The 62,808-nt window shown below is 35.4% G+C and overlaps 8 protein-coding genes across 15 annotated transcripts; 6 read left to right on the top strand and 2 right to left on the bottom strand.

Moving 5' to 3' along the window:
• Window positions 1-10,046: 10,046 nt before the first annotated feature.
• Window positions 10,047-10,637, top strand: LOC125206651. Its single transcript, XM_048105893.1, has one exon. The coding sequence runs from the start codon at window positions 10,047-10,049 to the stop codon at window positions 10,635-10,637; it is 591 nt and encodes a 196-aa protein (XP_047961850.1).
• Window positions 10,638-12,365: 1,728 nt separating this feature from the next.
• On the bottom strand, window positions 12,366-16,607 carry LOC125205423 (histone acetyltransferase of the MYST family 1-like). The gene is made up of 9 exons (XM_048104346.1): window positions 16,299-16,607; window positions 15,830-15,918; window positions 15,583-15,642; window positions 14,943-15,152; window positions 14,639-14,707; window positions 13,867-14,028; window positions 13,266-13,359; window positions 12,809-12,951; window positions 12,366-12,726 (listed from the first exon to the last, which is right to left on the bottom strand). Exons 1-9 carry the CDS (start codon window positions 16,588-16,590, stop codon window positions 12,523-12,525), a joined length of 1,323 nt encoding a protein of 440 aa, XP_047960303.1. The 5' UTR covers window positions 16,591-16,607; the 3' UTR covers window positions 12,366-12,522.
• A 1,226-nt stretch (window positions 16,608-17,833) lies between these two features.
• LOC125205425 (DNA-directed RNA polymerases II and IV subunit 5A-like) lies at window positions 17,834-20,796 on the top strand. Of its 2 annotated transcripts, none has more exons than XM_048104348.1 (5): window positions 17,834-17,969; window positions 18,446-18,651; window positions 19,295-19,474; window positions 19,752-19,865; window positions 20,293-20,796. In XM_048104348.1, exons 2-5 carry the CDS (start codon window positions 18,454-18,456, stop codon window positions 20,416-20,418), a joined length of 618 nt encoding a protein of 205 aa, XP_047960305.1. In that variant the 5' UTR covers window positions 17,834-17,969; window positions 18,446-18,453; the 3' UTR covers window positions 20,419-20,796. The 2 variants fall into 2 exon arrangements, with proteins under 2 accessions (XP_047960305.1, XP_047960306.1); XM_048104349.1 differs by having other exon boundaries at window positions 17,882-17,969; window positions 18,449-18,651.
• Window positions 20,797-22,119: 1,323 nt separating this feature from the next.
• On the top strand, window positions 22,120-22,925 carry LOC125205426 (glycine-rich cell wall structural protein 1.0-like). The gene is given in 2 exon segments (XM_048104350.1): window positions 22,120-22,456; window positions 22,458-22,925. Coding segments are annotated over 2 exon segments (609 nt in total). The 5' UTR covers window positions 22,120-22,130; the 3' UTR covers window positions 22,741-22,925.
• A 2,101-nt stretch (window positions 22,926-25,026) lies between these two features.
• Window positions 25,027-34,565, top strand: LOC125205419. 6 transcript variants are annotated; one of them, XM_048104338.1, is made up of 21 exons: window positions 25,027-26,766; window positions 28,008-28,093; window positions 28,338-28,422; window positions 28,508-28,695; window positions 28,809-28,892; window positions 29,027-29,404; window positions 29,627-29,687; window positions 29,943-30,039; window positions 30,197-30,303; window positions 30,370-30,618; window positions 30,757-30,998; window positions 31,074-31,304; window positions 31,422-31,643; window positions 31,744-31,797; window positions 31,878-31,943; window positions 32,046-32,186; window positions 32,272-32,325; window positions 32,501-32,560; window positions 32,810-33,205; window positions 33,329-33,496; window positions 34,331-34,565. In XM_048104338.1, exons 1-20 carry the CDS (start codon window positions 25,425-25,427, stop codon window positions 33,491-33,493), a joined length of 4,308 nt encoding a protein of 1,435 aa, XP_047960295.1. In that variant the 5' UTR covers window positions 25,027-25,424; the 3' UTR covers window positions 33,494-33,496; window positions 34,331-34,565. The 6 variants fall into 6 exon arrangements, with proteins under 6 accessions (XP_047960295.1, XP_047960296.1, XP_047960294.1 ...); XM_048104339.1 differs by lacking the exon at window positions 34,331-34,565 and having other exon boundaries at window positions 33,332-33,965; XM_048104337.1 differs by lacking the exon at window positions 34,331-34,565 and having other exon boundaries at window positions 33,329-33,965.
• A 60-nt stretch (window positions 34,566-34,625) lies between these two features.
• LOC125205422 lies at window positions 34,626-39,577 on the bottom strand. The gene is made up of 6 exons (XM_048104345.1): window positions 39,296-39,577; window positions 38,677-39,190; window positions 37,829-38,550; window positions 37,648-37,737; window positions 35,323-36,105; window positions 34,626-35,106 (listed from the first exon to the last, which is right to left on the bottom strand). Exons 2-6 carry the CDS (start codon window positions 38,762-38,764, stop codon window positions 34,969-34,971), a joined length of 1,821 nt encoding a protein of 606 aa, XP_047960302.1. The 5' UTR covers window positions 38,765-39,190; window positions 39,296-39,577; the 3' UTR covers window positions 34,626-34,968.
• Window positions 39,578-47,707: 8,130 nt separating this feature from the next.
• Window positions 47,708-52,246, top strand: LOC125205420 (mitogen-activated protein kinase kinase kinase 1-like). Of its 2 annotated transcripts, XM_048104344.1 has the most exons (10): window positions 47,709-48,401; window positions 48,624-49,246; window positions 49,610-49,694; window positions 49,821-49,883; window positions 50,222-50,379; window positions 50,823-50,895; window positions 51,010-51,069; window positions 51,239-51,343; window positions 51,482-51,701; window positions 51,863-52,246. In XM_048104344.1, the coding sequence occupies exons 1-9, from the start codon at window positions 47,940-47,942 to the stop codon at window positions 51,686-51,688; spliced, it is 1,836 nt and encodes a 611-aa protein (XP_047960301.1). In that variant the 5' UTR covers window positions 47,709-47,939; the 3' UTR covers window positions 51,689-51,701; window positions 51,863-52,246. The 2 variants fall into 2 exon arrangements, with proteins under 2 accessions (XP_047960300.1, XP_047960301.1); XM_048104343.1 differs by having other exon boundaries at window positions 47,708-49,246.
• Window positions 52,247-53,790: 1,544 nt separating this feature from the next.
• Window positions 53,791-56,023, top strand: LOC125205424. Its single transcript, XM_048104347.1, has 2 exons — window positions 53,791-54,051; window positions 54,869-56,023. Exon 2 carries the CDS (start codon window positions 54,915-54,917, stop codon window positions 55,791-55,793), a length of 879 nt encoding a protein of 292 aa, XP_047960304.1. The 5' UTR covers window positions 53,791-54,051; window positions 54,869-54,914; the 3' UTR covers window positions 55,794-56,023.
• The last annotated feature ends 6,785 nt before the right edge of the window (window positions 56,024-62,808 follow it).

Below are 62,808 nucleotides of genomic sequence, written 5' to 3'. Positions count from 1 at the left end.
AAACTAGTCCAAGAAGCCACAAGATTAGTGAAAGTAGGGTGCAAGGACAAAGGGACAAAACAACAAACAATTTGTGTTCACAATTTCACTAAACAACAATAGACCCAACAATTGATGGAATTTCGGCCTATAACTTTGTAACATTCACATAAACATACCCAACAACACATATGCAAGTTTATAGCTAATGCCCATGGATAGATTTGGAGATATCTCTTCTTTTTTTTTTGACAATTTTCTAACAATTTCACCCTTTGGGGATTTTTTCTTTCTTTTTTTTTTTTTTCTTTTCTTACAAGAACAAGAACCAATGGCTCTGATACCAAATAATGTGAATCTTCTAGATTGAAGACTCATGAATTTGCCCCGGACTTATTCTTGTAAATAAACCCAACAAATAAACAAGATAAACCAAGAAATGGAACAAGAAAAATGGATAAAAGGATAGAGGATTGATTAGTGTTATGATTTAGGTGAAGAACAAGAAAGAAATCCCAAAGGCACTTTCACATACAAACACCTAATGGCTCCACAAACTAGCAACACAAGAACTAGCAAGCATACCTTTACAATCAACCTTAGCCCGGCAAAAGATCGAATGCAACCCGAAGGAATTTGATAAGTCTTCAAAAGATGAAGAAGGTGAGCTCTCAAATATGGAGAATTGGTCTCTTACAAATATTCAAAAGCTGAGAATGAAAACCCTGCAAAACAGTATTTATACTAAAACAAAAGTAATAGGGAAAATAGTCTTTGAAAACTTAAAAAAAATGGCATTTTCGGGCAAAACGCCCGGCCCGGGCGTTTTGGGGCCTTGCCCGGGCGTTTTCTCTGTGGCCGGGCATTTTTGGCAGCTCTGCGCGACTTTCGTCAAACGGCCATAACTTCCTCATCCGAGCTCCGATTGAGGCGTGTAAGGTACTCACGCGAAGCTCTTTTGATGATGAAGATAATGGTGGTCTTAGAACAGCATTTGGACATCATTTTGCTAGGCAAATTCTGGTTTGAGTCAGACCTTCGAATCCGGCTTGGCTCCTTGCCATATCTCCACCTTCTTTTCGGACCCCAATCAACCCATGGCCCTCGATGTAGTTGCATCCTATGATTGTGAATACCCGGATTCACATCATCCTCTCCTTCTTTGTGAAAGGATTTTTCCTCAAATCCGGTTCTTAGATTCATCTTTCGGACACCCGGATTCACATCAGGGATACTTCTACTCGAGATGTTTACAGGAAAGAAGCCAACGGATGATATTTTCAATGAAGAAATGAGCTTAAAAGATTGGGTAAGTAAAGCATTAGAGAAAAATGCATTAGCTGAAGTGGTGGCACCTGCTTTGTTAAGGGAAGATCAGCATAAATTTGCAAATGAGAAGTGTTTCTTGTCAATATTCGAACTGGCAATGAAATGTTTAGTCATTTCAGTAGATGAAAGAATCAACATGATTGAAGCAGTGGCTGCTCTCCACAAGATCTATGCAACTGTTAATACTCGCAATAATGGGATCTGATTCTTGTATTATATCCTAATGCATTATGTTATATCTATTTGGAAAAATATGCATAATACGTGTGCAACTATATTGCTATAAAATATAAATAATTTATGGCGTTATATTGTGTCGTATTGTTGCATATTTATGGAGTAATTTATATTTTGAGTTATTAGAAGGTCGTGTTCACTTTACCTGATATGTCAAGTTTTGGGAGGAAATCTGATTGTTCAGTGAGCAAGATATATATCATAGTGCCCTAGATAAAATTGAGGCCCTCACTGTTCACACCATATATGCCCATTAAGTAATCATCCAAAAAGGATTGGACTTAAATCTGATAGGCCAAGTTTCCTAAATGATTTGTTGCAAATAGACAACTTTACCCTCCGAGCCCCCCTAAAAAGTCAGACGACCTAATTCATTTCAACAAAAAGATGGTGGGTACTTATGTCCTTATACACACAAAAAGAGGAATCATTATTTTCAAAAACTGGACAAATCACACTCACCTAATATTGTATATGATTCTTTGATGGTGGGCCATCAGTACCCAAATCTGTTCTAGTTTTTTATATGGGCCTTCCCAAATCATACTAAGTGATTATGTGGGAATATGTTCTAGCAGATAAATAATTTATGACGTTATATTGTGTCTCTCTCCGCGCCGGCGCCCCGGCGAACTGGCACTGAATCCAAAATATTTACAGTAAGACGCTGCGATGCGAACAGGTAAAAGTTAAATAATTTATATTTTTTGATGTATTGCAAGTTTGCAACTCTTACAAATATGTAAAATAATTGAATTGGGCCGGAGTTTGAAGCAAAATCAGATCAGGCCCGGCCCATCCACAATTTCCATGTGATAAGAACCCAACCACGATTAATTAATTGAATGTGGTGGAAGAAACAGCTCCTAAACATCAAGCTGGGGAAGGAGATGAGAATCAGAATCCTTAATGATAAAAAATTATGCAGGTCTGTTAAATTATGTATTATGCATTTGGTTTTACTTTTTTAAAATATTTTTGCATAAATTAGGATTAGTTGGAGCTGTCATAATCTGTGCAATATGTTTAGAATTTTGGTGTACCAACAGGAAAAAGACCATTGTTATTACAGAATCACAGTTTATTATTAAGAAAACAACTTAGAATTCATCAGACCTAAATGGATAGTTGTTTCTCATCACAGACTTTTCACAGCTTATCTTATTTTATTTCCAGAGCTCTATTATTAATTTATCATGAGATAGCCTCATAAGTTGATGATGAGAAGAAGGAATATTTCCCAATTATTGTTGCTATTAATAATTAATAATCTGCTTCACGTTTGCTTGTCTGCTTGTTGACTGGATAATAGTTAAATAATAATAAATAAGTTAAAAAGGAAAACTTTTTCTCTGTTTATTAGACTAAGAGAGGAAGAGAGCAACAATTGATAGAGTTGAATACTTGAATAAGTTAAGCAAAGACAACTAGCAAGCACAGCTTTTTCTATAATATGGTCATGATCTTTTATCTCATCCTCCAGCTATATATAATATACTTCATTTATCCCATTTCAAAGCGAAACATTTCTTTTACGACATGAGATTATATGTAATGTCGTTTAGTAAGTCTGATAGAGAGAATGGGTTTTCGTATTTAGAAATGTGTCATTTTATGAAAGAGGCATTACAAGAAGGAAAATGTGTCGTTGAGATGGAGAAAGTATTTTTTTTCTCAACCACTGCAACAATTTTTGCAATTATTATTTTGTTAGCTTTTTATAATCTGAAAAGCTTAGATTATATATATGGTGTGTGCATGGATGCAGTGCATGTTCCAAGGAAATAATATGTTGTTCTTTTAAATGAGTCCAAGAACAAAATCTGGCAGAATATCATATGTTAGTGCATCTTGTTCTTTTGAATCTTTCCCTTTTTCTGTTGCTCAATTTTTAAAACTTGTGCACGAGCACCACCATGTTAGTATATGTAATGACATTATTTTTTATTTAATTGATTAATTGGCAATGTGAAATTAGTACGAGGAAAATAAAATAGATCTTTCATCGCACAACGTTGACACTAGTTAATGCCTTGATAACATCACTAGAAAATGCGTGGTTCGAAAGAAAATTAACTTAAAAATTTATTTTATTCCCTCCGCCCAAAAAAATAGTTTTATTTTACCATTTTGGAATATCCACTAAAATAGTCTCATTTCTAAAAATAGAAAGTTTCTTTGTTATACTTTACCCATTTTTTCTCCTCTCTTCCTTATACTTTTACTTACATTTTCTCCGCATCCCTCTTATTTTACCTACTTTTTCTCTTATTTTTATTTTACCAATTTTTCATTAAAACTCGAGCCATCTATAAATGAGACTATTTTTTTTGGACGGAGTGAATAAGTATTAGTTTTGTAGGAAAATTAGCTTCTATAATTTTTCCATTCCTAACGGTCGGATTTCTTGCTTTTGCTTCCATCCAAAATCAAGAGTTTAGATTAATAATTAAATATGTTAGTCATCTAGATTTTGTGTACTAATCATTTTACATTTGTTAGATAATTGAGGCACAAGCTACCACCATTTGCCACAACACACTTCACTCATTTCAGGTGCTTAATTTCAGCCCCAAGATTATGATAAGAAACAAAGGCATTGAGTAATCATTTTCACCTGTTTTAGACAGATCCAAAGTCAATTAATAGGCACTAATAAAGTCAAGCGCTCACCAATAAATAAATTTATTTCTAAGTAAGCTAATACTCAATGAAGGTTATTTTTGTTATATTATTATTTTTTTGGCTTAAGTTAAAGTAATAAGATGAGTCACCAAAGTTACAAAAGTTTAGGCTACTTTTTGCTCTCTTTATTAAGACAAAATAACCCTAATCTAATATCTACTTGTTAATTAGCACATTTGATTATCCATTAAGTCAACAGAAGTTACAGTAGTTTTACTATTTTCACGTTTAATTAATCCTTCTATTTATTTGTTTATTTACATGGGTGGGGGCTATTGCCGTCCTAGGATTATATGAGGTTACAACTCTTTAATAGAGTTCACCACTCTAAATATTGATTAATTTTTGGGTTAATTGCCTATTAGTAATGTATAAACTTTATCTATTTTGCAATTTTAATATGAATTTTTGAAATATTTTAATAATGGTTATAATACTTGCTACCAGATATAGAGAGAATTAACTTTATTATTGTTTTTGTGCTTATAATATTAATTCTTAATATTCGAAAATTAAAAAAAAAAACTAAATCATGAGTAGAGGGCCCACATGAATACTTTATCACATGCTATCCACATGTCGACAAAAGCGTTAGTTGGATTAAATTGTATGCCTTTGTCTTAACGTTTCTAGTTCCAAATTCCAATTTTAGTACTACTAGTATTTCCCCACAAATAAAAATCAAATATAATAAATAAATATAGAGTACATAGGAATGTAACTGGATCGCAATATCCATGTGAAAAGATTTTAAATGAGAACTTCTATATTTAATAAAGATGAATAGTAGTAATTTTTTTCGATAATGAAATTTTTAAAGGTCGCCTATATTTTACCAAAATTATTGATTAGTTATGATTTTGCAAGTAATTAATGTTCTGGCACTGATATAATTTGTTACGAACTTACGTGACACTATCTCGCATCAATTAAAACGACAATATAATGAAGGCAATTAATTGAAACGACGCCGAATTATACTAAATTAAATAATTTCATTTATTGCTCTTCTTTCCAACTTGTTTCTCATTTTCCATTTTACATTTTCTCCCTTCCATGTCATTCTTTCTTAAGAAAAATTTTAATTCAACAAAAATAATATTTTATCTAGTCGATATTGTTTGGTAGTGTATAATATGACATTTAATAACATCGTATAAGTAAGTCATCCAACTACACTATTGTCCAAATATTGATTAATTGCAAATTAGAACAAAACAATGATTTGGTATACTTTAATTACATGAATATTTTAAAGCTAGTATGTAAAATTAAAAAATTTACAAACAAATTACTCACTAAATTATTAGATCAAAAAGCTATATGAAAACAGAAACTTGTTCCGAGATTTGAATTTTTCATTGTACATTGGGGATATTAAATACAAATTTATTATCCTAACTGTTAGGATATCCCACAATGTGTTCATCAGCTTTGACTTTCAATCACATCTAACAATGACTTTTGTATAAAAGGCCATTTTAAGCTAACTAAACCTGGGACCCTAATTACATCATTTTCTTAAGATTATCTGTATTATTTTATTTTTTTTATTTTTGTCAAAGATATTAAAATATCTCGACAACACTGATGCAGGTAATTCCTAGTATTTATTTCTGAAGTAAATGTAGAAATTTTATGCATCGCAGTACCTACTAGACAAATCAAAGAATCAACGTAATATAAAAAAATCATGATTATTTATTACTAGTAAAGTAAAATTTTCAGAATGTATTTGATTGACTGCATGCATGCCTTTTTTTTAATCAAGTTATGTTTAATTTTTAATTATTTCAAATTCTTATATAAGTTTCAAATGTTTATTTATACCTAGACCGTGCATGGTTGAAATCGATTATTATTAGTAATAATAATAATTTTGAGTAATTTTTATTGCTTTTGTGAATTACATACTACAAAATTTGTACAAGTCATCTCATTGTGAGACCGGTCGAGATCTGAATTCAAACCCGATACCAGTTACATATTTATAATCAGAGTATTCTGATAATCAATCAAGATTTTAGCATTATTATGACTTAATATAAACTCAAATGTGACATCATTTTGGTTGACGTCTGATAGTGTCCTTAATCTATGTACTGTTGAAATCTTGATTGGTTGTAAAATCAGAACAGATCAATAGATTGGTTGCAAAATTAGCACATATTCATAATTGGATAATTTACTAACAAATTTTAAATTTAGTATGCAAAACTACATGCAAATTGCCTTTCTGATTTTACTAGTGATCATAAAGATATGTATCTTGATTCGTCTTAATGTGAGACCGGCTAGACCCTAGTGATCAAAAAGATATATATCTTGACCCATCTTAACGTGAGACCGGCTGACCCAAGGAGATCACCATAATATGTGTGCAATATGCAAAAGAGGGAAAGGATGGATGTATGAGGGGTTTGGGACATTTTTCTTTGCCTAAAAGTTGATAATAAAAAGATAGATATATAGGTCCACTTCAATTGCAAAACAATGTTGCCCACGAGAAATGAGAGGCCATCAACACACTCATTTCCTTTTTCCTTTGGAACTTCATGTAATGTCTATATCACTTTCAACATTGCTCCATACTTATAGTAATTTTATGGCATGACTAAAGACACTATTATTTAGATGTCCAACTTTTCTCACATTATCCAATCAAGGGAGTGAGATCATCAATTAAACAATTCAATATGGATCTCTCATGTGCTTACATGCCAATCATGTGTATAAAATGTCAATTTACAATCTTCAAAGTATAAACAAATTAACCCTAAGCATTCACTATTCAATGACAATCTAGCGCAATCAAACATTTACAAAGTTTTAAAAATTAAAGAATATTGGAATTAAATTTTGTTGAGGAATAATTGGTATATTGAGCACATACTTGCATGAATTAATTGCTTAGACACCCTATAATCTTATTGAAATATCAATTATTAGATTACCTCCGATTTATCTCATATAAATTTGACAAATCGCACCCTTAGCTATATAAGTGACATATGTCTCTTAAACATCCCCACGGCGCATTCATTGTGTTCCACGTCCCTGTGGAACGAGCTAGAGCATCGAATTTTGGAATGCTCTAAGGACATCCATAATAGGGCTCGATTTCACAGTCGTCACACGTGTCGTGAGATTGAATGTGTTTTGACTGAATTTGAAAATGTCTGTGTAACAAAGAAAAAGTGAATTATGGCTGAAAATGGGGTCCTTATTGTAAGTTAAATAAGGATTTAGGTATCATGCATATATTGCTTGTATTGTGAAAATAGGCTAATAATGTAGGGGTATATAGCCTATAGCCTCTTGCTCAACTATTTCATAACAAAATAAGTGCCATTATAGTTGAACCATTTACTAAGTCATTTGGTCTATAAAGATAGCTACCTTTGAGACAAAGAAATCTTAACACGCTTCACTATTCAACTCTCTCATTCTTCGACTCCCATCATTTTATTTTATTATATTTTTTCCAAGATGGTTATAAGTTGCTTTCTTATTTTAAATATCATTACTACCACAAACACCCTAAGTTTATTTCATTTTTATTTATTAGGACCATTAACAATTCAACGATAAAGACGTGGTAACTTGTGCGTACACTTGTCATTGGATGAACTCATGCACACAACATTGATTTTGATAAGTAAATAAATATTGTGAAGTAAGCTGGTTTTTATTTGAAAAAATGCACACATTTATAAGCCGGCAACACTACTCAAATGGGTTGATGTAAACACATGGAAATTGATAATCACTGATTTGCGCGAATAAAACTTCGATATATTTATTGTCATATTCAATACTTATATAAATTTTAATTGTGGTTGAGTTTTTACGGTTGCCTTATTGAATTCTTTCTCACTATATTCGATAATTTGGATCATTTTTCTATTACATTAAAAAATATGTATTCATTCAATTAGATTTTGTATAATATATACATGTACATTGGATCCTTAAGTTATGACATATACTACCCATTATAAAATACATGAAAGAATTATACTTTTATCATAAAAATGTACATACAGATAATAGTAAATATTATCTATAAACTAGACTCCGATCCAAAGTAGTACTACTCTATTATATTCACTGAAATTTCTACATGCACATTCACAAATTTTCTACATGTAGATAATAGTCTTATCTATAAGTAAGACTTCAATAAAATTTATTCTTCATCCCAAGAAATTATTACTACTCCATAAGTTAGTTGACAAAAAACTTTACAAAATTCAAAGACCTTTTTAGGTTGATTTATGTGTGGGGAAAATACAAGGACCGGATCCCACTTATTTGAACTGAATTCAAGGCAATAGTGGATTTCTAACTTAATTTCAACATAGCAAGAAATGCCAAATTAATGTTAAACCAGAAACCCAACAATATTGTGGTATTCTAATCAAACATCACTTTGTTCTTCACCAAGATTTGTTATAATTTTACTTATTGATTATATCCTAGAATGTTTCTTTAAAAATGTCGTTAATTAAACGTTGAAATTGCAGCACAACAATTAATATTATTATTTTATAAGGAATTTAATCTTGGGTTTACTCCAACCTTCTTTTTATGTTAAATGGGATATGAATCAAACTTTTTGCATAAAAACATTTTTGTAGAGCAAATGCAAATAGAGTAGTAAATTTATGGAATCGGGTTTATATAACAACAAATCGGTTTATTTATTATTTTTTATTCAACTTTAAGTAATTTTACTTGTTTATTCATGCTAAATTTGGCTTCATAGATTAACATTCCTTTTTCACCTTTTTTCTCTTATCACATTATCCCTTTCATACTTAAATTTTACTAATATAACCTTGTGCGGATATACATAATATCGTCATTCAACATCATTTAATTGAAAAAATTACTAAAGTTAGGGGATATAGATTGTGATTACAAGGGAATTCAACTTTTCTTTTTCTGTTCAAGACTATGATATTATTCACTGTCCTTCTCAATAACTAATTATCTCGTTGATTTGTAGGCATTTCAAAGTACTACTATTATTCAAGAAGTACTCCCTCCGATCCCCATTAGAAGTCTCATCTTTTATCAACGCAAGATTTCAGAAATTATTTAATTTTGTAAATGAAAATAATAGAAAAAAGTTGTGGAATGTGGCTCTTACTTTAATATACAGTATACTACTCCCTCCGTCTCTTAAAATTTGGCAACATTTGATCCGGCACGAGTTTTAAGAAATGTAATAGAAAGTGGGTTGAAAAAGTTAGTGGCACGTGGGTCCTACTTTTATATATTAGTTTTAAAATAAATGTGAGTGGGAATGAATTAGTGGAATGTGCGGCCACTACCAAAAATGGTAAATGTGAAATGTGACAAATTTTTAGGGACGGACAAAAAGGAAAATAAGTGACAAATTTTCATGGACGGGGGGAGTATTAATTTTATATTAATAAAATATGAATAAAATGAATTAGTGGAATATAATGTCCATTAGCCAAAAATAATGAAAATGAAATGAAATTTCTAATGAGCATCGGACGAAAATAGCAAATTGAGACTTCTAATAGAAATGGGAGGAAGTACTACTTTTCAGTTACATGTATATTTATATAATAATCCTACTTTAGTATTTGTGTGACTGCTGACTTATGTCACCATATATATATAACTAATATACATATGAGAATGATATCACGCATACATATTTAGCTACACATATCCCCCTTTTTTCACATAATTCCCTCCGCTCTCCTCCGATTTAGCAACTCCACCTCTCTCTCTCTCTCCACAATTCTTGATTCAAAGAAAAATCACAATCAAAGAAAATGGGAATCGCAAATTACAATGAAGAAACCATTTTCCACGACCAAAAAAGCATCTTCCTCCCCATGTTTTGCCGCCTATCCATCAAAGACGTCAAGCTCAACACCATCCCCATCTCCTCCTCCTCCTCCGCCGCCGATCCCTCCTCCCCAATTGTCAGCTGCATGGGCCAAGTCAAGCGCAACAGCCGCCGCGTCTCCGGCTACCCCTCCTCCCACCACCACAAACACCCCAACAAGCCAAGAAAAAACACACACTTTTCCACCAAAACCCTCCTTCCCGCCGCCGCCGCCGGAGGCCGGAAAAGTGTGAGCCGGAGCTGCCGGAGAGAATCAAGGAGACCGGTAGCGAGGGTCAGCTTCGATCAAGAATTGTTTAGTGCTAAGGCGGCGGCGGCGTTGGATATTAGCAAGATGGATCCGCCGCTGCCGGTGGTGAAGAGGGCCGCGGCCGCGGCTGAGGTGAATTTGTGGAAGAGGAGATTTGATGGGGTGAATACTCGTAGTATGAGTATTCAACCCATCCGTTTACCGGTTAAGGAATTTCGGCTGTCGTCAGCCGCGGCTGACGACGGTACAAGGTTTATGCAGTAAGGAGATGAATTTAAATTTAAAGGTTCAATTTATATATATTTAATTATGTAGTCCATAATTTAATTTGGAAATTTAGGTGTATACTTACAATCGATCAATGTATAACGGATCGAATAATTTAGGTGATTTTGATGTAAATAAAATTCAGAATGTTAGATTTTTTTTTTCTTTATTCTTTTGTTCTTTCTCCTTTTTTATTGCTTTATTTTAACTGAATGGTTTTTGATAATGATAGTCAGGGTATGATGTTTGGGTTCAAATTAAGGTTGTCCCACATTTTTGCAGAATATTGAGTACTTTATTCTCTTTTTTTTTGTATTTTCTTTTGTTTTAGTGTTTATTTTTTAATCAAGTATTCCAATTAGTTAGAAATATTTGGTCCACAAACCTTATAATATGAGCATCAGTTTATGTTCACGTTAGTTTTGTTTTACCAAATGTTTATTTGATTTTATAACTCTAAATAAATAAATGAATAAAATAAATTATATAACAAACAAATTAGCCTACTGCCAACTTATGTGTGTATATTCGCCGCAAACATAGAAAGTAGTTAGCCAAATTTATTTCTTCTATCAATATGCATTTATTTCTTCTATTAATAACTGTTCTTACAGATATGCTCGAACAAAGTAGTGTGCCAAATTTTAATTAAATAAAAGGTAAAAATGATTGTTAGGTCAAAATTCACTCTTTAACTAGCATAATCCATCATCATCACGAGGCATAATGTTTTTCAACCGAAAATTATATTCTAATCCACCAAACAATAGCTCGTCCAATTTAGCAGTCAGCGACTCGTGTTCAAAATGTGGTGAAAACACAAAAGAATATATTCAATTGAAATTAAATTTCAAATTAAGGTAAAGGTTGTTTTCTGTTTCCACCCACGGCTGTCACGTAGCTTGACTTTACATTTGATGTAAATTAGATTTGATTTGTTCCGCAATTTCATGAAATTGATAATTATGTTACAAATTTTTTTAATAAAGTGTCCACTTCAATCATATGAAGTGTGAATAACGCAATTCGAATCGAGTCCAAGTCTTCTAAAGGTCCAAACTACACAGCTTTTAAGATGGAGATGGTTAAGAGAAAATATTTGACCGCTGACATAACACGAAAACACGACACTGCATTGTAAATACTTCACTCATCTCATTATAAGTGACTCATTAAAACAATTGGATTGTGTGTAAAGAAAATAAGTCTATAATGTGTGGCACGACCTAAATAGGAAAAATCAAATTACATTTATCGGGACGAATGAAGTACAAACTAAACAAACAAAAGAGGCAAACACAGAGCTAAAGATGACATATATCACACATAACGAACATGGTAAGAAAAAAAAGGTACTCTAGTGATAAAAAAAAAAGAGACAAATATATCAACATCTATGTTTTAAGTATGAGTAAATGTCAATTTTTGTCCTAAACATATGGCCAAAATACGAGTTTGAACTTTGACCCAATACATTTACTTTTTGAAAAACAGGTCCATAACAAAATGAAAATGTCGCCGAAGTAGTCCTTTTAACGGTTCGGTAAAAAAACTAACGGTCAACGCTAATTGCACAGTGACATAACCGTTAGTTTTTTTACGGAACTGTCAAAAAGGACCACTCCAACAAGAATTTCATTTTTTATAGACCTATTTTTAAAAAGTGAATGTTTTGGACCAAATTCGTATTTTGGTCATATGTACTCTTTAAGTAAATACAACATCTAAGTTTAAGTTTAGATAAGATACATACACACTCATACATTGTTACATAGGAGATTTGACGAATTCGTGAGAAATAGCGAGTAGGTTATAACGAAGGTGGAGTTGTATATACAAAAGGGGGGGAATGGAGATTAGTTCCACTAGATTTGAGATGAGATCAGTTCTGCTCTTTATAAGGGGTCCAGATCAACTTGCTGCCTTCGACATCAGGACCGCCTCGGCCTGCAGCTTTGAGATGGCGGTCTAGGACCTTTGGGTCTGCGCATATCACGTGCTGCCCCTTCCGGTACTGGATCAACTCTAAGCTCTGAAGGGTGGTCAAGATATCCTCTGCCTTGATGGCCGTCATGTCACTGAGCTCCTGGATAAGTAACGAGGAGGAAGTAAGGACAAAGGGAAGAATTGATGTAGAGCTCAATCGATGATAGCTAAATGGTCGCAACCTTGATGGAAATGTTGCCTTTGTGTTTTTTTAGAATATCTAGAAGAACCCGTGTCCAGTATCCTCGATAGCTCAATAGGCCCAGGTCTGAGAGGGGTCGTTCCGGTGTTCCAACTTTGGCTTCCTTCTTTGAAAGTTCATAAGCTGTACCAGAATGTTGCAGTTAGTTAAGCAAAAGGAGTACAAATATAAACCTTTCCTCAAAACAACTTTTCATATCTAACAGAAACGTTCTCAGAATTCTAAGACGAACAAGAGGCAATTACTTTCTGCATATACAAACGTATGTGCAGTTCAGTCTTACATTAAACTTCCTCCGTCCAATAGTTGGTCTAAAAATTTACGAGCATACAGGATTAGATTTCATTTATTTGCATTTAAGTTTCACTTCTTCAGCATATTCATTAAAGTGATTAAAGTCTGTAGAAATTAAGCGTGAAGATGAATAATGAGCTTACAAAATGCAATCAGGAACTTCCCATAGCCTTTTCTTTGATAAGGAGGAAGAGTGAGAATACAAGCTAAATTGTAAGACTCCTCTGATTGCTTCTCCTGTACATCAAGTAATGAAAGTATTATATGGAAGTTAAATATCATTTCTGACAAAAACATGCAAAATCTTATCCTTCCAACTCTGGAATAGGCCATTAGGCATACTACGTGTAAGTACGTGAAGAGGTCAATTTACAGGCTTGCTATTTGTGACAAAGATGGTGACCCTAAATGGCCAGTGGAAAAAAGCGTATGTTGATACAAGTGAATGTGGGTATCTCAATTAAAAGCGAAGATCTTATGAATCTCGTTTCTGTGATAAATGATTCAGTTAACTTCTTGTTATCGTTTAGTTAGGATTTATCAAATTGAAGAATGAAATAGAAGTTGCCTAACATGGTAGACTTGCCATTTCAATTTTCAATACTATCAAATATTGCCTTTCAGTAGAGCGAGTATTTATTGTCTATCCATTTACTCAATCAGAACTCATCTATCGTGAACAATGATTATGGATGATACAAGTGAGCAAGATTAACTTGGTAATTTTCTAAGGGGGAAATTTACCTTGGAGAAGTAGCCCACCATGTGGCATCCCCGATCATCACATTCACATAGCACATAAAATAAAAATAGGTCTACATCATAGTACAGGGTCTTGTGATCAAGAAACAACTTGGCCAGATAACAAAGGTTCTGCCCGTAAATTTTGTTCTTTTTGCCATCAACCTGTTATAGCAATTCAAAATTACATTCTAATAGCTCTACCAACTTTGGAATCCGGACATTTGGACAAACAGAAAATGTAAGACAACTGCATATACTAAGTACATCTATGAAACGGTGCGAGCCAAGCTTAATATTGAAAAATAAAATTTCCATGTAAACCACATTCACGTAAAGGAAGAGGGCTATACCAGTAACTGCCTCGTTCAAATCTCCATTTGATTTCCAAATAAGACCATTTGAAAAAAAAAGGTCCTTAGAAAAAAATAGAGGAACATTTGTAACAAAAATCCTTTTAATCTTTAATAAGGGCATCCCATTTATACGAACTAACATGAGTGACATCCGGGTTTTTAAGGGAAATTTATTCATATGATGTTTCATCATGTTGCATAGAAAGTCTGAACACAATAAAGGGAAGAAATTATGAGACAGTTTTTAAGACTCTGAATTTAAGAGCACAAAATATTCCTTTAAGGGAAGAAAAACAAGTGTTTTTCAGTTTCTCTATTCATGCCAAAAACTTCTCATGCGCTTAATAATAGGGCTTTTCATAGTTGATAATTGTTTCTTCATGCTTCAGAGTTGAGTTCTAGAGTTATGCAATACTTACCTCAAACATTGACAAAGTCTTGTCCCGATATATTTCATCACCCGGAGGATGCTTAAGGTCACATTTCTTCTGCAAATACAAATATGAAATATAGTAACTACAGGAAAAGCTTTATTTAAGAAATAACAGAAGTATCTCCTTTTACAGCCTAGTATTTAGAATATTCATCAGAAACATAATCAAATGATCAAGTAGCTGGCATAATTGCAAAACTAAAGGACTTTCTACTGGATTATTGGAGTTAATTCAAACTAAAATAAACAAGTGAACAAGGATAAATGAACAGCTGAGAAAGGAAGCTTACCATATGCCTTTGAAGCTGTTCTTTGCGCTTCATGAAATTCAGGCAAAATTCACAGAAGAATAGCTTTGTACATTCATTGTATTCAGGTGGAAATGGGGAAAAGTACCAAGTCTCAATTTCATATTTTCCAAGTTCAATTGTTGCAATATTTTTCACTTTGGTAAACTCTTCATGTTCTCGCAAGCTAGCAGCATCAAGCTCCTCGTGGCCCTATATAATTTCAACCACAAGCTCTTAGGAATCCAAACTAAAATGAGGTAACTCGAGTGACTTGTCCCAGCATATAGCAAACCAGTTAGTTGACATAAACTTGATTGGACAATCATTATTAGACATTTCCTAGGACACCACTGGGAAATGATACATTACTTAGCTTTCTGCCATAGTAGAGAAGAAGTAAACCAACAAGAATCACACCAAGACACGATGCCCGGGGGTCCATACAAGCATAATCTAAACCCACACTGATTGTACAACTGTGTCAAGACGTGTATTTTTCAAACACCGTAAAAGTAACATTGGCTTCATGATAAGGAACCAATAGGTCTATGATGAATGACAATACATACAGAAAACAAAATAACCACAAAACAGTCATACATATATTGCTAAGCGATTAACAAAAAGTATTTGAAAATACCTCTATATGTGTTTCATCAATCTTGCGCTTCTGATGGCGCGTCATTTTCAAGCCTGTTACCTGAGATATTATCACGTGAGTACATTCTCGATGAAGAATTTTCAGTGTCATTAACTACTCCAGTACTACAACCTCCTTAAAAGAAGAGAGTTCTGATCCCTATGAATCTGAATTTGAACTAAAGCTTGATTTTTTCATCTACAATTATCTTAAGCATGGAAAGCAAAAGGTATGAGCAGTATATTACCTTGTCCTCAACTTTGTCATCCACATCAGTTTCTACAGAGCTGAGATCAAGTTGATCAAGGTGTACCCATTCATCAAGCCTGCGGTTGACTGCCCAACAAAATGAAGAAGTGCACAGAATAAATAAGACAGAATCATACAGACTAAAGTTTCGGGCGAAGCTTGAGCAACAACAAAACAATCTCTTGTTTTTGAAAAATCAAATGTAATCAGCGCGATACAATGAGGAATGTGAACCTGAAAAAAAACTGAATATACTAAAAATACAGGAATTGAAATTGCATAGATTGCTCATCAAGTTCAATTCCAGTAATTCAACACTGTGCATACAAATAACCATCACCAAATGCCACAATAAGTCAGCAGCAAACAATATATCTGAAACATAATTCCTCAGTGAAAAATTACTGGTTAATTTGAAATTCTTAGCATAGCAATAAATTTTTTAATTAAATTTAAAAAAATCTTACATTCAGTGTAGTGAACATAGTACTCATAATAGTTGGATCCGCCGGAGAAATGCTTGCGGCGCTCGATAACCTTCACAGGGTGGTACTTTCCGTCGCGCCACCGGCAATTGACGCGCGTACCGACCTCCAAGGGCAGAATCGTCGATTTCCTCCTCCGATATGCGTCGAACTCCGGCTGCGAACCGTTGGATTCCTGCGCCGGAGGATCAGTGGACATATTATCATCGACGGCCGCTGCGGCGGCGCCGTGGCCGTTGGCGGTGGTGGAATTTGTGTTGTCAATTGAAACCATATTTTCCGGTTACCCAAAATTGCAGGTTGGGAAATGTATTAATTAAAGCAGTTGAGTTTTGTGTATTTCAATCTCACCCCCTTAACTTCTTAAAATTCTAACTTCATCCCCTCTTTTTTTAGTATTTAGTACTTCGATACAGTTTTGTTAGAGCATCTCCAAAGGTAGAGGTAAACTAATATAACTTCCGTATTTACCTTTTTTTTCATGAAAAATCATTATCCAAGGGAGAGCTATTTAAGAAGGTATTATACATTTTCTCATTTTGAAGAGGTATCTTTACCTCCTCATCAATAGAGAAGGTAAAATCTTATGACTAACATATTTGTCTTCATTTCATGAAAAATTATTCTTCAAAGGAAAAGATATCTGAGAAGGTATTACACTTTATGTTTTTTAATGCATTTTATAATATTATTTTATTCTTAAAAAGTAATTTACCTTTCTTACTATATACCTTTTTCCTTTGAATAATGTAATTTTTTAGAAAGGTTTATTTCACTTTTTAAGAAGTTAAGTAAATGATATTCATTTTCTGTATACATTCTCTCCTCGGAGATGCTCTTATAGATTAATACTGCTTCCATAGTTCCTCCATCCCAAGATAATTGAGTCATATTTATTTTTGGATTGTCTTATCTCTTAAGATAATTGAATCATTTTATTTTTAGCAAAATTTTATAATCAGTATTGCTTAACTCTCTCCGCCTTAACTTTTAATACATCAATTTTTTAAATCTCATGCTAAAAAAACATGTCTCAACTTCCTTAAAGGGAGGAAATACCAATTTTAGATTTTGTAATCAAATTATATGTATATTTAAGTGACGTGTATATTATCATAAAATAACTGAACTAATAAAAAGCTCAATCACAAAAATTCACAACTTAAAATAAGTAAATTGAAAACATTAATAAATAAAAGTATTCAAAATGTACATAGTAATCTAATGAGATTTAATTAACATATTATTATATATAATAATAGTATTATAAATTTATAATATCAATTTTATTCGCTTGTGTTTGAATTCAAGCCGACTCTTTTGCACTTAACCCAACCTTAGATCCAAAAAAATCAATTTTGTAAAATTAAAAAGAAAACAGAACCATTAACCTAGAATGTTCGAACCATATAGTATATAATAATTTCGAGGAAACTAATCAATTTGGTATTATGATGCCGTTTGGAAAGTGTGTAGCAAAATATAGGATCAGTGATGTAATATAACGGAGTAAAGGGGCGATTTTATAATTATATTAGTTGTGTTGTGTGCGTTGCTGTGTCTGTATATAAATTCAGCCTCTCTCAACCCTTTTGTGCCGCTCCCGCTCTTTTGCGCACATTCTACACAGCTAAAAAAAGTGGTTAAGCTCAGGTTATTTTTCTATTTATAATCTTATCATCCAATTTAAAGATCTTTTTTTCTGCTTATACATTGATCTTAGCTGAAATCGGTAAGGGCTCCACATTTAGGCTTAGTGAAGGATTAATTCAATGGTGGTTGCTGTGTGGAGATAGATAGATAGAGAGGGGGGATTAAGAAAACTCAGAAATTGAATGATTTAATTTTGATTATCTATTCTTTGCTGATCAATCTGTAGCTGCTAAGCCATTGAGTGAAAAAATAGGTGTAGCATACTAGCATTACTTGATTAAACAGGAGTTTTGGTTATTAGTTTTCTTTTTGTAGCTAATGACAGTGGATGAAACCCTTATCTGGTTAAAGATTGCATTTTTAGGTGATTAACTGGATATAATATGTGTGTGTGTGTGTGTTGCTAGACCAGTAGTTGTCAAAATGTCTTACATTGGCTTTAAGTGTTGTTCAATTTTTTGTTACTTTGGATAAAGTAGGAAAGATGGTTTTGGCGGAAGAGGAAATTACCCGGCTTTTCAGAATCCGGAAGACAGTGATGCAGATGTTGAAGGATAGAGGCTACATGGTGGGAGATTTTGAGATTGAAATGACAAAGTATGAGTTTGTTCAGAAACATGGCGAGAATATGAAGCGAGAGGACCTCGTTATCAATAAAGGCTTCCGTAATAGCTCTGAACAGGTGTGGTTCCGTTCATGTAGAATATGTTTTGCAATGTGTGGCCTTGAAAATGGGTATTCTCTGAAATCAGGGAAAATATTTTATCTTTTTTCTCTGCATACAAGATGTATGATTGTGTAGCTGGTGTTGTGTTTGGTGGAACAATGTCGGAAAAGAATAATGCCATTGAGGTGATGAATTAAGGTATCTCGTACGTGAGATATCATGGCTGATTGTGGATTCGAGTGGAAGAGCTTATGTTAGAATTGAGGCTGATGAATCAGTTTCTTATTGTGTTTTAATTGCATTGGTTTGTATGCTTAAAACTTGTTTATTTACGATGTCTTCTAGGTTACACGATCAATCTAGCAAAGAACAGCCACTGTTTTAACTTTTATTATCAAAGTTGTTTGTCCCATAGTAAGAAAGTAGTAGTACCGATTTGCATAACACTTTTTATTCAATTTTATCTTCCTCTGATATCCATTAGAAATGCTCGATGCATTTCCCATTACGTAGTTGCCTATCAGAGTATCAGTAAAGTATGAAGTTGTTCTAAACAATAGTACAAAGTTCAGATCTTTTTGTGAGCATTTTTTTTAATTGTTGAAAATCCCCGATGCAGCACCTAATAACCATTTTTTTCTTGTCTGCTTATTTCCAGATATACGTTTTCTTTCCCGAGGAACAGAAAGTTGGTGTCAAGACAATGAAGACCTACACTAATCGCATGAAAGAAGAAGGCGTTCATCGGGCAATCTTAGTGGTCCAGCAAAATTTAACACCATTTGCACGGACCTGCGTTAGTGAAATATCGACTAAATTTCACTTAGAAGTCTTCCAGGTTATTGTTGAGGCTCTCATTTCATTTCATTTCTATATTTCTTCAATACAAATAAATTTTATCTTATTAGAACATTCTCCTTTTCCGTTTAACATGCTATATGGTCTCAAGAACTCTTAAATTTTATGAGGCATCGCTTTCATCACTATGAATTATTGATATTCGGCATTTTTGTGCTTCAAATATTGTTGCAGTGTTTTGGAAAGTTACATACAAGTGAGCCTCATTTACAGTTGTATTTCAAGGGAATTCATGTTTTCTTGCTGCAATAGTGCAGGAAGCTGAGTTGTTAGTTAACATAAAAGAACATGTTCTAGTTCCCGAGCATCAGCTGCTTACGGCTGAAGAAAAGAAGACGTTGCTGGAGAGGTACACCGTGAAGGAAACACAGGTTAGTTTCCATTTTCCAATAATCAATGCCATCTAACTACGCACAGCTAAGTGATTTCTGTAGCATCGAATATTTGCGTAGTGGGAATCTAAATTCCTCATGTATTACACTCGAGTTGCTATAATAGTGCTACTTTAGCACAGAAGCAGTTATTCTCTCTTGTACACTGCTTGACTTCTATCGTGTCGTGTACATTTTCACCATTTCATGTGCCGTTTTTGTTGAAGTTGGCTTTTCCTGAATAGTCAGTGTCGATTTATGCTGCATTTGGGTTGCACTATTGCTTTTGGACCAGCACTATCTGTGGATCTCTTTTTAGCTCTATAATATTGAAATCTCACGCCCCGAATTCTTTTTTCGTGTTGTTTCCTATCTGCCTTTCACTTCACTCCATTCTAAGCTGTTTCTTGATGCTTTCCGTTGGCAGCTCCCTCGTATCCAGATAACTGACCCGATTGCAAGATACTACGGGCTGAAGCGAGGGCAGGTTGTGAAGATCATACGACCGAGTGAAACTGCTGGACGTTATATCACCTACCGATACGTTGTTTGAATCGTGGGAAGATCTGTACTTGCTGATCTTGTCGATGACAGCACCAGATGACGATAAGGCACAAAGGCTATGTCACCGATGTGGGACAGAATACATATAAGTATATTAACAGTGGTGTAATTGAACTCTCTATAAACTAATTTTGCAACTTCATAATTTCATAGATTTTGTGATTGTGAAGACATGAGTTGTATGACTGTTCTTGTGCTATTTTTTGTTTAAGAAAATATTAAACTGTAGTAAGTATAAGTTTTGTGTTGAAAAAGAAAAAGGAAGATAGAAAGTGAGTTGGATTTCCATCATGATATACAGGTGATAATAAAAGTGGCCGTATATCATGATATTGTTTGCACTTTGCACTAAGTCCAGTTTTGGTTACTCTTGTTTATTTAAGTGTATTTCTTTGTGGATGTTTATGGTAATAAGCTTTTAATCATGACCCACCAATACATACAACATATTTGAGTTTTGGGAGTTTTTGTGTATTTTAACAAAGGCAAGTACTATCAAGAGTTAAAATTTATAGCTACTACCAAAATAAATTTATGTATATGTTCCTTGCCTCTAATTAAATAGATTAGGAGTTTGAGAATTCTAGCCACCATGGCCATCTGAATAAATAGAAAATCATACTGATCTTTAAAAAATATTTAAGTATATATAAAAGCTCCTCTTGTATTTTGTATTTTAGGATAATCTCCACCTTAGTTTGTTTCCTATATGACTCTTAAACAACAAAAAGAATTTAGCAAAAGATCTTATCCATCAGCAAATTCGGTCCTAAACTTCCATTATTTCTTGTATTTTAATTTTTAATGAAGCCTATACTGTTATTGGTGCACAACTAAGTAATCCAACATTATACATTGAAAATTGAAATTCTATCAACAAGTCCAAAAATAATACTTGTTTCACTAATCTATACTACTTATTACATTAATCTAATGATTCTTACTAGAAAACTATATTGTAATATAATAAGCTCTAATTTGCATTTTTTACTATGCTGAGGCTTAGAGAAATGGTGTAATCATTTAGTAACTTGAATTTGAAATCCCATGCTATAAAATTGAACTGAATTCCAAGAAGTTAAAAGATAAAATACAAAAATAACCAAAGGTAGGCACTTGACACCAAAATAATACTATAACGAAGCATAAGCGTAATTCAGCTGGTAAGACGTTTTCTCCTTGTGCATAAATGTAAATGTGTGTGAAAATGAATAAATTCTGCTCATATTCAAATAAAACTTGGGATTATAACTTAATGCAACTAAATTTGATTATAACTTAGGATTATAACTTAAAGTTGAGGACATTCTAAATCCTTTGATTAATTAGTTTTGTTGACAACTTGAGAATGAATGAATTTTGGGAAAGATAAAAATACCCAATCATAGATAGGCAATGTTGATAAGTACATCAAAACTGGCAAATTCTCAGAATTAGCATCATATAATATTTCAAAATCTTGATAGGATATGAAGCATGATTTGGCTATGAAAATGTGGGAGACAGCAGAAGCACACTATAGATAGAGGCATGTGCTACTAAAATGGACCACTTAGTGGGACAAAGCGCGTTTCTCTTTTCGAAGATATCAAATTTCAACTGTTGGAAATCGCACTTTTGATCCAATTGTGTGCTTTGTAGCGCCTATAAATAGCCTACAATTTCATGCAATTCTCATCAACCGTTTTCATTCCATTCAAAATGGTTTCAAATAGAGTTTTTAATGTTGTTTTCTTTGTGTTGTTGGGTGTAGCGATATGCTCTGCTGCTAGGACGCTTACTAGCTACGAGCCGAGTGGCTATGGCGGTGCTGGTGGTGGAGGGCATGGTGGAGGGGGAGGATCTGGTGGGGCTGTGGCAGAGCATGGTGGATATGCTAGCGGTGGAGGGAGTGGTGTTGGAGGTGGGGCTGGATATGGAGGTATGCGGTGGGGAGCATGGTGGGGTGCCGGTGGGGCGGCTGGAGGGGGAGCGGGAGGATATGGTAGTGGGGGAGGTGCAGGTGCGGGTGCGGGTGGTGGAGGAGGCTCATGGTGGAGCACATGGAGGCGGTGGTGAAGGAGGTGGGACTGGCGGGGGCGGTGGATATGCTGGTGGAGCAGGGTCGGCTGCAGGAGGGGGTGGGCATGGAGGTGGGTCCGGGGCCGGTGGGGGTTATGCGGGAGGGGAAGGATCGGTTGCGGGAGGTGGTGGGCATGGGGCTGGTGGTGGTGCTGGAGGAGGTTATGCCAGTGGTGGCGAGCATGCAGGTGGATATGGTGGAGGCTCTGGTAGCGGCGAAGGGGGCGGTCATGGTGGCTATACCCCGTAGAAGTGTGTTTTGGATCAAGTTATTACCCAAAGATGCAAAATTATGATTATTAATGTTCATTTTAAAAATTTGGAAAAAAATGTGATTGCATGGCATATGTTGCTTATCAAATGTATGATATGGTGATGTACTTTGAAGATGTATTATGTTGTGTCAAATATTAATGAATCAAATGTTTTCTTAAATCATGGTTTGGTCATATCATTACACAATTATTTTTTCTTCAATCTTAAGTGCATTGTACATGGTGAACATCTAAACATGGTGACAATTTTCATAATCATTTTGGTCCTTCCGGGACATTTAAAACAGTAGCGCATTTTTGTTATAAAAGATTGGTCAAAATTTAAATTCCCAAAATATATATTTCCCTTATAAAACATGACTTTTACTTTACTAGAATAATAAAGCATGTGTGTTACGACCCTTTCAATGCGACTCCAATAATATATATTAGTAGTAAGTAAAAAATGGCACACAATGCTTAGTTTGGTTGGTCGTTGGACTGGTCATGCAACATAAATTATCTTGAATCTGAAAATTAAATTTACAGATTTACCCTTTAATTATCTATGATCACATTACTCAAGAGATAATAGATATACTATCAATTTGTTTTCTCCCACATTATTTGTTCAATGCAACCAAATCACATCTGGATCACCTACGAGTCTTATTAAGCACTGAAAAAGACCATTTTCATCAAAGTGCTCCTCAAATATAATCTTACTAAACAAAACGTGAAGAATAGAAATTGTATTAACAAGTACAGAAAATGAATGCATCAATTTATGCCTAAAGTTTCCCACCCAAATTGAGCTCCATGAAGTGATAGCCGACGAAGTCCAATAGTAACAATTTCCAAGTCTCTTTCACAAGATTGAGTCACGAGAGGTATTGAAGTAAAATCTATCAACAAAGCGCGAAAAAAAATGCTGCTATTACTAAATTGATGGATTACTTGTACTCGTCGCATCTCCATCAGGTTTAGCGCCAAATCGGGTTAAACAGTTTTACAAAATAGAATCAAATAGCTAATAAAATCATGATTATTTAACAAAACTCACATGGGACACACCTAATTTTGTCTCGTTTTTTTTTGCTAGAATCTAATCGAGTGTCACCATAGTATCGCAGGACAGAGGATCAGCCTTCACCCAGGTTCTCCGCCTTCCACAGGGCTAAAATCAGGGCCAACCCATCTGGTGTGCCATATGGTAGGACCCCGATTCAGCCCTCATCCGGGCATCCGAGACGAGACCTTACAGTCAATATACTCTATGAGCATCCACAGTGGGTGCCTCTCATCATGCTACAACTTCCGCAATGTCATCATTCCCTTCTTTTTTTGCGCTCAACTCCATGACGGGGGCGTCTCCACCCACCACGCCCCTATTCACGCCTCTTATATTAATTTACATTATATTGTAGTTGTAAAATTGAACTACGATAAAGAAATATAATAATGCTAAATTTATTCATTAATTACGAAAAAAATTAAAACATTCAAAATTCATAGATGTTGATTTAGAACATGCGAATCAACTATGGAAAACGCTGGTGTTTGACCGAACTTTTTCCATTAGTTATGGCTTCCGTGAACATTTTTATATCTTGATTGCAAAGGGTTTTTTTGTCCAGCCTCAGATTCATTTTTCAGAGAGACGATTTTTGTGAGAGATTGTTAATAATTTGAATGAAAATTGAGACTTTATTATAATTTTTTAATTTAAACAAAATCGAACCACCCACCCCCATACGTTGTCCCACCCAAACGGGCATTGCGGATATCGGGCCGCGCCGACGACGTCCGCCTCTGCCGCCTCTCCCCCCATTGCGGAGCCATCCCGGGCCCCCATTTCACTGAAAAAATCCCAAAGATTCTCTCAACTAAAGAATCTCAGCTTCTTCCCTTTAAAAAAATAAAAAAACAATATATACTCACCAAGATATGCAATCACTCAGAAAACTAGGTGTCCATCTACTAATTCTAACTTCCACAGGCCCCTGTATGCAAATATAAATTCCAACAGGACCACATTGCAAGAAAGTAAGTAGCCACTAATTTCGGTTCCCTGCCTCCAAGTGCACATATACACAAAATCCAAGTCAAATACCAAACCCAATCCGAATCTCCCACGTCACCCTTCATATATAAGTCTATCAAAAACACTAATATTCATTGGCTTGGCTCAGTACACCGAATGCAGTCAATGACTCCCAAACGACGCGTCCTTTAAATTTGGAAGCGGGTACACTTTACTCGCACTCTCCCTTTCTCTCACTTGCTCTCTTTCTCTCTCACACACACACGCACTATTTTCTCTATCAAAAAACGCGACTCTTTCTCTCTCTAGAAAGCGAAAAAAAGGATTATTTCGAAACGGATCCAATTCCAAATAACGAAACTGACCCCAAAATAATTAAAAAATAGCCCCAAATTGTTTTTTACCCCCAAAACCGAATAGGAACCCTAACCCTAGCCGCAACCGAGAACGAAGCAGATGCGTTCAATCTCTCTTCCCCCTCCGCGCTTCTTCTCCTTTTCTCTCTGTTAGAGCCTGTATTTCGTAGGACGGGGATTGAATTTTTCGGAAATCGTTTTTATTTAGGGTGAAATTAGGATTTTAGGGCTTGTTGTTGTTGGGAATGGTATGGTGCAAGGGCGGCGGTAGTGGAACGCGATGACTGGCGGCAGATGCCAGAGGCGGAGGAAGGGGATGGCCGGTGGTGGTAGGGGCGCCGCCCAGGCGAAGGTAATTGGTTCGAATTGCGGCAGCCCTAATTTGAAGCGGGAATTTACGGAAAAGCCCTCGTATTCTTTGGAATTTACGAAATTGCCCCCGGCTTGTAGAGTTGAGCTTGGTTTGTATGCTCAAGCTTTCAAGGCGCTGTCGTTTCGTTCCCCCTTTGATTCGGAGGACTCTCAAGTGCCCACCGCGTTGGTTTCTAGTGGGAACAGTTTACCTAGTGGGGTGTCGCATTTGTTGAGTAGGCAATCGGATAGTAGGAAACGGCACAAGAAGTTGCACTCGAGCTCGGAGCACAAGAAGTCCTCGGCCTCGGGGAGGTCTCGGGGGAACAACTTTTGGGCGGAGAATGAGGAATATTTTCGTGAATTGACTGCTGAGGATGTCGAGAGGCTTCAGAGGGTTTCGAATGTTGGGTGTTCGAGCAGTGAGAAGTGTTTCTTAGTCCCGGCTTTGGATAATGATGAAAGTTTGTGTAACCGATATGGCATGATCAATAGGATGCTTTCAAGAGCCTGTGAGGACAGCTTGAACTTGGAAAATAGTGTTGAGTTGAACCCGGGTGTGAAGATTGAGAAAGAAGAGAATGGGCCTTGTTCTATGGATATTGTTGATGATGATGAAGTCGAAAGAAAGGAATTGGAAATTATTGAAGAAAATGGTGCTGACGAAAGACTGAATAGCGAGGAAGTTACTACTTCTTGTAGTGGTGTAGAATGGCTTCTAGGTTCAAGGAACAGGATTTATTTGGCATCAGAGCGGCCCTCCAAGAAACGAAAGCTTTTCGGGAAAGATGCTGGGCTGGACAAGCTCCTTGCAGTACGTCCAGTTGAAGGTTTAGAGTCTGTGTGCCATTATTGTAGTTATGGTGACATTGGCGACCTCTTGAATAAGTTGATCAAGTGTTCTTCTTGTGGGATGGTGGTGCATCAAAAGTGTTATGGAGTTCAAGAAGATGTAGATGGTTTGTGGTTATGCTCATGGTGTAAATGGAGGAATATTGTGGACATGAGTGTAGAGAAACCATGTTTACTCTGTCCAAAGCAAGGTGGTGCCCTGAAACCTGTGCTGGAAAGAGGACTTGGAAACGAGAATGACGAGTCTAAGTCGAAGTTCGCTCATTTATTTTGTTGCCTGTGGATGCCTGAGGTTTATCTTGATAACATTGGTACAACGGAATCTATCATTAATATGGAAGAATTGAAGGACACAAGAAGGAAGATAATTTGTTATTTGTGCAAGGTTAAGCACGGTACCTGTGTCCGATGCAGCAATGGTATGTTTTGTTGCTTTCTTATGTTAGAGGCTCCTACATTTTTTGTAAGGTGTCAGGATGAAGAATCTGTGCTATTTGTAATCTGCTGCGGTTTTATAAGTTCATATATTAATCCTTATCGCTCATTAACTGTTGGTTTTATCATCTTATAAGTATTTGATTCCCAGGAAGCTGTTCATGTTCTATGCTTTTCTTTATAGGTATTAGAACTTGTAGCCTTGAGTAAACATAAGTAATAAAAGCCTTGGTATTCAAATTTAAATGTATGGAATGGGGCATTTGAACATTCGATATGGAAATTCATACATATGTGCAATGACAATGATGGCCAGCACCTCTGAATATTTATGCTACTGCTTAATATCAGCAATTTTGTATGATATTCTTTTTCTGGTCACATTTTGAATAATGATCTTTTCAATGCTGATGAGCCCTGTCAAGTGGGGTGGTTTAAAATATCAAGATGGTCGGCTAATATTCTCCAAGATTCTTTCAAGATTTCACGACAAAAATTAATTTCCCACAATATTGTTATTGACTTAAGATTTGTTTACTCGTACTATATCGAATGCTATTAACAGGAGAACAATAGGCATTTCTTCTATTATGGAAACATATTGATGCAGCTGCCTACACTCTATTATTCCTCAATATATTCAAGTGGGGATGACACCTTCAACTAGTAAATAACTGGAAGCTACTTAATTGCTGGCAGTAGACCCTATACTCTTGAATTAGATTTTGTCCCCCTTATTGAACTGAGAAAACTACATTAGATATTTCTGTACCCACTTTAAGATCACTCTGTAGAGAGCTTAAGGGTTTCTAACTCATTCTCCATAGAAAAGATTTCTGGACTAACAGGCTAAGTTAATTGGTACATTTGACCCAAATTTGTCCAACCAAGATATATTAATTTATGCCGGAAGAGTGGTCCAACTTGCACGTGGTTTTCGTTATACTTGTGTGGTTAAACTGAATTAGTTTAGTGATAAATTTTGACCTGAATAGCTGTAATATTGGAATAGAGTTCCTCTCTGCTGTATGGTCTTGCATAGCTGGTACTTCTGTAAAGGATGTTGGGTTTTTTGTTTCATCTTTCTGGTAAATAAGAACATTTTAAATAGAGTCGTCTTATATCATGAGATATCTGTCTTCTTGAAATTGATGATTATGATTCCTTTTGTCTTTATCCAGGTGTTGGTATACTGATTAGATTTGTTTCCTTTGGTGTTTATTAGGATCGTGCAGAGCATCGTTCCATCCTATTTGTGCAAGGGAAGCAAAACACAGAATGGAGATATGGGGCAAGATTAGATCTGATGAGGTGTTTTTCTTTTTGGTCTTATGTTATTAGTTATGGACCAACAGTTAGTCCACCCTTCATATTATTAACTTCAGTGGAACTGTTGTCCTAATAATCATGAGTGATTTTACATACATTTTGGGATGTTATTAGCATGTGCATGCATGTGCATATCTTGCCTTATTGCCCTTCGAGGTTCTTCATGTTGTAATATTCAGTCTTCTACAATTTTTGCACTGATATTGATGTATGCCATATCTTTTAGGTTGAATTGCGTGCTTTTTGTTCAAAGCATTCAGAAGTCCAGTCTGACAGTGGCTGTCAAGATATTGGGGACATTCCGTTGACAGGTGAAATTACTTTTTATGTTAGAAAGCATGAGTGATATCATTAACCACAAGAATGGTTATAAGTTGGTTATTTACTTTGGAATAGCTGATTTGGATCTTCGCAAGCTGAATGATGTTGTTCTGGATGGGGAGGACTTGGTAGATAGTACAAGTTCTGACAATCACCCAGAAAATGGAGTTGCACTTCGTACTGCTCTTCATTCTGCAGATAGGAATGGCAATGAGGGCGTCGATACTTGCGGTCCTCCCAATTTCTCTATGGTTTTGAAGAAGGTATTGAATGATTACCAGAACAGCCAGATATTATATTTTACTTGATTTTGTTTCCTTTCTTTTGGCAGATTCTTTGTGTTACTTATCCTATTTTTTATATTTTGTTTTCACAGTTGATCGATCTAGGGAAAGTTAATGCTGGAGATCTCGCCTCAGAGATTGGTGTTTCTGCTGATTCTTTAAATACAGTACTCAAGGTAATGCTTTGATTAATTTACTGAGCAGAGTCAGTTAAGATATTTCTTGTTCCAGACCAATTACTTTTGGTTGAACTTGCTGGTCCTACTTCCTGGTTACTTATCTTCTCATTATCCCATTTTTGTTTATACAGGAAAATCACATGGTTCCTGAGTTGCAATATAAATTACTTAAATGGTTGAAGACCCATGTTCATGTTGGTAACCTACAAAAGACTTTGCAAGTGATGATTAGATCATCTTTAGGATCAAAGCCCATGCTAGGTGTAGCTGAAGGTGTTGGTGATGTTTCAATAGAGGAGTCTGATATCTCTGACGCTGTTCCAGTTAAATCTGTGCCACCTCGGAGAAGAACCAAAAGCAGTGTGTGGACTATGAAAGACGATAACTCATGCCTTTCAACTGACAAGACTCACAACGAAACAACTGAGGGCGATGCCTGTCTATCTCTTCTTGTTGGAGAACACTCCAATGACGTGCTAAGTGACTCCTGGCCGGATGAGTCCAAAACGGTATTGATACTATTTTCAGTCTGCTTTTTTGGAAGTATAAATGTACGGAAGGTCAATTTCTGTTATATACTTAAGTAATTTACTGTTTAACTTTAATTTCGCGAAATGAAATTCGCGTTGTTTTTATGTAAAATTGACTGTAGATTTAACTCTGATTCTTGCCTTTGTCGGTTTTCCTTGGCTTTAATGAGGCATTTAAAAGTTTTACTTTCTGGTATGCAGGTTTTGCCCGGTCCTCAGCAACAGCAAGATAATTCAGCAAATAATTCTGTCAAAATTGAAGGTTTGTTTTCTTAAATTGTTTTACTCAAGGATACTGAGGTTCTAGACCTGTGAAACTAGCTCTAAAAAAGAATGTATAGATGTTAGACAGAACTTTTTACTCAACACAATACAAGCTACTGCTGTTGCTTCACTCATTGGCATCTTGCATCATTTTAATTATTTTTTACATCTTGGGTCCTGGAATTCCTTGTTTGCTCCTACCTTGTTTTTTGGTATGTATGTGCTTCTTCTGATTTTATTCTGTCATTGGCAGACGAGCTCAGAGCTCTAGTGCAGTGTCTCTCTGAAGATGATCTGGTTGGGGAAACCAAACAATCTCAGACGATGGATGCCTGTTCACTCGTTTTCAGGTAATCTTTTATTTGAGATTCCTTTTATTTACCCTCTCAATGACTTATGGATGCAGTAAGGGGTCTTAACTAGATTCTAGTTAGTTCTCCTTTTAGTTGTCTTGTCTAAGATCGGGTTTCTTCGACACTGACCTCTTTCTTGCATTTTGTTATTTAGAAATGGGGAAGTAAACCATGCTTCATACATCCATCCATTTATCTACTGTAAATTGATGCAGACCAAGAGTGACATGCTTGAAAAAGTTGTATCCGACCAGTCTGCAGGTAGGTTCCTGTCTGCTTCTCCGTTTTTTGCCTGTCAAATTCCGGGATTGATTAGTTTCTTGGCAGTTTTGAGAGATCGGGAAGTTTCGCAGATGAAAGTATCTTCCAGTTCAGGTCTTGGTTGCAATATTGATAACCGTCCAGCTACATCTTCTGACCAGACTACCAGTTGTGAGGGTTTGAATATTGATCAATTGGCCAAGGCAAGAAACCTGGGTATATTAAAACTATCTCCTGGAGATGAAGTGGAAGGAGCGCTTATATATTATCAACAACAGCTCATTTGCAATGCTACTATGAGAAAACGAATAAGTGGTCTCTACTCTAAACCTGTTAGCATTTCTTCTATGTTTTCTTTTTTCTGTGGCATATTAGTGCACATTGTGTGGTTGATTAGAGTTATACCATTTTAAGTGGGTACTGAATATTTTCCTTGCTGTATCAATCTGGCAGATGATTTGATTTCAAAGGTTGTTAGGAGTCTTCCACAGGAGTTAGATGCTGCAGGAAAACAAAAATGGGATGCTGTTCTGGTTAGTCAGTATAATCTTGAGCTTAGAGAAGCCAAAAAGCAGGGAAGGAAAGAACGTAGGCATAAAGAAGCTCAAGCTGTACTGGCTGCTGCAACTGCTGCAGCTGCAGCTTCCTCTAGAATATCATCACTTAGGAAGGACACACTAGAAGATCAACATGAGGTACACTTTTTCTAAAATTTCCTTGATTTTGGATCTATTGCTTCGAACTTTTTTCATATATGTGTTTTCATCCAGGATCTTCATAAGAATGGTTCATCTGATGTAAGACCTGGGTTCTACTCCAAGCTCAATCCTCGAGCAAAAGAGACTACTTCAAGGGCTGCTGTCGTGAGGTCTTCATCTGATGTGAACTCGGATTCTGCCCGGTCAACTTCTGAGTTCTTGAAAGACCATCCTAGGACATGTGACGTATGCAGACGTCCAGAGACTGCCTTGAATCCTGTTTTAGTTTGTTCAAGTTGCAAGGTTCTTGCCATAACATTCTTTTGAAATTCTCTTCAAAGTTCTGATCTTACATTTCTGCATGTTTCATGGACAATCAGATATATATTACTGCTTGCGCCAATTCTTTTTGGAATGCAGATTACAGTTCACATGGATTGCTACTGTAGTGATAGAAGTGCCACTGGGCCATGGCACTGTGAATTGTGTGAGGACTTATTTTCTTCTCGGGGTTCGGGAGCTCTGGCAACAAATTCTTGGGAGAAGCCCTACTATGTTGCCGAATGTGGTCTATGTGGAGGCACTGCAGGTGCTTTTAGAAAGTCAGTTGGTGGCCAATGGATACATGCCTTATGTGCTGAAGTAATTGATTCTTTCTAATCTGCCATTTATTTCTATCTGGAAATTGTATCCCTGGCATCCTTCTCAAAGCTAAAGTGTTCTTATTTTGATCTTGATGTAGTGGGTTTTAGAGTCAACATACAAAAGGGGACAAGTCAGTCCTATTGTGGGCATGGTAACTGGCTGTCACTATACCTGTCTTCCCCATTGGTCTTTGTTCTTCTTTAGTTTAAAGCAGCTCTATTTGTTTTCCAGGATAATGTGTCTAGGGGATGTGATACTTGCACTGTTTGCCGTCGAAAACAGGGTGTTTGCCTTAAGGTGAAGACATCAGATTTATTTTTATCTGTCTGTCATGCTTCCTACTTTGAAGTTGTCTTCCATGCATAAGTCATTTTTCTCTGTTATTTTGCTTATCTGCAGTGTAGTTACGGTCACTGTCAAACCACATTTCATCCTACTTGTGCTAGAAGTGCTGGTTTCTACATGACTGTGAGGACTAATGGTGACAAGTTGCAGCATAAGGCTTACTGTGAAAAGCACAGTGTTGAACAAAAAGCAAAGGTTTGACTTCTTTCCTTCTGCCTTGTAAATTTTTGTGAAGAGGTGGTTTCCATGCAATATAACTTTTGAGTTTTGTATATGTCAGGCTGACACTCAGAAGCATGGTGTGGAAGAGTTCAAGAGCCTTAAGCAAGTCAGGGTAAGTGATAGCTGGTGCAATATTTGGTTGGTTTAATCTGCTCATTGTACCTCATTCAGCTGTTTTAGATAGTTCTTTGTTAGTTGAACCCATAAATAAGAAGTGTTCTGATGTAAATTCTTCAGCGAAATTTATCAAGAGCTGATGTTTGGTCTTTCTGCTATGATTCCTGTAGGTTGAATTGGAGAGATTGCGACTTTTGTGCGAGAGAATTATAAAAAGGGAGAAATTGAAAGTAAGATTACTTCCCTGGGAATTTTCATAGATCAATTACCGATTCTATATTAATGGAATCACTTCTTATGTTTTCTCATTGTTATACTGCTGTTAGCAACTTCTCCTCTTTCTTGCTCCTATCGTTATACTCCCTCCGTCCCCCATTAGGAGTCACACTTCCGTTTCTGCACTCGTTTTATAAAAATAATAATGGGGGACGGAGGGAGTATATACTAATCAAATACTAACCTAACCTTCTACTTTGCAGCGTGAATTGGTTCTTTGCTCTCATGATATTCTTGCTTCAAGTCGAGACTCCGTTTTGTCTAACTTGGCTCGTCATCCATTTTACCAACCTGAAGTTAGTTCAGAATCTGCAACAACCTCCATCAAAGGTTACACTGATGGTTACACAAGCAGTGAAATGATTCAAAGATCAGATGACATATCGGTCGACAGCACAGTCGCTGGTAAGAGGCGTGTTAAAATCCCCATGACCGTGGATAACGATCAGAGAACAGAGGACAGTTCAACATCGCAGAATGTCAATTCTCTGAAACCACCAGAGAGACAGTCTTTTGCTGGGAAGAAAATCCCCCAGAGACCTTCCGCCAAACCGAGGAATCCCTCCAATGACACTGAAAAACGAACGAGAAGTAGAAAAGTACGTCCATGACCAGGTTTCCAAAATTCATATTCTTTTCGTATAATGTATATCGTGATATATGTCACATTATTCTACTTTTCAAATTAATAGGATGTGCCTTCTTGTTAAATGTTGGTATAGCAGCACACTGAAACCTTCGAAAAAGAGCTCATAATGACATCAGACCAAGCATCCATGAAGAATCAGCGGCTACCAAAAGGATTCGTTTACGTTCCAATACGATGCCTATCCAAGGACAAGGAGACCGTCTCAGATGCCCGAGCACGAGAACCAGATGGAACATAAAAGGTTAGACTTGTTTCGCCTGACACTCTCGTTTTAGATCTGAGACGTTGCATCGGCTGAGTCCCGATGCATATCATCATCTCCCTGGGACATTTGATGCTACACAGGGCAAACAGTATGGCCCTGTTTAATGCCGAAAGGGCCGATTTCACCGGCGCAGATGATGATAGATCGGAACCATTGTTGTACATGCATGTCAGAGTATACTGTAAAGTGGGATTGGGTGTATTTTTCCCATTGTATGTATGTCCAGCGGCTCAATTTCTCTGGCCATCTTATTTCTTTATTTTTTACTACCTTTTTAAACTAAATTATACATTTCCTAGTTGGAAAGGGGGCAATGGAGCTCTGCTGCTTGTAATAATTGTACAAAACCATCTGCCTATGTTTCTTGTAGTATCTTGTAAAGTTGTGTATATAGTAGTGGTATCATGATTAAAAGAATCAACGCAATTTAGTCCAATTAGATTCATCCAAGGTTTCTGTCCAAACAATTTATATTTATTTTGATGTATGTGTTCAGTGATCAATGACTGAATGAGATGTATTTATATCTATCTTATGTAGTACTCCCATGTGTGATACTCAAACGTCTGCTGGTAGTCGCATGTTACAGATATTGTTTATACCGTGCTTGGTAGTATGCCTTGAATCTGTGTGTGCCTATTTATATAGAAATAGGGCACATATAACTCTGAAATCCGAAAACAATCTGAATAGTGTTCTCGATTTTCTGCTCATGTTCATAGCCAACAATGTTGGTGAAACATGTAAATCTATTTCTCTTTACGTTTTTGGTTGTCTCAATTACATAATTGTTCAATTTTGTCACAACAGTGCTTGAAGTTGTTAAGCAAGATCAAGCACAAACTAGTTACGAACAGCTTCCACCACGTGGGGGAGAAGGCTCGAAGCCTCACTTGCTGCTCAAAAACAAAGATGTGCAACCGTAGCAGTATGAAGAAAAACAGCAAGTATAGGAAAGAAAATGAGAATGTAGAAACACAAATTTATGCTTTGCTGCTGTTTCAAAGGACTTATTTCTCATTTATAAAATTTGTTTTATATGCCACATTAATGTGCAGGAAAAGTGAAGAGAATTAGCAAAAAAATAGCCAACCTACAAACAAAAGAATAAATATGTAACCCACTTTTCATTTCCTTTCTATTGGCGTAAAATTAATCAAAACATGGCAACTTCTTTTCCCAACCTCTAGAAAGAAAATACCATAAAGAAGTCCTACCAACTACTGTCAATGCAAAATGCAAGAGTGCATCCCCTATCCTGTCTTTCAGACGTAGACCGGTCAACAAGATGCCGTTTCTGCCAATATCAGGTGCCAGCTATTTTATTATACGGCCCCTCATTCTGCCACAGCCAAAAATCCTTATCAACCAAAAACCTTAGGTCTCCTCTAGAACAAAAAGCAAACAAAATTGAGTTCTCCACATAACTTTCAGCATGGTCCTGACAATCAAGCTTCGGGCTCTGACTCAGAGGAGCTGGAGTCAGATATTGCAACATCTGAAATAGCATTGGGAAGTTTTGACGGTGTAGGCTGCTTGGGCTGAGAGCTTTGACACGCTGCCATGGATGGCCTCTGCTTCATGTACTGCATAGAATACGTAACAGGGGTCAATTAAGACGTACGTGGTGATGAGCTAACAAAACAAATGACCATCTTAGCAAATGTATACATGTCATATTGCTTTCTTCAACTTGGATTGTCTCGGAGTTTATGGCGGATGCACCATTATTCCCTAAGAAATACTACTAATATTGTGCTACATCGAACTAGTAGTAACAAATAAATACTGGGCAGACTCACCTCCTGATAAAAAGCATTAATCTCTTCCTCAGTTAATCCTTCATCTTCACCATTTTCCTCCCAGCCAAGTGATCGAAGGAAAGCAGCCTCTTCTGCATCAGGGTAAATTGATCCATGACTAGACAAGCTACTGTCTCCGACATCCGGAAGACATCCTGTCTTCTCAGTAATGTCATATCTATCACCATTACACACCATCTGGTTTCCATTCTCCAAAACACAAGGAGTGTCAGAAGCATGGCCTTCTTTACAATTTTCTACAGTTGTCTCTGCAGTGGGAGAGAGAATATCCGAACTTGAATCTGAGTGAATGGCAGGAGCACGGACTGAGGTTTTCCTCCTCATCAGATTAAAGAATTCACTTCTACTTTGTGCCAGAGATTGGGGCGATTTCTTTTCCACGGGGGATCTTGATCCTAGAGATAGGGCAGCAGACTTGTTTTCAAGAACAGAAACCCTCACATTGCTTGCACTATTTGATGCAGTCGCAGTACTTGAACCCATAGCAAGCTGGCCATCTTTAGCTACTTTTCCATTGCCATTACCAGGTGCACTATTTACATCCTTTTGTCCAACGACGATACTTTCACGGCCGGGTTTAAGAACCAGAAACTTTCCAACATGAGAGTTGCTTGCAGAATCAGACCTGGTTTGTCCAGCACGAGATTGATTAACAGAATGAGAAGAATTGGGTTGTGCATGAATAGCCTTGGGTGCCAAAGTCATCTCATTGGTTCTCAGAGCAATCTTTGATTGCTTTGATTTATCTGCAGTGCCAGGAACCTGAAAAGTGTAGCCGATTTTAACACATACAATCATCCTAGTCAAAGACAAGAACACCACTTGCCATCCAACGCATTACATTATAGCAAACATATAAGCCAAGAAGTGATATAATGACCATTTACATAGGTTGCATTTACTGTGAATTAAGAAAAGCTAGCTCAACATAATCAATGATCATGATTCATGACAGCGCATCAGTATACAGAGCAGATTAACTTTTGACCATCATTTGATATAGTTCCATATTTAAGTAACTCATAGTCTGAACTAGTTGTAAATATGAATGCAAAGTATAGATTTGGAAAAATGCAGAAGAGATATGGCATGCTCAGTATCAACTAGATTAGTTGGGCAAGTACAGAGCATGACAAAGTTTGCCGCAATAACTAATGTTTGCATGTAAAATCCTAGAAACAACATACTGCATGCATTGAGGGGTAAACTCTTTTAGGTTTGGTAGTTCTAATAGTCTAGCAGAGATATGGCCATAGGAATCTCCCTATAAATAGAAGAAAAGAGGAGTGGAATCGTAAGTAGCAGTGCTTTCCTGACAGAGACTCATAATCACACAGTGTCTCAACTACATATTGCCCAAACTTGATCAGACTAGTAGTTACTAGTTACTACACTCAGTTAGTTTAAATTCTCAGAGTAGAACCAATTCGTCAGCAGATGTTTACCAATTCCACAACACACTCAAATACATAACAAATTACAGTGAATTTGATGGTTATGAGAAAAAGAATAACTGATTCAATCAGACTTTTACAAAATTGGCCTGCCTGTGTTGTACTACCAACAACCAACTTTTAAGGATCTGGCAAGTGGCAACACAAGAGTACGAAAAACAAGGTCATCACTAAAACTGAAGGAGAATTGGATGGGCTCTACCAGAAAAGGCATGGCATGAAAGAATTTGATGAGGGGCACATTTATTTGTAGTCATATGACAGGGTATTACGGCAGTGAGAACTAGTAACAGTTTTAGTACCGTGATGTTGCATTAATTCAGGAGGAAGAAAAAGGAAACTCAACTGTCATAGAACACTCACAAACTTTTAGAAGTGAGTGTGTGCACCAAGTCCTTATAGAGGCCAATTATCTGTTTCAGATACTTATACCATTCAACTACTTTTTTTTTTTTAAATAAGACCCCATGCCTCTAACTACTCCACACAGAAGAAAAAAAGTAAGGCTGTGTGCTCAAGACAGGCGTGCCTGGATGAATTTATCATTGCTGAAGTCTGAAACAGCGAATACAGTCATGCTGAGAAAAAACACATGCTAGGCATATAAATTAATAGAGACGAATTGCATGCTATCCTGTTGTCTATAGGATCTGACAAAACATGTTTTGCCTTGGCTATAAATAAAGTAGCACCTCATGCTTTTATTTTGTAAACAAGAGAGTAAAAGTAAGGGCTTAAAATTAAAATGTCACAGCAGAACTGCTATAATGTTCAAGGTGAATGAGAATTTTGCAAGGTGTCATCATATAATCAGATAATCTAAATAATGTAGCATAATCACTCCTTTTACCAATGGTTTAGGCATTGAAGGTGTCACAGGAATTAATTGTCTCGATTGCTTGATGGCCAACTCCTCAAGTCTCTGACTCTTATCTGGTAGCTGCAATTTTCATTGAAGAAACTATAAGTTACAATGTAATCACTAGCAAAGATATAAATATATGAACATATAAGGAACATTCACTAATTACCTGGGGATTAGCATTAACACGTGTTGCAGGCTGTGACAGTGCCTCGGCCATATTAAGACCAACAGTACTAGAAACCCCAGAAGATGAATTTGGAAATGTAGAAACATTCTGTTGGACAGGAGAGTGACATGTGCCATTATTTGCAGCAGCAGCAGGCACCTCTGCTAAAGCAGATGTCCATTTCTCACCACCAAGAAACCCTGAGCTGCCCATGGGCAAACTTTGAACAGCAGAACTCAAACCAGGAGATGAGACTCTCCTAATTCCCGCTACACCTTGCTTATCTTCAGTCCCCAGCGATGGAAAATCCTTTTCAAACACAGACTTCTGAATTACATTTAGCTTGCTCCCCCGCGAAAGGACACCATTCCCAGGAATAGGTGAGTCCTTGTTATCTACTCTCTGAGGTGAAGGTTCACCAGTCTTTCTTGAAACCAATGACTGAGAACGCCTCAAGGCATTTCTCTCAACTTTACTAGTTAATATACCCACCAAAGGGTCAGAAGAGCCATGCTCCCAGAAGTCCTCAGAAATAGACTTCTCTTTCTCCCTGTCACGGTTTCTGTCCCAGTGGCTCCTTGAGAAACTACTATACGGATGCTTCGCAGAGCCATTACTACCTGAACTACGCCTAGAATTCGACGAAGAACTCCTCTGAAGGTAATGTGAGCTTTCCTTCTCACTATTGCTCCTAAAAGGCCTACTTCGCGGCGAAGAAGTATCTGACAAGAAAAACAGAAATTAACAATCAAAACCAGATTATAACAATCCAAACATCCAGGCAGAGCAAATGATCGGTAAATTAAAAAGTGCAGTGAATGCGTGAAAGATCATCGAAGTAACTTTACCTGAGATATGGAGTGCTGCGCCACCTCCGGCAATATTTCCTGTGCATCTCAACCATTCTGGAACTAATGCTGGCTCAGTTCTTTCCATCAGCACCAGACATGATCCAGTTATTCTTAGAAAGAATAAATTCTAATGCCACAACACAGTACTGATTATCCCCAAGATAAATCCTTTCGAATGTAACGTGCTTTCTAGACCCACAAACAGTGCCTTTAGACGGTGTATTAACTCCTGGAAACCAAACTCTCCCCAACCCCCAGGAATGCAACCGTCCTGCTTAACTGTCCCACAATCCTCACGTAATATTCAATCAACAATCAAAATTCTTCCTACTTCACTCCATTGTTAACAATTTCAATTCCAACCGCCAAATTCCACGATTAAATCGCCAATACACGATCTTCCCTCGCTTGAAATGTCACAAAACCACACACTGATAACCGTGAACAGAATGTGATATGCGGCGAATCAAAAAGGCAAACCCTAAATGACAAATTCCCCCAAAACTAGGCTCTGTCGATTGATAAATACACTCAGAAACCAGGAAAAAACCTAATTCGTTCGCATAGATATCCAAATACGAAAAATCGATTGAGAGAGGGAGAGAAGTAACCCTACCTCGTGAAAAATTCCCCTAAAAAGGGATCGTACAAAACCATATCCCCTCCAACAATCGCCACACTAAAAGTAGTGAAAAACTTCACCACAAAACAGTATATAAGGTCGAATTTGGGAACGGAGAAAATGGAAAGATTGTGAATTCGCAGTTGTTGAGCGTTTTTGCAGTTTACGTGTTTGGCAGCAGGAAAAATGCAGGCGGCGAAATTAAGATGTGAATTTCATCAACGATGGATTTAAATGTGAATGTAGAGAGGCTAATCTTAGGGTACACAAATAAATATTGTGTCTTTTAATTTGATTTTTTTCGATTTTGTGGACTTGAGAAACTAAAGTATATACTCGGGAGGGATGTCAATGTTCAGCTTTTAAAAGCATCGGGTTAATCTATTCGGATTGTGGATAAAAATGGAAAATTGAGCTGATAAAGTCAATCCGAATAAACTCATACGCGGGGCAACTTATGACACGAATGCGTTAGTGATATGACCTTCTTCATGCTGACACGACGGGATAAAAACACAATAACTGGACAAACTTGACAGCACGCGACAACCACGCAATAATGACACGAACCGATTCAAACGTGTTGCGGAGGAGATATGGCCCGACACGACGGGATAAAACACAATAATGACAACACACGACAACCACGCGATAATAACACAAACTGATTTAGACTTTTTGTGGAGGAGGTATGACCCGACGACGTCGTGATATCGGTCATGATTGTTAAAGTAAAGAGTAAATGCATCATATGTGAAATGAGAAAATAAAAACATACTCATAACTCTAATAAAATAATAAATAAATAAAATAATTATATTTATCCAACCAGAATCCAACCCAGTATCATCGTCTGCTTATCAAGTCGATCCAATAAAAAGGCGAACATAATAAGTGTGCGGGCAAACAATATCCCACATTAGAGAATGAATACGAGTTACAAGCATATATATGGGTTACTCCAACTCCATTAGTATGGGGCCTTTTAGGGAGTATCCCAAGAGCAAAACCGTAAAGGCTTTATCGAAAGCGGACAATATCATACTAATGTGGAGTCGGGTGTGCACCACCGATCCCCAACAGTGGTATCCGAGCATGAGGCCTGTGTGACTCAAGGTTCGGTGGAGGGTTCGGTCGATTGCTTTCAAGTTCTCCAATGTCTCTTTCTGAGCTCGACCAAGACCTGTGGTAACATGGTTGATGATTTTTTTTCACAGACGACAAAATTCGGCTACATTTTATTTATTAATACATTACATATGATATGGTTATCACTGAAAAATGATAGCGATATAATTATAAAATCCTTAAAAGCCAGATATGGTTAACCAACAACTATATAAGCCAAATTCAAAGTTTATAGAAATAAAAATAAATTTTCGAAAAGTCTATCATAGAGCTAATATCCCTATTTAAAAGTTTTAAAAAATTCTATGAAATCAAAACCGACCCCTATGTCTTGATTTCTATAATATAAAAGCACATCTATGATGAATAGTCATAAGCATTTTTTTTTCCTCAAAAATATGACTAATGATAATGAAGAATTTTTTTTCGAGGGAGTGATATCTAAAAGTGGAATACTTTTTGTGAACCGATAGAATATCATAATCTCTGATAGTAACAAATTATCGTTTACCAAATAGAATAATAGTGTAAAAATAGATTAACAATCATAATAACTATATATGACTTGATTCTACTATTAACCTTTCCTAGAAGATTATTTTAGCTTCTAAAAAATAATGTTATTTCGTGTGCTGCTAATTTGTTTTAGTTTTATTGTTTTTATAGTAGTAATAGTTTTAAATAGAACGTTTACTTTATTATTTTTCTATTTTTAATATTTATATTTTGAATTATTTTCATATTTTTAGTTTGTTATTTTTTTATTTGAACATTTTTCTTATATCAAAAGCAAACAGGAAATTGTAAAAGAAAAGTTGAAATGAGTGTGACTTGCACTTTGAGTTTGTTGTACTTGTATAAACTTTAATTTGTTTCATAGAAAAAAGAAAGATACAAAAAATAACACAGATCCATGAAAAGTACCAAGAAAATTGCTTTCTAGAATCGACAATTACTTCCCAAAATTAGCATAAAGGAACAATGAAATCTTCACAATGCTTTTTTGACGTAATTCATTGTGAAGGTAAATAATAGGCTAATCTGCAAAAATCTCATTTATTTATTTCAAAATTATCCGTTTTAATTATCTGAATTAATTGCTTAAAATATCAATTAATTGCAAGTGTAACGTCACGTTTAAAGCATTCTATAAATGTATAACCACGTCAAATTTATGACAATAAATTGGCATAGTTTAATGTAATTTTAATATTGATTAAATAAGTCGACGATTTAATGTTAAATCGTGTTAGGTGTTGCATAATTTCTTTTTGAAAATTGTTAAATTACTGACATATTTTTTGCAATTGTTTTACAATAGTGCATATCATCCATTCATAGTAAGAAAAATATCCTTTTGAGATTCCAAACTCATTTTTTAAAAATGATTCCTGCCTTCCTCCAATAATTTTTTCTGCATTTGCTCCCAAATAAAGAGTGATTATAGAGAGTAGAGACAAAAATCTTTGGGTTCAAGTCCATTGATCACAATCCTCAAATTATATTGCATTTTTGGAAAGAAAAAAACAATAATACAAATTGACTATTAAATATGAGACGTGTCTGACTATTCGCCTTAGAATATTCTAGTCATAGCACTAATTTCACTTACTATAACCCAACCATATAAATAATGAAAATATTGTCCATGTAGTTACAATTTTTTTAAAAAAAGATCAATCTATTTTGTAGCCCTTTCATTGAGGATAAACACTTGATCTAATTGGTCAAATTAAACAATTAATTCAACCTCATTTACGATTCTATAAAATAATTTGAAGTAATAGAAAATTCAAAATAGAGTGCATAAATATTCAACAAGTATATGGGGAAACAAGTTGAAAAACAAGAAGACCCGAATTTGGACTTTTCTTTTCTTGTAGAATTATATAAATTGGAACAAAATTGGAATGATAAATCAATTGTTAGGTTATTTAATTTAGAGTTATAGGTAAAAAAAAAAAAAACTGGTAAATGTAAGTAGTATTCAATTTGGATGAGTATTGGTATTTCATTCTATAAATTGGCAAACTGAGCCCAATCAATCGGCCTAACCCACGGCCCAATAAAGTCGGGCTTATGGCCCACTCATATGGAGTTAAAAAGTTTCACTAAATTAATATGAGAGACTCTTCAACAATATTAGTAGCGCTTTAAAAGTCGGAACAAATCACTTGACTCGGATCGGTTCAACCGTGAATCGGCTCATCGTTCGGTCCAATATTATGAATCGAAAAACTTGGTTGATTAAACCATGAATCAGTCTGCGACTGAGAAACCACTCATAATACAAAGTCATTAACATTTATAAACTAATACATGTATTAGATTTTTTAATTTTGAGAAATGTGACTATAGGATAAACCAGTATATTCATAATTATTTCGTATAATTATTTTAGAAGAGATTTTTTGTGTGAAAAGGAGGCTATGGATAGAACCTCATCAATAAACTAGTCAAATGCATTCTTCCAAAAAAAACTAGTCAAATACTTCCATGGAAAAGAACAATTTAATAACTATTTATTGTTTTCTCCAAAGGATTTATCATTCAATATTAAGTTGTTTTTCTGAAGGATTTATTATTTATTTCTTACGCAGATAAATTATTAATCATGAATTAAAGGTTAAGTTCTTCTTTCTTAATATATCCCACAACATGCAAGAGTTTATTATTTAAACAAGAAATTAATGTAATTATGTAAACGAATGTGCTGCTTCGAAGCTGTTTCTCTATGCTTTCATAATAGAGCTAAATAAAGTATTAAACCATAAATATCCTCCATATGTAAGCTTCAATATAGTAGTAGTATCTTTTAAATATAAGTATTTTATGTGTATGTAATCAATTTGTTACCATGTCGCTTTCATCGATTTTATATTTGTTCGATATTTATTTTTTTCAGTTATCATATTTTATAGTACATCTTTCTCAAGTTTGGTGTGACCATACTTCAGTCAAAAATCAAATTTTTCGGACAACCAATCCATAATAGTCAAGCGATGCTTATCTAAAATAGCTTCAAATTTAGGCAATTTTGAAACATAATTGTCTACTACTTATAAACAAAATTTTCTAAGTATTTAATAAGATAATAAAGTTGTTGACGATGACATTGATTAGTTTCCTGATTGATAACATCTTTAATAAGTCAAGGTTCAAATCAGCATGTCTGCGAAAAATCATTATTAGTCATTTATTTTTAAAAAATTGCACAATAATCACATGGGTAATCAAATAAATTTTGAAGCAAGAGCTTAGCGCCAGACCCAGCCCGGGCCAACTCATGCCCGATCGGCACCCAAAATTGACCTAGCTCAAAGTTCAATTTGGTGTTATTATAAGTTTTCATGCACTTTGAAGGAAAATATCTTATTTACTCTCATAAGAAAAGTCTTATTTACGAAACATAGGTCTTTGTATATATGAGATTTTATTTTAGTTTTTAAATTCTTACTATTTGATTTTAATTGTTTGTAGCATCACGGTGTTTGAACTGATTTTGAATATTTGTTCCGCACTCTTTAAAATTTGAATACTAAATCATGAAATTTCAAATATTTTTATGTCCTCAAATAAATTTTTACAAGCAAATATAATGTTAAGTTGGCGCACAAATGTAAAATTTTGATATTATTAAAACCAAATATGTAATTTTTAATTTAATTTTCAAATTTGCCTAGTAAATATTATTTATAGTTAGTTATATACGGAGTAATTTTTATTGAAATAATTGATTTAAGAGTGTCACACATAGAAATGGAACAATTAGATTTCATCTAATGCAATGACTTGTCATTGAAAACAAGTATTCTCTTCTGTCTAACTGAGTAACAAATTTCTAAATATAAAAATATAATATTTTTATTTTAGTTTATATACTTTAACGTACTAAAAACATTGTAGTACTATTGTACTTAGGGCTGTCAAAATAGATATCGGATATTAGATACCCGATATTCAAATCCGAAAAATTGGGTTATTGGATACCCGATATCCGATTTTTCCCCGATTTTTCAGGTTCGGGATTGGGTACTCAATTTTTGGATTTTCGGATATCGGGTAACCCGATATCCGATCGGGTATACCCGAATTTCCCGATTATTTTTTAATCTTATATTAGTTTATTTTAATTTTAAATTATAAATTACTCCCTCCGTCCCGGATAATTTGTCTCATTTTTCCATTTCGGTGCGTCCTACATAATTTGTCTCATTTCACTTTTTACCATTTTTGGTAGTGAACCTCATATTCCACTAATTCATTCATACTCACATTTTATTATAAAACTAATATATAAAGTAGAACCCACATTCCACTAACTTTTTCAACTTACTTTTCATTACATTTTTTAAAACTCGTGCCCAGTCAAAGTGGGACAAATTATCCGGGACGAAGGGAGTATTAAGTACTCCCTCCGTCCCAAGATAAGTGACTTGTATTCCTTTTTGGGGTGTCCCACTATAAGTGACCTATTTCCATTTTTAGCAAAAAGTCATATCTCTTACTTTATTTTCCACCTACTTTATTCTCTCTTCTCTCCTCTACTTTTCCCTCTCTCATACTTTACTCTCACCACTTTAACTTATTTAAATACCATTCTTTAAATCCCGTGCCCAAAAGAAGTAGGTCACTTATCTTGGGACGGAGGGAGTATTAACTAATGAGTCAAACACAAATTTTGACTTAGTAAAATTAGAATAACCCAAGGGCCCAAACGGCCAATTCCCAGTCCCCGATTCAAATTCTTATTCAGTTGAAGAATGAAGTGGGTGCCGCTCCCTCTCCGCCTCCCGTCACCCTTTCGACTCTCCCTTTCCCTCTCGCCCCTCCCTCCTCCGGCCGTCCACCTCCGCCTCGGCCCTCTCCCAGCAGCCAACAACAAGGCACCCTCTCCGCTACTGTCCCACTCAACCGCCATCCATAGCCACCGCCTTCGCTACCGCCATCAGCTGCGAGGATTGGAGGTAAAAAAAAAAAAATCAAAATCACAATCGGGACTAGATACTTGAGTCCGGTATCCGAGTACTCGAAATCAAATTCGGGCCGGGTATCAGATATTGAATTTTAAGAATTTTGAAAACAAATACCTAAAAACTTCTAATCGAATATCCGCGGATATCCAATTTGACAGACCTAACTATACTTATAAAATTTGGGCCCAATAGGTGGAATTGGTGGAATATTAAAATATTCTCATAAAATGTTTGAGAGTATCGCTGGTGTGAACAGAATCCCTTAAATAAAATTGAATTTATTAGAGAATCACATTTACGCTTGTGGAATTATTAATCATCTTTTGTCACTTTTTCGTATTTTCAATCATACATCTGCCGTACGGGAGAGTAACGTCATTTATAAAATTGTTCAAACCAATATTTTTAAAATATAGTACTAGAATCTAACTTGAAGAATCTACTAAAAAAACAAATAGGTCTCGCCAACATAATAGACGACATCCATCAAATAAACAAACAATACTTAGACTCCTTTAAACATAATTAATTTAATTACGTGGCGATTTGAGGCATTCAATAGTTCATCTTAGCGAAGTTGTATTCGAAACCTACTTATATGCATTGTGTACTCTTACAATCCCTCTAAAATAGAGACAATTCTTTTGACACGTAATTTCAAAAGAAATATGTTAAATAAGTTGAATTGGGAATGGATAAAGTTTATAAAAGAGAATAAAGTAGTGAAATAAAGAAATAATAAAATAACAGACTGAATAAATAAAAAAAATAAAATGACTCGGCTATAATAATACGAAGGGAATAATTAATATTATATGCAATATGTAATTTCAAAAAATATACTGCAAATTTTACAGCGCAATAATAGTACTCCACTACATTTTTTGGAATTATATAGTGCAAATTATAAAACTGATATTTTTATTTTGCATTGAAAGATTATTTATTAATATCTAATTGACGTCATGAGACTAGGGAATATCTTGTGTACGTCATTAGGATATTTTGTTAGTAATTTAAATCGTACGTTGGCCGAATGTCGAAATCTAGTATACTATACATATCTCATCACTCCATTGACCATCGCATCAACCCATAATCTTTACTAATCATCAAATAATTTATTACACAATACTTTTATTTATTTCGATAAAGGTTCTTAGAATCTCATAGACGAATAGCTTTTAATTTCATACTACTGGTAAATTGTAATATTACATTTGATAAATTAGATAAAAGTAAGTATCATTATTGTTTAGTTGAGTAATCATGATCTAATTAATAGTGTCAAATCGGACAGCAGATATCACGAATTATTTGTATATGATACCAACAATTACACGCATTGAGTACAAGTTCGGGTCTAATGTGTGCATGAATATCGAATATTAAACATTAGGTGATGATGAAGTACATTTCAATTGTCAGAATATTTCAACTCCAATTAATAACTTAGGAGTTTTGAGTTACCACGAGAGTAGTTGAAAATATCAAAAGAATATCAAAACTTATTAGATACTGCTTGCTTCTGTCTCTAAAAAGTATGAACTTTTTTTCTTTTTACTCTGTTTCTAAATAGTACTCTATATGAACTTTCGAAATTCAGAAATTCAATCGCTCTATTAATAATATGGATCTCACTCTCCATTAACACAACTTCCATTAACCTTTCTCTCCCTCTATTTTACTTTATCAACTATGCATTAAAATCCATGACCAACCAAACGTTTATACTTTTCAAGGTCAAAGGGTACAAGGATATCCAATTTCATGGAGGATTCAGACATTATGTATTTATGTGTTAGGTTTTAAAATCTGATTAACTAGCTAGCATTTAAGAAGTGTCTAACTTATTCCCCCAAAATCCCGACCTCTCCCCCTGCAGATGTCATCCTCTCGCACTATAAATATCCGATCTTGCATTACATAACGAACATTTAATTTTGAAATTAGATAATAGTACCAAGTAGTATTGGTTCTGTTTAATTTCGAGATTGTGATAATATGACTATTTAAGCGGTAACTTAAAAGAATCTAACACCAATTTAATATTAAAAAATTTATGATATCACTTATTCAAAAAAGAGTGAAAGAATGAGTTAAATCTCCAAAGTAAGATGTTAATATTACCACATTAAGTAACTTATCGACATTATTAAATTGATAAAGTTGGTATCTTTTACATGGCTTCAAAAGGAAAGTTGACTATAAAAACAAAAAAGCCTACATAATGTAGAAAAGTTAGTACCCAAATAATAATTTAATAATTTAATTCCATTTTCCACCTGGCACCGCGTTCCCACTTCTCTCTCAGCTTCTCGCTTTCTCTCTGCTTTCAGCTCTCATCGTTTGTCTGTCGACTGTCGTCTTCAACCCTTTCCCCCCGCTAAAAAAAGGTGTGATTTCCCTATAAACCTCCAAACAAATCAATCCAAAGCTGCAAAAAGCAATAGATAATGGAATCGGAGAGCTAATTTAACAGTTTCACCAGCTCACCAGCTCTCGATTGATGGATTTTGCTCCGTGCGATCACAATGCATCGCCTTCCAAAAATCTTCGCTAGCAGCTCCGAGCGCCGCAGAAGCGACTCCGATTCAATCTCCGGCGGCAGCTCCAGCTCGAGCCGCCGCGCCGCCGGTTCGAAGCCGAGGCTCGAGCGCCGTAACGCGAGGAAGAACATCGACTACGATTACTCGCCATCCTCCGCCTCGGCGCCTTCTTCTTCGTCGTCGTCGTACTACACCGCGTCGGAGGAGTCCGCGCGCACGCGGTCGCTCGATTTGTACGGAGGGAGGCGGAGCTTTAGGGTTGAAGGTGTCGACGGCGAGATCGAGATTATGTGCAAAAACCTAGGTTTCTCCGGGGTAGATGATTTCTCTATTTCGCCTGATGAGTATGAGGTTATGAAAGTGAGATCATCTTCTGCTCCAGTCCGTTTCAGCCAGCCGTTGGAGAAGGTTAGTGATGGAGCTGTTGAAGTTTCTGGTGATTTTGTGGTTGCTGGCTTGCCAAATAGGGGAATTGGAGTAAGTGATAGCTTAATTAGATGTTCTGGTAACAGCGGTGAAGTAATTAGTGAGGATTCCGAGGGAATTCGTGATTTTAGGGATAAGGCTAATGTTTTTGGTAGTGCAATGGTGGATACTGTGAGGGTAAGTGATGGAGTTCCAATCGAGAAGGTTAGTGATGGAGCTGTTGAAGTTTCTGGTGATGTTGAGGTTGCTGGCTTGCCAAATAGGGGAATTGGAGTAAGTGATAGCTTAATTAGATGTTCTGATCACAGCGGTGGAGTAATCAGTGAGAATTCCGAGGGAATTCGTGATTTTAGGGATAAGGCTAATATTTTTGGTAGTGCAATGGTGGATATTGTGAGGGTAAGTGATGGAGTTTCGAATGATAGTTTGAGTACTAGATCGAATGAATTCCGTGGAAGTGGCATTAAGGGTGTGAGGCCGCCGTTTCTCGGCCTGCTGGCGCCACCGCCTTTTATGTCGTTACCTGTGATTGATCAAGATTGCTCGACTTGGGATATCTTCCGAAATTTTGGGCCAGACAATGGAAGACTGCAGGCCTTGGATGAGCAAGGTGGTTTGGGTAGGACTGAGGATGCTGTTGAGGAGGATGAAAGAAGAAGGAGAATGGCAAGGGAAGAGAACTTTGTTCTCTCAGCACCGTGTTCATTCACAGCAAGCTCGAATGATGATGATTCCTCGAGTACTACAACAGATCCTGTATCAAGCGTTTCACCGAATGGGGGATTTAGACGTGTTATTTCATCTTGGCAAAAGGGCGATCTCTTGGGAAGTGGATCATTTGGCTCTGTGTATGAGGGAATTGCTGAGTATGTGTAAACTGCTTTTCCATTTTACTTTCATAGTTATCACTGCAAAAGTATAAGTATTCACCTGAGCACGAAACCATATGTTCTATGCATTTGGGCTGCCATCATTTGTAATTTGGATAGAGTGAGTTAGTGGCTTTCTTGAACACTACACTTTGGGTATTAACATGATTGTGTAAGGTCAGGTGGAATTTACTTTTTAAACATCATTATTCTAGGGGACCCCGCCTCAGTTGCTGACTGGAGCTTGATCAATGTCTCTTATAAGTATTTAGTAGCATAGTAGATATCCTTTTAGTAGCGATTTTCATGAGGGCATATAATAGGTGGCTTATGCTTTGGTCTTGACATGCTTTGCTGCAGTGATGGAGTCTTTTTTGCTATTAAGGAAGTATCTTTGCTTGATCAAGGGGAAGAAGGAAAGCAGCGTATCGCTCAACTTGAACAGGTTTAGTTGCACTTGTAATGATATTGGTCATGAACAATGTAGTTTTTGAGTGTAATTATGGCTGGTCTTGATCTATGTGGAACCTTTTTCTTATAAATCATTTTGCAATCTTTTGTGTCTGTCCAGGAAATTGCACTTCTGAGGAAGTTTAAGCATGAAAATATTGTCCAGTATTATGGCACAGAGAAGGTGAACTCTTGGCTTTTTGTCTAAAGTTTGTTAGTATGATTACTATTAACATCATGATGTACAGTTTTTGCACTACTATAATCTATGGATAATGGATTTCATATGCCCTGTACTTTTTCTGTATGCTCATATCTAAAGTACACACACTAACACACATTTTAAGCCATCAAGTGGCCTATTATCCTTATATATATATATATTATGTATAACCCAAAAGAAATAGGTACCAAAAGTTCCATTTCTACTCACCATTAATATATTTAAGAAGATTGAAAAGCTATTAACACCCTCATATTCTTTTTTTTTCCTTTACTTATTTGATTTTCTTCATTTTGTAGGATGATTCACGTCTCTACATCTTTCTTGAGCTTGTTGTCAAAGGTTCCCTTTTGAGCCTTTACCAGAAATATACCCTCCGAGACTCCGTAGTCTCTGCTTATACAAGACAGATTCTTCATGGTTTAAAATATCTGCATGACCAAGGTGTAGTTCACAGGTAATCACCTATCTTTCTTATTTTACATTTCTGTTTTTTCCAGTTGTATGATTTTTCGGCGAAATGGTTTCTTGTGTTTTTACATGTTTGACAATTGTAAAGCATTCATGTTTGCAGTGTATTCTTGCTTGTACTTGATATGATTTTATCTTGGTTCTTTCAATCCTGGAGCCCCTTTTACGCTCTCGATGCTTTTTTGAGGCTTGGATCTGATTTCATGCAACTCTCTCGTAATTTTATTATCCCTGTATTGCACAGTTGTACTTTCTGCATTACTAGTCAATAATCATCTTCCCATAGATGTGGATCCTAGGTTACTGATTTTGAATTCAATACAACATGGATCTTGTACTACTAATGAACTCTTAAGGTGCTTAAGAAAGCATATGACGTCTAATATTGTAGTCCTCATTCCAGTACCCTCATTACTTGTTTTGGTACAGAGACATCAAGTGTGCAAATATACTGGTGCACACTAATGGGTTGGTGAAACTGGCGGATTTTGGTCTTGCAAAGGTTCTGTCTTGTTTTCCCTTCTCTCTTCTTTTAATTGAGACATTTCTCAGCATATGAAACAGTATGATACAGTCTTTCTCATTGTAACTGACATATTTATGATTCATTGTGCAGGCAACTAAGTTGAATGATGTCAAATCTTGCAAGGGGACTGCATTCTGGATGGCTCCTGAGGTTTGACCCATGAACTGCTCTTTTGTCACCCTTGCCTTACTACTTAATTTAACATATCCATGCTTGGCCTTTGTAATTTTAATATGTTCTCCCTTATCAATGAAGAGCGACATAGTAATGAAACTTTTTTGGTGCTGCGATTTTTAGTTATCAAACTACATGACTGCAGGTAGTTAGGAGCGAGGGCTATGGCCTTGCGGCAGATATATGGAGCCTGGGGTGCACTGTATTGGAGATGCTAACCCGGCGTTTTCCATATGGGGATATGGAATGTGTAAGTTCCATTAGCCCCTTTATCAAAGCTCAGTTTACTTGAGTAGTCTTCCTTCAAGTTTGCTGGGTGGCTATCTCTCTCTAAACTCTGTTAAGTAAACACATTTTTTCCGAGATTGACTGTTCGTTGAAACTACAGATGCCAGCGATGTATAGGATAGGAAAGGGCGAGAGACCACCTATTCCCGATTCTCTTTCCAGCGATGCACGAGATTTCTTACTTAAATGTCTACAAGCTGACCCAAGTGTGCGGTCAACAGCTGCCGAGCTCTTGAATCATCCCTTTGTGAAGCAACCACTGCCAGTACCATTGGGATTTGCATCTCCTAATCCTTTCACCGGCTAATTTGAGAGTTCAGGTAAACTTATATAAAACCTAAAAATAGCTGACATCTCTCTTGTCATATTGTCACAAACTTCATGTATTCTAAAGAAAAGATAAAGAGAGATGTGGTGCTATGCATTTCTAGATAATCTATTGCCATATATGACTAATGTCCCTTTTCCTTTTCTTCCCCAGCACAATATGTGGACTGCATTGTATAATCTGATATAGCCTGGATGGCTTCGTATTTCTCCGAGTTCTCGCCCGTTGCAGCTGGTCTTTGGGGATTGAAACTGTAGCATTGCATCTTGTAGTTAGAATAGGGGCATTGGAGATTTTGCAGATCAGTTATTGAGATTTCACAATTATTTTTTCTCCCAAGAATCCATGGAGGTGAGTGAGTGAGTAGCACTATAAATTCTGATTTTCTTTGTTAAGGATAGTGTTATTTATTGATATATTTCAATTTTTTAGAGCTGGGGTTGTTCAAGCCCAAAACCCCATAGGCTAGTTAGTTCATTGTATATGGTGTTCCACTTATTATTTGTACAAAAAGGTGTAATAAATTTTATTGGTATATGTAGGGCAGGTAATTCGGTCGGTTCGGTTCTAACCGAACCGACAATACGGTTAACCGACATGAATAGTAACCGAAATCGGAGCACCGGAACCGAAACCGAATTGGCATCGGTTCGGTTCGGTTCCTAGCCGAATAGGGTCGGTTCGGTTCCGATTAACCGAACCGAAACCGAATTGAAAAAAATATTATGCAAAGTAACGAAATCAATGAAAACTAAATACTCTGTTACTGCCAAATAATACATTGGCACCCCTGTTCTTCCTCATTTCATGATTTTTGCTGTGAGGAATGGTGCTGGAAAATCTAAATTCTGATAAACACTCTCTTTCAAAAGCAAGTAACATAAACACTTGACATTAACAACAAACTGCTCTGTTCATTCATATATTTCTGGAATGTAAGAGCAAATAAGAATAATTTGAGAACTAATATTTGATTACTCAAATTTGAGACACTCACGAGAAAGAATAATTGCTTACTCAAAATGTGCTTATGTATTTGAGACAACTTGTGTATGAATGTGCTGTGTCACTGGTGGCTGCGTCGCTGGAAAGGAGGAGTCGGCGCAGTGGGCGGGCAGCTGGGAGTAGCCAGGCGGTGGGAATGAGGAGTTGGTTCTCATCGGTTCTAACCGATCGGAGGTTCTAACCGATCGGTTCTGGAACCGAACCGATAACCGATAGACGCCTTGCTTTTGGAACCGAAACGAACCGATAACCGAAATTATCGGTTATCAGTTAACCGAGAAACACTGTAATCGGTTTGGTCATTGGTTAACCGACTAACCAATGACCGAATTACCTGCCCTAGGTATATGATAAATCATATTGGTTGAAATCGTTTGCACAATTTTGCAATTTTAGTTGAGTGAAGTGAAATATGATCATACTGTTTTTAATTTAATTGTAGAGTAATTTTTTAGTATGAATTTATAATAATTATAAATATAATATACTTATCTCTTTTGTTAAACTGTGATAAAAAATTTATTACACTTTAAAATTAAATAATACTACTAACATTCTTGCTCGCCTCATTAAAAATGTCTCACTAATAGACAACAAATCAACTGGAGTATTTTTTTCACTTTCATGTCTCTGCCTAATTTTCCAATTAGTCTCTTTAGTCTTCACCTACATTCGTAAGTACATATTTTGGTGTCGAAGCAATCGGCATCACGTTCTTGTTGAGTGATTGTTAACTCTGAACACTTGTTTTTTTTTTAATTTCCGTGGTCTGTTTACCTTTATTTTTTGTTGTGGATCAGATAATAAAAATTGGAGTTATAAGCTCTGAATAATAAAATATGAATAATAGATTTTTGAATTTAAATTAATATTGCAAAATTTGAATAATTACACTATAAAAATATTTAGGTTACAAATATTCCCCACCTTTTATAATAAAGTTATACATATAATTAAATTCGGATCAAAATGTCATTAACGTAAATATATACACGTGAAATTCAACACCATAAAATCCAATATTAACAAAAAAACCCACTGAAAAGCCCATATTATACAAAATGATCCCCCGAGAATCCAGTAATATTCGATATGTATACCCACAATGACGACGATCGCGTATCAACTGAAGGAGGTGGCTATCGTGCGTGAAGAGCGACAGAGGCGGAAGAGAGAGAGACAGAGTGTTCCGGTCTTCCCTCGCAACCCTAAAATTCCAACAAATTTGATTCCATACTTGTACGGTATAAAAACTCGACGAAACCCCCACTTCCACAATCTTCACCCTATAACCGCGCGCATCTATCGCGGTTTCTCTTTATTTATTCACATCAAAGGTAACTCGCCTTCAATTTGTTGCAAATACATTTGGATTTGGTATGATGAATCTGGACATGTATGATCCGGAATGAAATTCGAATTTAGATGCGTTGATTTTTGCGATCGTCGAATTTCGGTGTTTTTTGGTTAGGTATTTCCAATGCGGCTTTGTATTTACAGTGAGGTAGTTTCTATTTAACATCACACTAATTGAATTTGTGAATTATAGTAGTTTCATTGATTTTTAGCCATAAAACATCAGATGCTGCTGCAATTTTCCAGTTTATTTAAATTTTCATGATGTTAGGGGGGAAATGCAATGCATCTGCTGTTTCTGATGATTTACAGTTGGATTAGTTTCATTTTATCACCAGAAAACTGAAAACGTTGGTTTTGGAGTATTATAAATTTCTTAAATTTAACATCACACTAATTGAATTTGTTCTGTTGTTTATGCTTTGTAAATCATAGTAATTTCATTAATTTTCAGCCAAAAAACATCCGATGTTAGTTTTTGTGTGTGTGTGTGCAGATGCTGCTGCAATTTTCCAGTTTATTTAAATTTTCATTGTGTTAGGGGGAAATGCTATGCATTTGCTGTTTCTGATGATTTACAGATGCTGTAAATGTTAGTTTTGGTGTGTGATGTGTGCAAGTGATATTATAAATTTCTTAAAAATTAATGTTGAAGATGGTTGTGGAACATGTGATGAACAGCTCTGTCTATGCATATTCCTCTAATTATGTAAAATCTGATAGCTACATAGTTTGTTTAGCATCGTATAGCTTATTACTGATTGCCTCGTTTTGATTCGTTATTGTTCGTGGACTTAGTTTTTATCTGTTGAGGGTGTTGGGTTCATCGAAGATTGGATTGACAATGGCTAAATCGAAGAAGCTGGAGAGGAGATCGGACTCCCAGCACCATCTAGTAGGCCTGCGTAAGCTGTCGTCTAGGTGCACGAAGGTCTGTGGAGACACACACAACGGGAAAAAAGCATCCGAGAAGAAGGAATGGGAAGATGCAGAGTGCTCGGTCTGCTTGGAGTTTCCTCACAATGCCGTTCTCTTGCTCTGTTCCTCGTATGACAAGGGGTGTCGTCCTTACATGTGCGCTACTAGCCAGCGCTACTCCAATTGCCTTGAGCAGTACACGAAGGTCACCCCCGACCTGAGCTCAAAAACATGGAAACCGACGTCGGCTGCCTCTGAACTATCCGGGATTTTGTGCCCTCTCTGCCGCGGCCAGGTGAAAGGCTGGACTGTGGTGGAGCCCGCGCGGAGATATCTCAATTCAAAGAAGAGGGCTTGCGTGCAGGACGGCTGCTCGTTCGTGGGCCGCTACAAAGAGCTTCGGAAACACGTCAAGTTAGAGCACCCTCTGGCCCGTCCCCGGGATGTCGACCCTTCGCACGCCGAGAAGTGGAAAAAGCTCGAGAACGAGAGGGACATCAGCGACGTGATCAGCACGATCCGGTCCACCATGCCTGGGGCGATTGTCGTTGGTGACTACGTGATCGAGAGGGGCCGCCACAGTTACAGGGACTACGACGATTATGATGATTTGGACGATGACGGTGACAGTACTGACGATGATGATGATATGGATGACTTGAGGTTCAGCGGCCCGTCGTATGGCGGGAGGTGGGATAGCGGAGCTCGAGTGGCAGCACCCGACAGGCGCCATCGTCCTCCCGGGCAACGGGCGAGATTATTCGCGCATCGGATTACGGGGCGGCTCAGAGGGCAAGGCAGGTAAAGGGGTTGGTTTGGAAGGAAATTTAGATTGTTTTTGCATTAGATTGAAAAGACATTAGTATGTATTATTGGGTAGTGACTTGTTTATTGCTGGTTTTTGTTAGTTTTGTATAGCTCTGTGTTGATCGTAGTTCCTTTCCACTGAACATAATCCTCAAATATGAAAAAGAAAGATAGAAAGAAAAGCATGTAACATTATTAATCTACATGATTTTCTTTTTTGATGTTTCACTATTTTTTGTCATCCTCAAAATTTTAATCTTTAGCATTTTGTGTTTGGTTATTAGTAATTTAGTACTATATGTTTTTGGGTTGATTGTCAAATCTCCGAGTTATAGTAGTGATTTTATTAGGTTAGTGATTTTATCAATCTAGCATCAATTTATCAAAATCCTATCCTAACCTTTCCATTCGTTTTTCATGTAATCATTTTTAAAAAGTAAAAATTAAGTGAAATATTAATATCTTGCATTCAGCCTTTTTTTTCCGAAGCAAAATAATACTCTTATCATGGAGTAGAAAATGGACTTCACATACATAGTGGGATGCAATTTTGATCCCATCTAATTATTGTGTGGGCTATTCTGGTGAAGAAAGCCTAGTAACTTCATTCCAATATTTTAAAAACCGGATCGATAAGCGAATCGGTGAGGCTACTGGTTCATGGTTCAACTGGTCCGATCGGTTGAACCACTGGTCGGACCGGAATACTGTAGATGATTAAATATATATTATAAAAAATATTACAATTTAATTGTATTAATTACACATTACAAAAAAATTAAATCATACATATCTCTAAAAAATAAATTTATTATCATCAAATATAAACTATTATACAAAAATGGTTAAATTATAGTATGAACATATGTATATCTATCATATACAAACATTAAAATTTAATTATAGATAAAAATAAAATAAAAACTTAGAATGATAAACATAATTTCATTAGTGGTAGATAAATAAAACTATATTGTGAGTCAATATTTCATAATTTGCATTTTATATTGAACAAGAAATTATTCCTAGGTCAAACTCTTTCAGTAAACTTTTTATATCAATCTAGATCCACTAGATCTATCCTTTGGTTGTTTGGTCAATTAATAAAATATGCACATATCATTCAATAATAGTACTATTGATAATTTAAGAAATTGTTGATTAATTTACAATCATCTTCACTGTCCTGTTTATAATTTATGAGCTGTATACAAACATTCAATGCATATAACTTTTTTTTCTTCCATTTTTAATCTTTAGTTTCTACTAACTATGACTGTTATACTGTGATGCAAAAACTCGAAATCATACAACATAACCCCTTTCAGGAAATTTCATGTCTCTATAGCATTAATTTAAATCAAGATTCTTCAATATAAAAATTATTGTATTTTCTCCACCATTCTTTCTGCATATTATTGGAGGGTTACTAGTCTCTCTCTACCCTAGTTGGTGGGAGCTTCATAATGTTAGTTTATTAAGTCTGTCAGTTTAAAAAAAATTTGAAAAAGCAATTAATAGGATAGATCTAGCTATTTAGTAGGAGTAATTTATAACTATGAGAATCTTTTTTTTTTCTTTCTTTCTTTTTTATTTGGGAATCTGGCCAATTAGATTCCTATGGAATCATTTACACACCATTGATTTGATCCAATGCTACCTTTTTGGTGGATATTTTGAATTTAATTTTTTCAATTTGAAATACATAGTATTACATCTAGATTCATTGATCAATCCTAAAAGATCAATGTCTCATAATCTTTGTTGATTTGGTGAGGTGTGAAAAGGGGCCTTTTCCATGTGAATTGATTCCTAGGTTTTTCATCCCAAACAAAGACCTTATATTTCATTGGTGGAATAGAATTCCTTTTTGAATCTTTCATGGAATATTGATGTTTTTCATCATCACTTCCACCCCTTTTTTCTATAACTTGTATTTCTCTTTCTTGTGGAATCAAGGGCACTGACGACCCATGCTACAAATTTGGATCAAACTAAATCACAATATAATAGAAAGAAAAGAAAAAAATAAATAAAAATTCAAAACTTTCAAATATTATCAACGGCCCTAATTACTTGAATCATCTTGATTCAAATCTTTCTTTTCATAAATACAGCTATCAAATAAATCAAATACCGATCCAAGGAGCCAAAGATTTTTTAACACTACAATGGGAAAATAAAGGAATATAAATAAATTTCAACCAAAAATACATTATACAAAAATTATAGACGATTGGGAACATGCTAAATGGTGTGAATTTAATGCATGAACGTTTTTAGATTTTTCTTTATTTGATAAAAATATCTTATTATCGATGTTTTAGATTTCGGTAAGATAATTCTATTGATATTATACGTGAGTTGGGTCCAAACTTTATGTGGAGTGCGAAAAGACACGAAGATAAAGACTTTTTTGTAAGGAAGAGCCACTTAGATTATATTGACTTAATAACAATGACCACTATTTATAATTAAGACGTCATAAAGGTATAATGCTATATTCCTTTTCCTTCGTTAATAAATTATTGCCGACTTTTTTTCTTGTTATAGGTGTATTATGGATTGATTCCACAATATTTGCTTACATAATGTTGTTGGAATACACCATTTTATAAAATTGGTTAGGTGATTTCACTAATAAATATGGATGATGTATAGTAAAGATTTGTTGATTAATTCCACTTTTTAATTTTTTGAGTTATAACTCACACGTATTCCACACACATATCCATGAAGAGAGAAAATATTCCTGTTTTTTCGAGTTATAACTCAATTCCTGACGTATTGGTTAAAGAGAAACGTCTTTATCGCTTCTTCGTGAACTAAAACCCTGTACTAATTAAGGTATATATATCATTAAGCTATGTCAAACACTGAAGTTGGAGTATGTTTGGGTAGAGCATCTAGCAAGAGATTATGAAACATATTTTAGATGTAGGTTTTCAAATAATTAAACTACTATTTGGAGTATAAAAGATTCGTGGACATTTTTTATAATCTCGTTTGGTGTACTATTTTCTATTTAATTTGATTGCCACATTTTTATATTTTATTTTTTTTGAAAGATTACAGGAGATATAAAATTCTAACACTACCTAGATAAAAAAATATGCTGTCCCAAATTTTATACGGTCTACTTGGAATTTTTTTATGTAAAAGCAAACGAGATATGAAATAATAAAGGAAGCTTATCCCTTTCTTATACCAACACATTCCTAGGAAAAAATGAGTTGCATTGCACATATGTATATGAAGTCTAAAATAACAACAAAATCAAGTTTTGATTTATTTTTACTATGAAGATAAAAACAAATTAACAACACGTAAGATTGTAGTATCTCATAAGAGACTTGTTTAGGGCACTATAACGGTGTGCTCAAGCGTTTCCACAATGTGCGTGCACACATTTTAATCTTATGCGTGCACAACGCTTTACATGCTATATTGTGTAAATATACATGAGCGCGCAAGATGCATGCATCCCCCCGCATGTCGCTTCCACTTGCTAGCCGTAGCCAATCGGTGTCGCGCTCTTGTTTCGAACCCTACCTGCCACACAATATACACAAATAATGGGTCTATTTTGTTATTGTGTTGTCATGTCAGAATATCTTTCATGCAATTTCCTACAAGCCTTTTGTTCCCTTTTGTATTTAGATTTATAAAACATTAATTTACATAATGTCTATCTTCATAATTATGTATGTATATACATATAAAGAGAGAGATATGTGATTATACCAAAACTAAAGGAGATTTCAACTGAAACAAGAGATTGATTTATGTGCTTGGGTTTGCTAATATACAGACGGAAATTGTAAGTGGAAATGAAAAAAATGTGTATGCATCGCAAAATGTGAGGAGATAGAATTTTAAATATTTTCAATCATATGAACACAAAGTCACAAACAAATCTCTCTCTCTCTCTCTCTCTCACACACACACACGCGCGCACACACACAAGTTATATACTTGTATCTATGGATGAAATTGAATTTCACAAGTAGACAAAGTTTTGTCCTTGTCTAGGATTAGGGGGAAGGACATATATAGTTTGGTTTTATATGAACCAAGGTCCAACTATTTAACTATTACACTTTAAATAATAAAAAAATTTCTTATATATTCGTAGCATTTGATATTTTTATTCCAATACACGCACGCCCACATAAATATAGTACCAGTAGTATTTTTCTGCAAGTAATTTTTGTTGTTGAATAATTTTATTCAAATTTTTAATATTCCGCCAGTAATTTCTAGAAGAGTGTAATTTGATCTACCTTTTTTAGTTACTTAAATGAGAGAAGTACTAAGTTGAAAATTGTAGATAATCTCACGTACAACATTAATCTATGAAAGTATTCGAAACCCCAATTTTTTTTAGCATAAACAAGGCATTGGACATTCATTGATCCCATCATCCATTTATTGTTGCTCATATATACATATAAACGAGATACTTAAATTCATGAAACATAAGTACGTGAGATTCATTATTAACTAAAAATACAAATATATGTAATTCTGTTTTTCACAATCTAAGTCGCATACGTAATAGTGAAGACAATCACAACAAATATATATTAATAGGAAACACTGAATTACATACCGAATATATTACTGTATAACACATCTAACTAATTAAGCATGATATAAATCATATAATTTCTCGATAAACTTAGTCACGAAACCACTTAAGCAATGCACAACTGCTGCTATATTTAAGCTTTACTAGCAAGGTGGTCGGGTAGTAACTACCAAATTCAGGCTGGTGCCCAATTATTTAATTTTCGTTGTATGCATGTATTAAATCGAAGTGTTCTTATATATTAATTCATAAATAAATTTAATTGAAATTATAAGTAAAAATAGAATAAAAAAAGTAAGAAATGAGAAATGATAAAATTGGAAAGGTGATCCGAAGCATGTGAAATGGTATATTGATCAATTTTCTTAGTGCTCAAAAGTTGTGGGATGACCAAATTATACACTGTATAGGACCCATACGTTATACTCACCAAGAGAACAAATTATATCTTGCATATGGCGCATACGTTATACTCACCAAGAGACTGAGAGAAGAGATGAAAGAAAATGGTGAGTAGAATTACAGATGCTTTAATACATATGCGTTCAGTTCAAACAAATTATACATTGTATACGACACATATTGATACTCAATGGCGAAGCCATGTTTGGGTCGGAGGCCCATGGTCCCCCATCATAAAATATATATGTTGGTTTATATTTTCTATAGTGAAGATTTAAACATCATAAAAATTTCATTTTCATCCATTATACTATTGTAAAAATTTAAAATATTAACTATTTCAAGTTTCCAATGTCACCTGCATCGAATAAACTCTATAACTATTAATCGTGACTTGAACCCCCCATTGCAAAAATCCTGGCTTGGCCATGTTCACACTCCCCATGAGAGAAAGTAGATCAGTGAATATGCTGAGCAAGATTGTGGATGCTCAGATATACACGCGTCAGTTCAAACAAATTATACACCGTATACTGCACATACGCGTAGAGTGAGAGAGGGGATAACAAAAATTGGTTAGTAGAATTATAGATACTCTAATACATTTACGTCAGTTCAAACAAATTACACACCGAATACACGCTTCCGCGTATTCCTCAAGAGATATGAGAGAGAATGGTGAACAAATACCAAGGTGACTCCATGATTCACGAAAAGGCCAATGTCTCTTAACCTCATGGGCTTCAATTAGCCGCCCCCGGTTGAGAATTCTGCCCCTTTCTATTTTTGTGTTACCCTATTTTTTCATGTGCCTTTGTTACTCATCATTTTACACCCCATTTTGTTGGCTATTGGGATTCCCATGCGCCACTTCTCAACCCTAATTTTTCATCTTGCCCCTTTTTTTATTAATCTAAATTCCATTTCAATTTTCACACCTTCCCCTTTTCTACACAAATCTAAGTTCTCCTCCCCTTTATTATTAGTATCACCCCAACCAAACCCCACCATTTAGCACATAATCAATTATATTTTTATTACCATAATCAATGATTAGGGCTAATTAAATAGTCTAATTGTATACGATAATGCCACCATTAGATGATCCCTTGTTTAATTAATGATGCTAATTGTGATGGTTGTGGTTTTGATATGACTTATTTATAAAATTTATACTCTATTTTAACAAAAAATTTGTTTGATATACGTACAATCATTTTTATAATATAATCTTGTATTATGAGGAGATAATTAGTCGCATGTATAGTGTAAGTAATTATTAAAAATGAATTGTGATTCAAGAAATTGAGTGGAGAATGAGCCTCATCTTAACAATAGTTATTAAGGGAAAGTGTATATTTTTCGTGAAAGTATTTTTTTTGGATGAATGAATTATTTTATTGTTTTATAAAAAGATTGGTCATTATTGAACAACGAAATGCGACATTATGGTCCAACTATTAGATTTATAAATATTTTTTTCGTGTCTAACAAAACTTAATATAAATATATTTTCCAAAATTTGTACCGTTAATATTACAAGTCAATTTGGATTTGCCTTTCTCCATTTGGTTTGAAAACTATGTGGTTGTAAATTGGTTGTATTATATACTCCATCTTCAAAATAATTCATATTATTGAAAGATTATATGGATAATTGTGATATGACTTTTAAAACGCATGCAAAATCGAAATATTACAAAGTTATTGACAATTATCCTATTAAAATACGATTATTTGTTTAAAACAAATAATAATTTTTTTTTCTGATGGAATTAAATAAAATAAATATGAAAAAATCATTTAGTCCGTGCATCAATATTTATTCATAATCCAAGGAGTCACGTTTTTGTTTCCCGTTTTGAATAATTGAATTACATTTATATTAGTTCTACTGTTCGAAATTGGTATCTACTCCATCAGTCCGTTAAATGTTGTCCATGTTTAACTTGACACGAGTTTTAAGAAATGTGAAAAAAATTAAGTCAGTAGAAAAAGTTAATGGAATGTGGTTCACACA

Source organism: Salvia hispanica, chromosome 2, assembly GCF_023119035.1.
Source record: "Salvia hispanica cultivar TCC Black 2014 chromosome 2, UniMelb_Shisp_WGS_1.0, whole genome shotgun sequence".
Lineage (NCBI taxonomy): Eukaryota > Viridiplantae > Streptophyta > Magnoliopsida > Lamiales > Lamiaceae > Salvia > Salvia hispanica.
This window is presented reverse-complemented; position numbering and strand designations above follow the sequence as displayed.

Excerpts from the sequence above, each read along its gene's own strand:
- LOC125206651 (XM_048105893.1), top strand. The coding sequence starts at position 10,047 with ATGGGAATCGCAAATTACAATGAAGAAACCATTTTCCACGACCAAAAA.
- LOC125205423 (XM_048104346.1), bottom strand. The coding sequence starts at position 16,590 with ATGGTTTCAATTGACAACACAAATTCCACCACCGCCAACGGCCACGGC. Across the intron at positions 15,919-16,298 it reads CTATGTTCACTACACTGAAT|TCAACCGCAGGCTTGATGAA; the intron begins GTAAGATTTTTT and ends TTTGTTGGGCAG. Across the intron at positions 15,153-15,582 it reads TTGATGAAACACATATAGAG|GGCCACGAGGAGCTTGATGC; the intron begins GTATTTTCAAAT and ends GAAATTATATAG.
- LOC125205425 (XM_048104348.1), top strand. The coding sequence starts at position 18,454 with ATGGTTTTGGCGGAAGAGGAAATTACCCGGCTTTTCAGAATCCGGAAG. Across the intron at positions 19,475-19,751 it reads TTCACTTAGAAGTCTTCCAG|GAAGCTGAGTTGTTAGTTAA; the intron begins GTTATTGTTGAG and ends GCAATAGTGCAG. Across the intron at positions 19,866-20,292 it reads ACACCGTGAAGGAAACACAG|CTCCCTCGTATCCAGATAAC; the intron begins GTTAGTTTCCAT and ends TTCCGTTGGCAG.
- LOC125205419 (XM_048104338.1), top strand. The coding sequence starts at position 25,425 with ATGACTGGCGGCAGATGCCAGAGGCGGAGGAAGGGGATGGCCGGTGGT. Across the intron at positions 31,644-31,743 it reads TACATGCCTTATGTGCTGAA|TGGGTTTTAGAGTCAACATA; the intron begins GTAATTGATTCT and ends ATCTTGATGTAG. Across the intron at positions 32,326-32,500 it reads AGAGCCTTAAGCAAGTCAGG|GTTGAATTGGAGAGATTGCG; the intron begins GTAAGTGATAGC and ends TGATTCCTGTAG.
- LOC125205422 (XM_048104345.1), bottom strand. The coding sequence starts at position 38,764 with ATGGAAAGAACTGAGCCAGCATTAGTTCCAGAATGGTTGAGATGCACA. Across the intron at positions 37,738-37,828 it reads GTGTTAATGCTAATCCCCAG|CTACCAGATAAGAGTCAGAG; the intron begins GTAATTAGTGAA and ends TGAAAATTGCAG. Across the intron at positions 35,107-35,322 it reads TTAATGCTTTTTATCAGGAG|TACATGAAGCAGAGGCCATC; the intron begins GTGAGTCTGCCC and ends TATTCTATGCAG.
- LOC125205420 (XM_048104343.1), top strand. The coding sequence starts at position 47,940 with ATGCATCGCCTTCCAAAAATCTTCGCTAGCAGCTCCGAGCGCCGCAGA. Across the intron at positions 49,695-49,820 it reads GTATCGCTCAACTTGAACAG|GAAATTGCACTTCTGAGGAA; the intron begins GTTTAGTTGCAC and ends GTGTCTGTCCAG. Across the intron at positions 51,344-51,481 it reads CATATGGGGATATGGAATGT|ATGCCAGCGATGTATAGGAT; the intron begins GTAAGTTCCATT and ends TTGAAACTACAG.
- LOC125205424 (XM_048104347.1), top strand. The coding sequence starts at position 54,915 with ATGGCTAAATCGAAGAAGCTGGAGAGGAGATCGGACTCCCAGCACCAT.